Below are 72,089 nucleotides of genomic sequence, written 5' to 3' on the forward strand. Positions count from 1 at the left end.
AACTCTAATGATGATTATGTACACTGACTAAGGAAGAATTTATAAATATGTTGGTATAAGTAAAGAACTTCATTTGCAAAGTTAAAAGAGAGGAAGAACATGATAATGATGTGTGATCAGTGATTGCGAAGTTGATATGATCTTGTGAAATGTGAGTAACAAGTGAATGCGACATTGTGATATATGATGCAAAGAATTTTTATGCTAGATATGATGTAGATTAAGTTGTGAATAGTCACTCTTGTATGAAGAATTATCAAAAGATTTGCAAAGTACAACAAGTATCTTAGAATTGTATTTCTAGCTATTTCCTAAAGATCTCATTGTATAGTTGCATGTTAGGGTAGTCAGCTCTTCTTGCACACATTTTTATATGATCCAAAAACTCCTAATAGGGTTGAAGCAACTCCTAACAGGGTTGAGGCTTCTAACAAGGCCTAGTCTTCTAACAAGGACTTGAGACACTATAGATTCTTCATAGACTACTAACAAGGTCAGTATCCGTAACCAGATCCTTTATATAGTGAATGATCTAGTGAGTTTCATCCCCACTAGGGTTTTCCCTTGGCTAGGCTTTCCCTAGTTTAAAAATATGGTGTTATGATCTCTCTTTATGTATGATTGTTTATACTGTCAGGTCAACCTTTGTGTTATGATCTCTCTTTATGTTAGGTCAGACTTGATTAAATGATTTCAATAATAATACAATGGTTAGAAAGTAACGGTGTTTTGATCCGAATATGTACAACTCACTTTCCAAGTATAGATCACAATTCTATTCATAAGTTGATCCACTAATTAGCTTTCATGTCAATCTCTATCTTTGATTTTCTTGACAATAATTCAAGCAATCCCCCTTCACAATGTTGTTAAGCCTCTTGCATAGGTTCACTTGTTAATAACATCAACAATTGCTCCAACATTATTCATTCTTCACTAAAATTGTTAACCTCATTAGGTATAGCCCTTACACCTCCTTAAATAGGTAATTCTAATCTTTTTCCACTTAAACATCACTATAGATCTTAGGGTTTGGTCAGATTCATCAAATCCTTCCACCATTTCATCTCTCCCTTTTATTCTAGAAAGTACTCTAAAAATCTACTTGAATATTTACTTAGAAACACAAAAAATATAGTTTCCCTTAAATTAAATGTTTGAGGTCATCCACCCTTATCTTTAACATGCTTTACATATTCCAGGAAATCAACTCTGTCAGATGGAAATCACAATTCCCTCATAATTATCTTATCAAAGTATAACAAATAAAGTTCCATTGTAGTTTTTTCTAATAACTTAACCTTTCCTCTAGGTTCTATTGCTATGTCCAACTACTCAAATCCTCTTCATCAGTCATCTAGATATGAAACTCAAATTAGATAGAAAACTATCTTATCTTTAAGGTTTGACATTAATAACAATATAACAATTGTTCCAATTGTAGTATCCAACAATATCCCTCTTTGGCATTGATAGAAATGCCTCAAGTTTCTATGTAATTCAAAACATGTACTACATCAAGAAAAATCCCTTGTGTATAGTATCAGAAACTCCAATAATATCCATAGTTTCATTCTAATTCTCATTCATGTGTCCATCAATCTCTTTCTTTAGTTTTATTATGATTCTCATTCATGTAGCTCTGATATGTAACACATACTTGATCCCTCTATCATATCAAATCATGAAATCAATAAGACCAATACTTCTTATAATTTCTATGAAGTCCCTCTTGCTGATCACTCCCTCTTCTTAATTTCAGGTTATGGCTATTGAATTAAATTCTCTCCCTTAATGAGAACATTGCTAAAGAAACTTTATCTATTTCATGCATCTTGATCATGTAGATATATTCACAACAATACTAAAGTTCCCATATTCCATCTGTGTATGACTCATACAACATTCTATCCTTCTTCTTTCACTACTGCTTTAGGCAACTTCTAAAGTAGGACTGTCTACATCAATTTGTAAAATATTCTGATCAACACATTTGTTGCAGATCTCCATCTAGGCTTATGTAGCCTAATGTAGGGGAATCACCCTTAATTTACCCCTTAGATATTCATGATGATTCTTAGGTAAATCTTTAGTGTAAATATTAGCAATGTGCTCCTTAGTGTTTACATAATCTAATCTTACTTCTTTGTCTTGAACTAGCTCTATCAATTAATGATACTTGATAGCAATATGCTTAGTTTTTGTGTGCATTATAAGATTCTTTTATATGTTTATAGCACCACTATTATCACAATAGATACCAACTGGATTAGTGATCTCTTCCTTCATGCTTTTCAATAATTGCTTGATCCATATGATATTTGAACAATTCACTATTGTTTCCACAAACTCTATTTCTTGCTTTTACATGAAACTAACCTCTTTCCTAGAAAAAATTCTCCTCCACTTGTACATTTTATGTCATCAACATTTCTTACCTAATTAGAATTAGTAAACACCTTCAGATCAAACTTTTCATTCTTCTTGTAATACAACCTATAGTGTTTTGTTCCTTTAAGATATCTCAATATTGTTTTCACTACCATCATGTCATTTTCCTTAACACTTGTAGAAAATATTGCAACTATCCCAACTTCTAATGCAATATTAAGTCTATTTTGAACAACATATTGTAGCTTTCCAATCATCAATTTATACAGTATCTAGTTCACATCTATAGAATCATCATTCTTAGGTAACTTGTTTCCTATAGCTATAGGGCAAAAGCACAGATCTGTGTCACCGTTTGTGATACCAAAACCTGTTTTGGTCAAATCTCATTTCTCTATCAAAACTCAATTTTTTTCAAAAACTAAAACTACCCTTTTATAGATCTCAAATTCAATATTATCATTATATAAATTTTTGAGTGTGTTGATTAGTTATAATATGTTATAATATCAAAGTATTATAAGTTGATATTTCAACACTTCAAAAGTTTCTCCCTCAAAAAAGGAAAAAAAAAATGGTAAATCATATCAAAAAAATTTAAAAATTATATTTATCTCTAGAGGAGAGAATCCTCTTCAGGAATATGTAATTTTTTTTCAAGAAGGTATAGATTTGATAGGAAAGTTTTGATGGGAGGAAAAAACTAAACTATTGGAATCTAATAAGGTCAAACTTGAGTACTTATAACAAAGAAAATGTACATAAAAAAAAATTATTTCTTTTTTTTTGCATTAGCTATACATGTCATCTATAAGATATTTTCAAATCTGAACAAAAAAAGATGATTTGCATATACTTGTTTGACGGGAACTACACCCTATATTTTTTATAGTTAAAAGAGGGACTTCAAAATAAAATAAAATGAATAAATTTTTGCTTTAAAAAATTATAAAAATTATAGGCATAAAATTCATCCAATTCTAGACATTTCATCAGTTTACATCATCTTCATATTTTAAACACAAATACCATTTTTTTTGTCACTAATGTTGAACTGTCACATTCTAATATCACATTTCTTTATAAAAGGTGACACAGGTTCATGCTTTTACCCCATAGGTGTACTAACTAGTCTTGAATCTTCCATTCCAAAATATTTCACTATCTCCTTGATGTATATTGATTGAGTAATAAAAATATTTTACTTCATTTGATAAACTTGTAAACCAATAAAGAATTTGATCTCACCAAACATAGACACTTCAAATTCCTTCATCTCATTTACAAATGATTTACATAATGCTTTCTTTCCTCCAAATATGATATCATTAACAAATATTTTAGATAATAATACCTCATTGTTAATACCAATCTTCAAATATAGATTACTATTTCCATTAGTTCTTGAAAATCCAATCTTCACCAAAAAAAGTTGTAGTCTTTCATACCTAGTCTAGGGCTTGTTTGAAACCATATAGAGCCTTCTGTGACTTATATACCATGTTCTTTCTGATAGGGTCAAAAATTCCTTTTGGATGATCTATGCAGACTTCTTCTTCACATATTCCATGAAAAAATGCAAGTTTGACATCCATTTGGTATACCTTAAATTATTTATAAGAAGAATATGTGAGTAATGTTCTAACTCCTAATCTTGCAATAGGGGAAAATGTTTTCCCATAGTAAATTACTTCTTTTTGTGTATATCCTTTGCATACTAATATTTTCTTGTTCCTTGTGACTTCACCTTTTTCATTTAGCTTATTCGTAAATACCCACTTTGTTTGAATAACATTTTTGTCCTTAGGTTTAGGTACCAATGTCCATGTTTTGTTCTTTACTATCACCTCAATTTCTTCATTCATTTCTTGAATCCAATCCTCATTCTCTAAAGCATCTTTTACTAATTGGGGCCCAAAATCAAAAAGTAAACATGTCTCATTTCCAAGTTTTTTCCTTTTCATAAAAATAGAATCTTTATCTCCAATGATTTTCTTAGGTGTATGATGTCTTCTCACATATGTTCCTAGTACAAGTTGATTTCTTCTTTCTTCTTTGTTCTTCTATAAGTTCATCTGACAAAATGATTTCAAGTTTGTTTTATATTTCTAGTTCAGGGTCTTCTTGCTCAATAGTGTCTTCCTAATGTTTGACTCCTTCTGTATGCATCTCAACATCACTTTGTTGTTGCTCAACACCCACAGTCTACTACTCGGCAAATGGCTATTGTAACTTGATATTCCTATTTTGTTTATGATTTGTACCTTTGGTCTCTTGGTCAAGTAGGGTGCATGGAGCATCTTCATTTACATATATGAATGTACTACAGTCTTCAAGTTTTTTTTTGCATTCAAATTCATTCTTTTCTACATATTCATCAACTTTAACATTTGCACTTTCCACAACTTTGTTAGTGTTAGAATTCAAACAATTATAAGCTTTTCTTTTAGTGAAATAACCTAGGAATACACCTTCATCATTTTTAGCATCAAGTTTTCCATTTCTATTGTCCTTTAGTAAATAACATTTTCTTTCAAAAACTTTAAAATTCTTTACATTTGGTGCATACTCATACCATAATTCAAAGGGTGTAATGTTTGTACCTTTCTTGACTTTCACGAGCTATTCAAAGTATAAACTATTGTACTTACAACCTCTCTCCAATACTTCTATGATACATTATTTTCCATCATTAATGTTCTAGCATGGTCTATGATTGATCTATTTCTCCTTTCAACTATTTTATTTTGGGGAGGGGTCCTATGTGCTAGCATCTGCCTCTTGATTTGTCTATCATTTTAGAATATGTTGAATTCATTATAGATGAATTATCCACCTCTATTAGATCCCAAGCACTTCAAACTCTTTCCTATTTCCTTTTCAACTCTAGCATAAAAGCATTAGATTTTTCTTTAAGAAACATCCCAGAGTAGTCATCAACATTTAGAATGAAATATTTGTCTCCACAATAGCTTTGAACACCAATAGGACCATAAAGGTCAATATGAATAAATTCCAAAATATCAGTAGATGAATATGACTTGCTCTTGAAACTAGATTTGTCATTTATCCCAATTGACATTGTTTATAAATAGCATTATTAGGTTTTTTGAGTTTTGTCAAACCTCTTCCTCTCCTCATCTTACTCATGCTCATGAAATGGTCAAAGTTTAGATGACATAACCTCATGTGCCATAATCATATATCTTCATACTATCCAAACAAACATTTCTCATCAAATAAATCTAGATAGAACAAGTTACTAAGCTTGTTTGATCACCACTTTTAATCAATTCACCATCAACATCACATATCTTGGCCTTCCAATGATGGAATTCAACTCTGCATCCTAATTTTTTCAGGTGCAAAACACTCAATAAGTTATGGTCAAGTCCTTCAACTAGATATAAATTGTCACATTTGATCTTATCAGTCAATTGTATTGATTCTTTACCGTTCACAAGACATGGTACATCATTACCAAACTTAACATAGCTACCCTTGTATGGTCCAATAGTTTGAAATTTACTTGTATCACTAGTCATGCAGTTTGAACAACCACTACCAATTATCCATCTATCACTTGTATTCATATAAGAGATTAATGCAATTTTCTCATCTTCATCAAAATCTTCTTTCATAGAAACATAGACAACTTCTTCATCGTTACTTTCAGATTTATTATTAGTCTCTTCTTCAACAATGTAACAAGATTTATTATCTTTGTCTTTATAGTATTTGTTTCTCCTGTTATCTCGGTTATCCCTTCTCCCTTTGTACCTTTTTTTTTTCTTTCACCCTTGTCTTCTCTATCAGGTTATCTTACAACAATATGACAAACTTTGTTACATGAAAAGGAAATTACAGGAAGTTTACCTTTGTATTTTCCTCTATGTCTTAGAAGTCATCTAGCCATCAATGCTTCAAGCTCATCAAGTTCATCATTAGAAATATCACTATCACTTTTTATACATTTTCCTTTTCCTTTCTTACTAAGAACTAATTGTGATTTAAAATTAGATTCAACAATGGTAGGAGTGAAATTATCAAAATTTGACATCTCAAAAGCAATAAACATACCAAGCATAGCTTCTATAGTTAGGTTGTTACCAAGAGTACATCTCAATTCTTGTATTACATAAACCCTATTTTCATAAATAGGAAGTAGAGTACTCAATACCTTGCTGATCATAGTTTCATCATCAATATTTTCATTGGCTCCTCTTATAGCATTTACAACTTCTTTGTTTCTCCCACAATACTAAACAATATTATCACCTTCCATCATTCTCATTTCATCAAACTTACCTCTCAAGCTCCTTGATTTTTCCCTTAGGCCTTTTATGTTTCCTTCATAGATGGCTTGTAATGTGTCCCACATTTCCTTAGTAGTCTTTCAATCTTTTATGTCATCAAACTCGACATATCTTAGGGCTCATACAATTTCCAACATAGCTTGGTTGCATTCTTGCTTCTCTTTTAGTTGTTGAGCTATCAAAGGAAGAACTATTATCTTCACATATGGGTTGTCCACAAAATGTATTGCACCATCTCTAATTCATGCTAGATGTAACCTCATCAAATGTTTCCATGTAGGGAAGTTCTCTTTGTTCAACCTTGGTACCTCCTTTTTCTATGTCTTAGTCTTTAGCTTTGAGTACCTTTAGACTTTTATCTATAAGAACCAATGATTTGATAACAATTATTAGAATGTTTAGAATAACTAAACAAGGGGGAGGGGGTAACTTATCCAAGGTCTAGATGTACCAATTCAACAAATAAACATTAAACTTCTCCAGATCTAAACATCCATTAGCTCAGTCTCTATAGTAAACTTTAAATAAATAATGTAAACTAACAACCCACTATAAACATAAATAGTAAATCAGCACAAATAACATCTACACAAGTTTGAAACTAGGATTTACTGTGAAAACACAATTTGGGAAAACCCACCACTAACATGTCACCAATATTTTTAGTCTTAAGAAGTAAGCTTTGTTAAGAGTCAACCCTATTAAAGGTTACAAAACACACTCTTAAATGTGACATTGTTAAAGGATTTAATCACCCTTATAAGAGTGGCCTTGTTAGGAGAATTTAAAACATTCCATTAGAATGCCACATTGACTAAAGGATTTATATATGACTCTTAGGTCAACCTTGATTAGAGGATTTCAACACTAATAGAATTATTAGAAAGTAACAACAAGTTTTGATTTGATTAAGTACAAATCATTTTGTAAATACAGATCATAATTCTATTTATAATATGATCCACAAACTAGCCTTCATGTTGATTTTTGTCTCTCATTTTCTTAGAAACCCTTCAAGAAATCCCCCTTCACAACTCTATTCAACTTCCTACTTAGGTTAATTACTCAATAGCATCAACAATTTCTCCAACCTTATTAGGTCTTCACCAACAATACCAACCTCATTAGGTCTAGCCCTTACACCTCCTTAAATAGGTAATTCTTATCTTTTTCCACTTAAACATCACTGTAGATCTTAGGGTTTGGTTAGATTCATCAAACCCTTCCATCATTTCATCTCTCCCTTCTATTGTAGAAACTACTCCAAACTTGTACGTGAATCTTTACATAGAAACACATAAACATGGTTTCCCTTTAATGAAATGTTCTAGGTCATCCATTCTTATCTTCAACACACTTTACATATTCCAAGAAATCAACTCAAAATCACAATTTCCTCATAATTAATCAAATGTTGTCCATCGGCCAACACTATGTTCTGGCACTTGGTCATCACTATGTTACTCAATCAATACTAACATTCTTGCTCAACACATATACTAACACTTAGTCAATACTAATACTCAGTCAACATAATTTCTTCTCGACACATACTGGCACTCAATCGACACTAGCATCACTCGACATATATATTGCAAGTTCCTTAAGATGTGTTGAACATTATCAGCTATCAAATTTCTACTAGTCTCATGAGAAAACTCACTTCGAAAATACTCACTCTAGCTAAACATTTTTCGGTTGAACATTTTAGTAGGGATTTTTGAACATAAAACTGAAAGCATGAATGCTTAATCTGATCACTACATCCACTAATTGTGATTTGTCAAGTAACTAGACTTTTGTATTGTTATTGAGCAATTGTAGAAAAATGTTGGGTAGTTAGAAGTTTAACAATAAAGTTTTTTTTGAGATTTTATGAAGCCAACTATTGAGAATGGGGAATTGAAGAAAGTACCATTTCCAAAATATATTTTGAATCTACAAGAAGAAGAAAAAAATCCTGGTTAATTTTTTTTTTAATGCTCACAATGATCATAATTTCACATTTCAAATTCTTAAAAAAATGTCTCTAATGTTTAACTAGCACATGAATCTATGTACCAAACTCTCTAGATAACTTACACCTCATTGCATGCAAACAAGGCTTACTCAACAAGTTATATTTCTCTTCTTCCATTACATGTCCCGAGATATACAACAAGGGACACATAGCTTTATGGAAAATGATAGTTGTCATGCCTCAAACACATTTAAGGTAATATTTCTCTAGGACTAATAAAAAACTCTAATTTACATAAATGACAGAAAAAGAAAAAATCATCATATATTAGAAACTATAGTGCAAGATGATAATATTTCAAAGACATGATTTTCAACTAACAAAAAAATTCTCTTATATGCATTGAAAACTTTAATTTCTTGCCTTTTACCCAATAAATTTGAAATTATAAAAACCTCCACTCAGTAGTAATAAGATTAAATTATTGAAATTATAAATATTTAATAATTAAAGAACCATTTTAAATGGCAATTTTCTTTTTAGAATATTATTCTTAAGAGAAGGAAGCTGAAAGATTGTCCAAAAGCAGGAAGTAATTGCACGGTACAGTGTAATTTACAATAACAATCAGAAAATAATGATGATTGCGGTTTACTTGTATGATGGTAATGAAGAAGAATAATTCCACGTTAATTGACTGTTTTGGATATCGTGCAGGGAAAAGACGAAACCATGCAGCCCAAGTTGAAGTTCAAGACAATATGGTGGGCTGATGCAATGCCAAATGGTTACCGTCTCGCAACGGTTGAAGAAGTTGGGAATAATTTGGACACCGTTAATGAAAGGCCATGGAAATGAAGCAGCACGTCTTTTGGATAGATTTTATTGGTGTGTGATCGTGAAGGAAAAAGAGAGGGATGAGGATGCAGGCGTTTGGAAGGAAAAATGTTCAGGTATAACCACAGCTTGGTTCAACCTGTTATTACTAATATTATAATAATATAGGTGTTATTCAGAATTTGAGTTAATATGGTATATTTTTATTTTATATTCATAATGCTTTATAATAATTATCGTCTTTATTGGGATATTACAGCTTGTTATCCATCAAATGGTAATCTGTTGAAAAAGCAAGTCTATGATGGAATTACTCTCTGACAACAAGGGAGAGATACTGCAATGGCTCTAGCTTCCATCCATGGAGATACTGGCTGCTCAAAACTACAAATCAAATAGATGCCCAAGGTTTTACAAATTTGCTCTAGTCTTCGAAGAACAGGTGGAAGTCAACAGTTACGTTCTCTGCACACGTGTTTGACACTTTGTCGGCTGAGTGCAAGATAAATGTGATTTTGGAATAGATAAAAAAATGATACGAAGAGCAGTAGAGAAACATTTTAAAGACAATAATGATAATGATCTAGCAGACAAGTTTATTTGTAAAATTATTCAGATTCCTCTGAGTTTGCCTGATCCGACAAATAAAGAATCAGATAAATTTCTACGGTACTGTTTCGAACACCAACCACCTATAGAAACCACACTTGGACTGGAAGACAACGAAGACATGGATTATGCTGATTTAGATACAGATAATGGTAAAATATAAGAAAGTGTTCTTTCTACATAACATAATCATTAAGTTCAAAAAAGATTACATCATAAATTTTTATATAACTGTATGGATTGAAGATATATGACTGCATCAATTAGTTTGTATGATAATTGTATTTTATTTGGTTTACATATTTACAGATGATGATGTAGTCCTTGATCCAAGCACAAGAGAAGATAGTGCAATGGTAGATATTGATTGCCCTACTAGATTACGCATAGGTTGTGAAGGTAACTATTTGACTTCTTCAAGTGCTACATTGAAATCATTTCAATTCTCAATAGAGATAAATTTTTAAAAATTCATTTTTTTAATTATTTAACAGGAATTATGAAAAAGTTGGGCAATTGTCTTGCTTTCCTCTTTCAAATTTTGTGTTTGCTAGCTTGTAACCTTTCAAGCGAACTTAAACAAATTGATGAGGAGTTAAACACAAATAAATTCAAGTCTTTAATGTTCTCAAAAGGTGCAAGGTTAATAAGGGAAATGTTACTATCAAATTATAGCCTAGAAGAAGCTACAACCTTGTATAAGCTCAAAAGATTTGCTATTGGTACCCAAAAACTTCCTGGTGAATGGAAACGCTTTTTGGACTACGGCAAATTTGTGTGGAATGTTCTTTCCATGAGAGGCAAAGTATACAAGCTACTAAATTGGAAGCTAGAATTGGTGGCTTGGGTGTTCATTTGTTGGAATTGGAAGCATGAGATTAACACTCTCATCAAGGTTAGCTTAACAACTTTTTATTCATTTATTTTTTGTTTGATAATATAATTTAATATATTTCTAAATGTTTATTTTGTTGTTAAAATATAGGTTTGGCACAAATATGCAAGAATGGAAGTGAAACAAAAGGAAAATCCCATAAAAGATCAAGATGAAGGAAAGGAACATCAGTATGGACCTTCACTCAAACAAATAGTTATTAATTATTTTGTTGAAATGCAGAAATTTCAAAGAAATTCAAATGTTGATGTTGAAGAAAATGAAATCCAACATATCAGTTGGTTGGACTTATTAGAGGCAATGGATATACAAGATGTTTCAATGAGAGGCATTCAATTGTCTCAGAAATTCCGCCTTCATTGTGAAACTGACATCCTTCCATGGCCTTTACCAGAATCAAATGCAAATAAATACAGAAGATTAAAATCATCAATTCTAAATCAAAATTGATGAACTCAATTGTTTTACATAAATTATATGCAGACATTATTTGTAATGTTCAAGAATGTATATTTGTTGAAGTAGGGAAATTCATTTATAATCTATTTTGAAACTGTAAAAATAATGTCAGTATACCTACTTTTTATTGTTGTATTATTCAATCATGTCTCTATCTTTTATCCCTAACATTTGAAAATGGAAAAAAAAAAATTATATGTAAAGAAATACGAATGCTTTTTAAAAGTTCCTTGTAAGACTAATTTATTTTTGATACGTCAATGTTGATTTCAAACTTTAAAGAAATAAAGAAGGTTGATTAATTGAAATTTAAAAATGCATGGAGTAATATAACGCACAAGCTCTTTTTTCCCAAATGTATAATATCCCAGCTACAAGGAACAGTTAGAATGACGATAATTTATAGTATTATAGTTTAGAAGTTTCAATGAGCCAAATGGATGCTCACTATAATCTTTAGCTGCTATGCCTATACTCATAAAAGTTTCAGATATATAATCAAATGGAAATATTTTTAATTAAGACATCATTATAGAAGAACTGGTGCTTAAGAGTCAATTAGATTGCACATACGAGAACACAAATGCCTCTATTATGCATAAGTTTAGTTTGATCAGCAAATATATTTATTATTCCTAATAAAGCATGAAGACCGTGCATTGCATATGTGCAGTTTAGTATTTGGAGAGTGCATATTAAATATATTGATCATGCATGCTACTATAATTTTAAGGAGTTTATTAGTAGTTAATCAATAATTAATAAATAAATCTATTAGTATGGAGGAGTCTACGAAGGGTGTAGACAATATGAGAGATGTAATTTATATTGTTTAATCAAGCTGCAAAATAGAAAGAGTCTAGTCAGCCTGCAAGAATGTAATTAGATTTGGAGATCAATAAAAGATAGTGTATGTACATGTCAAATTTATTTGTGTGTGTTTTTCTTCTATTTATTTATTCTTTTCCTTGTTTTAGATTCTACAATCATGCTATAGCAGATATCTCCCTTTAGGAAATAGAGTGATAAGGTCTACAATGATACTATAGTAGATATCTCCCTTTAGAGAACAAAGCGATAAGGTCTTTAACTTTCCCTTCAACTAGACATTACCTATTTGCTACATACTTTGGAACAATCATTTATCAAATCTACAACTCTTAAGATCTTGGAGATTGTGTAGCTCAAATCAAGTTGATTATAATAGGATTAGGATTACTGGCTTTCAATTTTCTTTAAAATGAGGAGAGATTTTTAGAATTGCATGGTAGCATACTTCCTACTAAGTGTTGGCAAGGTGGTTTTAGAAAATAGGAGATGGAGGAGAAGCAACTAGAAAAACATTATGAAGATAAGTGCCAACATTGAAGATATTATGTGAACACTGTATTGTAAGGAATTTCTCTTTTGATTTTTGTTGAATATATGTTTGAAACAAATGACCAAGCTTTGCCAATTTGATAGTGCAGATGATGAAAGTAAAGTGCAAACCATCAGAATGAAAATGTGCCAAAATTTCAAAGGGGCATGATTTCAACAAAGGAATTGGCCTTAGAAATTACTTGTAACAAAATGTCTCAAATTTTAATGCTATTATCATTTTGCAAAAAATATCATTATACTTTACCAAGGTCTCATCAAATAAGTGGTTCATAGCTATTGCTATGGAGATGCCAGTGTTGGGCAATGCAATGACTAATTTTTGGTCACTATTATACAATGGAACTAGAACGTGAATTCTCTTTCAAGGGGCATGTAATAATAATTAGGGTCAAAACTAATGGTTTACTATTAAAAGTGATATGTAATGAGAAGACAATGACTAGGTCAAGGAATGAAGAAGTATCATTACATAGATAAATTCATTGATGATTAGAATCATGATCAATGGGGTATTAAAAACAATGATATAATAATGTAAACAATAGAATAGGATACAGTGATATGAGGCTATGAGACAAAGTGCATGATTATTATGGGAGAAAGAGAAAATGGTATGTTATTTTCAAGTAGTATAGTATAGTATGGAGAGAAACACATTGAGACATGGAAAACATACAAAAAATCAAGACTAAATATCATGATGTAGATAGTAGGAGAACAATGATTCAATGTTGTGGATTAGAAAATGCATAGTGTAGAAACCTATAAAGCCAATAGTACAAAATAGAAATATCAAACAAAGATATAAGAAACATTGAACTATGTAGCAAAGAGTAATTCAATGTCATGAAAATAATGAGAAAATATACTATTATTAAAGATCATGATGTAAGACATGGTATTAAAGCAAAGAATACTATGGTGGCCATAAGATTGCAAAACATGATGGCATGATGAAAGGAGCAACTACTCTCATGAAGAAAATAGTCATTTGCTATGAAGAATAATGATACCTGATACAAGAAATGAGACAATGAAATTTGCTAAGGAATGTGTTACATGTTTAGAAAAGGATCAAAGGTGACATAGGAACAAAATTAGAAGACAATGATCACTAAGAAGATCAAAATACTAGTGCCAAAAAATATGAAAATTAATGATATTCATAAAAAATGATGAAAATGGTGATTAATAAAGAGGAAATACAGTCTATTAGATATAAATAGAAAAAAATATTGATACAATCATTTAGCTCAATGTACATAATGAAGAGAGATACAAAGTTACAAAAATTAGACATGAAGATAGTGAGGAACAATGTAGGATATTGTGATTGAAGAGCATAAAAAGGTAGGCACACGGCTTTGAACAAATTAAAAACTAATGACCAACGTGATTAAAAAATAGATACATGATCAAACCATGCAAAAAGATAATTGAGGGTCATTCATAGAGTAAAGAAGATCAATTCACTACTGATGATGTCAATTAGGAGAAAACATCATGGATATCACAGAGATAGCAGTGACATTTATATGTGTAAAAATTACCACTATTGTAGTCACTAATTATTAATCTCCTATCTCAAATGATTATTAAACTACTGAGAATAAATTCATAGCTAATATCAAATAATAACACAACTGCAATTTCACCAATAAAATATGGAAAAAAATTCACAACACAAAGAACAAAATATTTTTGGACGAATTGTCCCTAGAAAAACCCCTAAGGAAAAATTAGTTCTACAGATGAAAAATATATTAACTTTAGCAAATCAAGAGATACAGAATTCCTTGCCTCTCATTGGTAGAATTCAAACAACCTCCTAATTTCTCTTGCTAATATTCCCCACTGTTATCCCCAATGCTATCATTGCGCTCTTGCTAACACTGCATGACTATTTGTTGTCACTACAAACTCATTTTCTAACATTACAAATACTTCTACATCTCCTTGTGTTCCTCTATTCTATTTTTTTCTCTAAATGCCTCCCTTGACCCCCTTTTATACTATCTAACCAAGAGGTTTCTAGTTGCTTCTTGATCTAGACAACTTAACCAAAAAGTTTCTAGTTGCTTCCTAACCAAGAAGTTTCTAGTTGCTTCTCGATTAAAAAAAGCTAACCAATTGGTTACTAGTTGCTTCTAAAAGGAATCAATTAATTAAAAAATATTTTCTAATTAATCACATAAGGATGAACAACTATCTAAGCTATCTAAAACTAACACTCCCTCTTAGTGAGGAAGCTATTCTGCATGCTACCCATCTTATGTCTAAAGAAGGTGAATTTCACCTTCCCCAATGCCTTAGTTAGAATGTTTGTTACCTACTCTCTATAGGTATGTAGTGTAGTTGAACAACTCCCAAATCCTTCATCTCGAACTCTTCTGCAAGGTCCCTCTTGTAGTCTCTTATGAGCCCTTGTGAACTTGTAAGAAACAAGTCATCCACATAAAGAACAAGAATAAAAATCTCACCTACAACCACCAAGTAGTAGAGGTTAGCATCCACTTCACTCTTCACAAAGCCCATTTCTTGCAGGTAGGTATCAATGCACTCATAGCATGCTCTACAAGACTACTTGAGTCTATACAATACTCCCTTTAATCTACACACATGGTCTCTTTGTTGTGTGCTACAAAGCATATACCTCCTCCTTTGACTCACCATTAAGTAATGTTGTCTTGACATCCATTTGATGGATCTACCATCCCATCTTTGCTACAAACGAGATCATAGCTCATATAGAAGTATACCTAGCCACTGGAGAAAATGTCTCCTCATAGTTTATTCCCTCTTTCTAAAAGAACCCCTTGGCCAAGAACCTTGCCTTGCATTTCTCAATGCTACCATCTACATTGTACTTTATCTTATAGACCCAAGATGATCCAACTATTGCTCTATCTATTGGTCTAGAAACTACCTCCTGCATATCATTCTACATTATTGAGGAATACTCCTCAACCATAGCATCTTGCCATACTTGATGTTCTATAGCCTCCTGATAGTTGGAAGGCTCACTATCTACCTACTAACTAACTAATTCCACATCGTCATTGAACTTGGTTGGTTGTCTCCGTTGTATAGTACTCTTCCTAGGAGCTCCCACAAACTCCTGAGTATCCCTTTGTGTCTATTGAACCTCACAGTTCCTGCTGCCAATAGTAGAGGATGAAACATCAACCTCTAAGTCTTCTAGATGCACTTCATGTTGCACCTATTGCTCCATGCTCTATGAAACTTCACCACCTAAGCCTACACTTGTACTAGTAACTATACTTGTGCTTTTATGTCCTTGACTAGGCCTTGTAGCTTCTGTTGGCTGCTCACTCTGATCATATGCTGCAAAATCTCTAGATCCTCCAAATGTCTTGTCCTCCATGAACTTTACATCATGCTTAACAAAAATTCTTTTGGTCCCCAAGATCAGAATCCTCTATTCCTTTGAGGATTCACTATACCCAACAAAGTACCCCATCTCTCTAGTCTAATCTAACTTGGTATGTGTATCACCTAGAATATGACAATATGCCAAACTCCAAAATATTCTAAAATGGCTAACATCAAGCTTGTTTCCTATGAAAGCTTCCTCTAGTGTCATCCCCCCTAGTACCTTATGTGGAACCCTATTCTGAATTTAGACTATTGTACTACATGCTTCTACCCATAAGTAGTGAGGCATATCCTGGTCATGTAGCATAGCTCTTGCCACCTCTAATACAGAATTGTTCTTCCTCTTAGCAACTCAATTTTTCTATTGATTGTAAGGAACAATTCACTCTCTCTTGATTCCTTCCTTGGTATAGAACTCATGGAAGTTATTTCCTTTGTACTTGCCTCCATTGTTCGACCGAAGAACCTTTATCTTCTTTCCTATCAAGTTCTCCACCAAAGCCTTGAACTCTAGGAACGGATTAAAAACCTCATCCTTGGTTGTCAAGAAGTATATCTAGGTCTTCCTAGAGGAATCATCAATAAAAGTAACATAGTACTCATATCGTCTAATGGACTTTGTCGACATTGGTCCAAAAACATCTAAATGTACTAGATCAAAAACACCTTTAGATTTGGTGTCACTCCTTGGAAAAGATGCTTTCGTAAACTTCCCCAAAATGCATCCCTTGCATCATCATGCTCTGTGCCCACCTCTAGAACACCTGTCACTATCTCATGAAGCAATTTGAGTGCTCCATGATGAATATGGCCCATCCTCCTATGCAATAGCTCTCCAAGATCTCTAGGATTATAGATGCTCATGAGTGCCTTAGGAGTGTCAAACTGTAATCTGTAAAGGTAACCACTCCTAACTCCAATAGTTATGAGTGATTTCCAATCCTTGTGCTTAATCAATACATGTGTCCCTCTAAAGAGTACATTATACCCACTATCCTAAAGAATAGATATAGAAATCAAATTCAGACCTAATCCTAGCACATGCAATACATCATGAACTGGAATTATCTTTCCATTCTCTCTCTAAATCTAAACAATCTCTTTCCCAACTTAGTTGAGTTTGGACAAGTTTCCCATAGAAATTTGGATATTGGTGTTCTCCTCCTTATAATTGTAGAAGTAATCTCTAACTCTTTTCATATGAAATGACACTTGACTATCTATACACTGGATAGTCTATGAGGTTGAGCTCATCATACAAGCTATAACTACAAACTCATCTTCCATTCTACTAGAGAGTTCTTCTACACTTGCTGAAGTTGCTACCTACCTCTTTGCCTTCTTCCTTTTTAGGCAATCACTAACATAGTGACCATACTCATGACATCCAAAGCACTTGACCTTAGAAAGTTCCTTCTTCTTCTTCTCACTTTGTGAATTCAATCCTTTGCTAGACCCCCTCTTTACTTTCCCTTTCCCACTAGGGCAATGTTTTCCTTTTCCACATCACTTTTTTTACTCTTGTTGGCCCCATTAACAAGACTTAGTCTAAACTCCTCCTAAGTGAAATCACTCCATAGTCGATCACAACTCAATAAGGTATCTCATCCACTAACAACTTGAACAAAGACACTCCATTGTTTAGAAAACCCATTTAGGGCTATTCTCACTAGCTCATCATCACTGGGACTATCTCTAATAGTTGCTAACTCATCCTTGACAAGTCTAAGCCTAGTGAGGTAACTTGTAATGTCTTCTCCCTAGTTCATCTAAGTATTCTTCAGCTTCTCTTTGAGAATCATCTTCCTATTAGTGGTAGCATTCCGGTATAGATTCAAAATGGCATCCCACATCTTCTTTGTTGTATCTAGGTCTGAGATATGTCAAACAATATGATCCTCAATGACATCATCATGGATAATCTTCCTTGCCTTGGCGTCATCCTTCTTATATGTTGCAAGTTGTGTTGCATCTGTTGGTACAACTACAACACTGGTAACATAATCCTTGATATTATTCTCTTCCAACAATAAAGAAATTTTGGAATTCCAGACACCGAAATTCAAGGCACCATCCAGTATGTCCTAATCTCTCAAACTAGTTGAAGCCATCTCAAGGGATTAAACCAATAATAATTTTGAAGAGATCAATCTAGGTTTTAATAAATCCTTAATTTCTTTTCTAGGGAAAAACTCTTCTACCCTCAAAACTACTCTAATACCATGTGAAAATTACCACTATTGCAGCCACAGATTATTAATCTCCTATTGTAAATGATTATTAAACTATCGAGAATAAATTCACAGCTAATATCAAAAAAAGCACAACTGCAACTTCACCAATAAAATATGGAAAGAAATTCACAACACAAAGAACACAATATTTTTGGACAAATTGTTCCTGGAAAAATCGCTAAGGGAAAACTAGTTTTGCAGATGGAAAATATATTAAATTTAGAAAATCAAGAGATACAAAATTCCTTGACAACCTCCTAATTTCTCCTGCTAATATTCCCCACTATTGTCCCCAACACTATCACTATGCTCTTGCTAACACTACAAGACTGTTTGCTATCATTGCAAGCTCATTTGCTAACATTGCAAATACTTCTACATCTCATTGTGTTCCTCTATTATGTTATGTTCTCCAAATGCCTCCCTTGACCCGCTTGTATACTATCTAACCAAGAGGTTTCTAGTTGTTTCATGATCAAGACAACTTAACCAAGAAGTTTCTAGTTGCTTCTCAATTAAAAATACATAACGAATAGGTTACTAGTTGCTTCTAGATGGAATCAATTAATTAACAAATATTTACTAATTAATCACATAAGGATGAACAATTATCCAAGCTACCTAAAACTAACAATATGTACATGAAATAAATTATCAAAATAGTGATACATGATGATTTATAGTGTTCATGCAACATTCAATGGAATGAGATTTGTTATATAAATAGGGAGAAATAATTCTAAGTATCTCATAGTAATCAAATAAAAAAGATATAGGGTATAAAAGAATGATAGTGATTTGCAAGTCACAAATGGAAAAATAGATGTTAGATTTGTTCTTGACACAAAGAAACTATGACCAATTAAAGAATAGACCATCAAAGTTGTTAGTGAGATAGAAAACTAGAAAATGAAAATATAAAAGCTAATGCTTAAAATAAACTAATACATTATCTTATTGTTTCAAAAGAAAGAGAGTTCTAAGCCAAGACACTAACACAAGTAGAAGATTGCTATTCCATGTAACAAGAGGTTTACTTGGTGATCCTAAGATATTTCATATGAATTCCTATTCCCACCCAAGTGAAAAGAGGAAATGTATATGATTGTGTCCCACAATATATTTTTTACATGGTAAAGGCTCTCCACAAACTAGGATGCCTAGGTCAATCAAAAGTATATGAAAAGTATTTTATACAAAAATTAATGATAGAGCATTATATTTCCCCTTGCAGTTTATATTCTATGGAATAGATGACTAGATAACTAGGTTAGATAGAAGAGTGTTAGAAAAATAATGGTGCCAAAGAAATAAAGCACAAGAGAAAATAGAGCATACCAATCACATAAAAAAATAAGGAATACAAATGACAACAACAATCAAAACAACCCCACTTGAAGATCGATTAACATTTATTATTTAATCACAACAACACTCTACAACTTCATCACATTAGATTACATTCATATATTTAGAAATGAAACATAAAATGTATAAAGCACAAGGATACATGAAATAGGGTGCCAAAAACCAATTTGAAATATAAAATTGGGCGCCAAGATCTAGAATCTTCAATATGTAAAACACTACATTAAATATTTAAACTACCCATGGGAAACTCTTACACATGTGAATAAAATGAGGTGTTACTATTTTTCAAGGGTATTAACATGTAGCTTTTGAAATAGTGAAAGACATAACATGCAGGTTAGTTAGCTTCATTTGCTTTACATATATAACTTTCTCCCACTTGAAGCAAATGGAGTATAATTAAACAAATTAGTGAAAAGAAACAAATCACCCTAGGCCTACTAAATCTTTGCACAACTCACACTTTTCTCTTGGTAAGATTTTTGTGAACATATTAGTAGGTCATCCATATTGATCTTTTGAAAATACAATTATCCTTCTTCTAGAGCCTCCCTAATGCAGTGGTACCTAAAATCAATGTGCTTGGTTCATGAATGAAATCCTAGAATTTTTACCAAATGATTGGCACTTTGGATGTCAAAATACAACACATATTTATCTTTTTTTACTTCTAACTCTTCAAAGAACCATTGTATCCACAAAATCTCTTTGCAAGATTTTTTTGCAACTACATATTCAACTTTTTTTGTTGAGAGAGTTATAATTTCCAGTACTCTAGACAACCAAGATATTAAAGCACCTAGAAAAGTGTATAGATAATACAATGTGGTGGAGTTTTAAATGTCCTTATCTCCATCTATATTTGATTATGTGTAACATTTAAGAATAACATCATTATTAACAAAACATAAACATTAATGAGTGGTATCCTTAAGATGCCTCAATATCCACTTTATTCCTTCCCAAAGTTGTTTGCCTGGGTTTGCAAGAAATCAGCTCACAACTCCCACAAAATGTGCAATATCTAGTCGAGTAATTACTATAGCACACACCAAGCTATGAACAACTAAAACATGAGGAATTTCACTTGTATCAATATTTTCCTTGTCATCCTTGGGACATGTGTCTTTAGTCAATTTGAAGCATGATTCAAGAGATGTACTACCCGACTCAACATCCTTCATATTAAAACTATCAAGAACCTTATCAATGTATTTTTCTTGTGACAACATAATCTCTTCTTTCCTCTATAGTAGAAAGTTATATAAGAAAATATTATAAAATTTAGAAAATAGTATAACAGTTAGAAACTTTAGAAAATAATAGAATTTTTTGTATTAAATATAGAAAATTAGTTAGCTGTAATATTAGAGAATTTAAATATATTTATTTTGTTTTTATAAGAAATCATTAGAAATCATTCTAAAGGTAAAAGTTTAGAAACTACTATAAACTAGTAATGAAAACTATTAGATTGAACTAAATCAGACTCTACCTCTTACCATGTACACAATTAAATTATAATTGAAACCTTAACATTGAACCTTATAAATTATAGGCAAGAGTGAAATTATAGGGAGATCAAAGGGTGCAATAGCTGGAAGTGGAGGAGAATCAGCTAGCCTTTGAGGCTACTTAGGTTATGCAGGAGTTGGACCAAAAGAACGAGGAATAACTCTCGCCTGTTCTTTTGGTTTTCCTTGTGTTTTGGCTTTTTGTTCTAGCTTTGGGCCGTGGTTGTTCCTATCTTTTTTCCTGGTCTTTTCTCAGAACTTTTCTTTTTGGCTGGGCTTTATGCTTATTATCAGCCTTTGAACTCTTACTTTATTAGCTGGGCTTTCACGCTTATTATCAACCTTTTATGTTTTAACTACTGAGTTTTAGGATCCCTGTAAAACCTATTTATCTAATCAAAAACATTGAATGTAATTAAGCCATAACATTAAACCTAATCAAACTAAAACTAAAACTCTCACATTCAACCAAATTAGACTCTGACTCCTATATTGAACCTTAAATCCAAATATGTTGACCTAAACCCTAAATGTTTAACCCTCTCTCTCTAGATCTAAAGTTTTAACTCTCTATCTCTCTCTAACTCCTAAACCCCATCTCTCTAAACCCTAAACCGCTCTCTAACCCCATAATCTCTAAACTTCTCTCTCTCTAACTTACATAACTTCATCTGTCCCAACCCTAACCTTATCTATCTCTTTCTAGATCTCAAACTTTTGACCCTCTATCTATCTCTAACTCATAAACCCAACCTCTTTGAACACTAAACCCCATCTCTCTAAACCCAAAATCGCTCTCTAACCCCATAATCCCTAACATTACTTCATCTCTCCCATCTCATCTTGCTCTCTCTTACATAAATTCATATCTCTCTCTCTCTCTCTCTCTCTCTCTCTCTCTCTCACACACACACACACACACACACACACACAACCTCATCTATCCCAACCCTAACCTCCTCTCTCTCTAGATCTCAAACTTTAACACTCCATCTCTCTCTAACTCCTATACCCCATCTCTCTAAACCCTAATTTTCTCTCTAACCCCATAATCCCTCACATAACTTCATCTCTCCCATCTCATCTCTCTTTGTCTCTCTCTCTTGCTTACGTAACTTCATCTCTCTCTTACATAACCTCATCTCTCCTGACCCTAACCTCCTCTCTCTCTAAGTCTCAAACTTTTCACACTCTATCTCTCTCTACTCCTAAACCCCATATCTCTTAACCCTAAACACTCTCTAACCCTATAATCCCTAACATAACTTCATCTCCCATTTCATCTCTCTCTCGCATAACCCTAAACCACTCTCTAACCCTGTAATCCCTAAATGTTAGAATATATATCCCACTAATATTTAATTGAGAGGGGAGAGGAGGAGGAGGGTGGTGAATCAGTTATCCAACTATTATTAGAATCATCAAACTTAAAGAAACTTAACCATGTGAGTAATATAAATTGAAACCACAATAAGATACTCATACACAATTAACACCAGATATGTTAACTAGGGAAACCATTGATCAAAAGGAAAACCCTGATTGGGGTGGCACCCAGAAGATGATGTACTAATATAAATATTCCTTATTATAGGATACCCTGTTAGGAGTCTATTACAACATTCAACAGATATGAGTCCCTGTTAGGAGATTTTGAATCCCTATTAGGAGATTCCAACCCTACTAGGAGATTTTGTATTATTCCTTATAGAATAATATAAATGAAATGTACTTCCTTCCTCTATCTCTATCCTATCAACCAGACTTCTACTCCTTTAGATCTTGTAACTATATCTCATGTTGTGCATCCAATAATCCCTTGGATTGGTTACTTGAATTCAATAAGCATTTTGCTTCTTTTCACACTTCACAACTTATTTTAGATCCCACTTGATACAAGTACACTCGCACACTTTATAAATAAGGAAAACATCTTTCCTTTATACCATATCTTCATAATAATTCTTTGAGTCGACCTTGAGGCTTTCCCAATTAATTAAAATAAGATAATTAATTAATTCAAAATTACAATAGCATTGTTGGCTCACAATCTATACAAAAATTCACATGTGTGATACTAGAGCTTGCACACTCGCTAACATCACCACAAGATTGTCTTTTATCACAATGTGACTATGCACTTCTTTATTACATCTTAGATGGAAGATATCAATCAATGATTAGAACATTGTCCTTCAATACTTTGTTTCTGCACTGCTCTTAGTAAATTAGGTGTAACTTCCATATGCTATTGACTTAGACTCTGCACTTGTAGTGCCTACACCTAGTTTACATTTTTGTTATTATTGCCAAACTCTTTTAGGCTAGTTTTATGCTTGACAATTAGCAACAATATTTTTGAGATTATCAGATATTGTTTCTTATTCAGTTGATTTTATGATGAGACTACTTGGTACTCTACACTTTATGTATGCATGATGATTATTACAATGATTTTAGTTATTGATGATGATTAGTTAGATGGATTATTATATGTGTTTTCTTATGGATACTTACCCCATACTACATGTGTATGGTGTGCGTGTATATTTTCTTTATGTATGATGTTTTTGATGTGGTTAAGGAAAGGAGTCATAGTTACCTACTAGTCAAGATCTACACAATGCACCACTTCTTGCCATTGTCTATTTAGCTTAGTATATATGTGTTTGTACATGCATGCATTTTATGTAGATTGTAGGTACTAGGTATCGATTTTTGTAAATTGCCAAGATGAGTGCACCCTATCACATTATCTCAATGGTAAGAGAGGGGAGATAAATTCTTAAGTCCAAATCCTAACCTTTGAAACCATTTGTCCTAGAAAAATAGGACAAGTATCTGAGTTGATTACCTTCTAAATGTGTCATATGACATTAATTTGTGTTTATAACCCTTTAGTTTGATCTTGTAATGTTTTTCTATGTTGAGTTTTCATATTTTGTCCTAGAAGTCTTTGGTAATTTTTCTATTAATTAAGACAAATTAAATGATTAAATTAATGATTTAATTTAATGAAAAATTGTTATGATCCTTTTAATATTTAAATATATTTAATTAATTAAATAAAAAAATTAAATTTAAAGATAAAATTATAAGTTTAATTTTAAAACATGGTTATATTTATTTAATTTAATAATAATATATTTAGGAGTCCATTTTTAAATAAATGCTAAATATTATTATTACTTAAGTTAACAAATATTTTATTAATTAACATTTCAAAAATAGATTAAAGCATGGAAAAGATATTAATTTATTAAAGAATATTAAGATGCATAAAGAATGCATGAGAATAAAATTTAATAAATTAATTAAAAAGAGAAGTCAAGTGAATTTAATTAATATATTTTATATTGCAATCTAAAGGTGCATGAAAGCATCAAAAGAAAGATAATAAAGAGTTAAAGACTAGTAAGCAAGGAGTCCTCTCAAGTGATCACACAATTAGTGCCCCGAATTTAGGAGAGAACTTCTTATCAACGGGGTTCATTTTCGAGGGATCGTGAATTTTAGGAGAAAGAATTTTTGGAAGAGAAGGTTTTGAGAGGAGAAATTTCTCTCACAAATCTTTTTAGGCATTGCAAATTTTTGCATCAAAATCTAGGTAGATTCTTTTGATTGATTGGCATAATTAATTATGCTATTTCTTTTCCTATCTTCTTTGTGACTGTGAAATGGTTATCTAAATATTTCCTTGACAAATATTTTAATTTGGAAATTAGTGGCATGCATTTTGATTTCTTCTACATATGTAAAGATTAAAATAGAACATAATTCCTTATTCAATAATTTTGCAAATTAGATTTAAACCAAGAAGGGTTTGGGTATTAAAAAGGAAAATTTTAAAATTTTTTTTGACTAATTGGTCAAATTTCCCCTATCAGATTAATGCTGGAACTTCTTATATATATATATATATATATATATATATATATATATATATATATATATGTATGTATGTATATATGTATGTATGTATATATGTATATATGTATATATGTATATATGTATATATGTGTATATATATGTATATATATATATATGTATATATGTGTATATATATGTATATATGTATATATATATGTACACATACATACATATATATACATACATACATATATATATATATATATATATATAAATTATTGTTGGGAGGGTTTTTTTTAAAAAAAATTATATGGAATTCTTTATAAAAAAAATTAATTAAAAAACAATATATATATATATATTACTGTGGGAAGGGGTGGAAAATCCCCACACTCCCCCTTCATACTGTCGACGGCTGTATGGTTGCTGTCACAAGTACTGCGACAACAATGGTATAGCATACGACTGTAGTGACAGGCCCTGTGGCAACAGGTACGCTGCATGGTAGCCTCTTTTATGGATGACCAATGATGTTTCAAATTTATGTTTTATAAATTTTTTATTATTAATATTAATTATTAATTTTATTTAAAAAATTATTAATTATTAAAACATTTTTATTAGTTGTTAATTGTACTATTAATAAAATTTTAATATATTTAAATATAGTATATTGTTAATAATTTTGTTAGTTATTATTAATTAATAAAAATAATAATATAGTTATTATTTTCTATTATTATTAATTAATTTAATTAAATGTAATTTAATTAAGTTTAATTAATAGGTGGAAGAATTTAATGGTTTTAGATTTATTTTAATAATAATGATATTGACTTTAATAAAACTAAATTTATTTTATTGGAAGATCAATAGTTATTATTTTAATAATTTAAATAAATAATTACCTTAGAGTATTTTAGAAAATTGACTTAAAGGGTATGTGCAGGATCATGGTGTGCCAAAAAGTGGCGATCTGAAAAATATGTAGTTCTGAAATGCCTCAAAGAATTTCAAAATCTATTCTAACTTGTTTCCCACCCATCCTGATACTAAATGAAAACAATTAATACCTTTATAGTTCCTACTATATCTTTCAATACCAACCTTATATGGTCATCTTTAAAACATCTCGAAAATGTTTTTTTGGCATGGTTTTATCTGTTTTTTACTTCAAGCATGTAGCTGATGACTTTTTTTTAACCAAAATTTGATGTAATGAAAAGGGTTTCTTAAGAATGTTCTTAGCCTTTCATAAATGTAAGGTTTGTCAAATTACGAGTTGAGTAAGTAATTATTACTTATTTTCTAATGGAGTTAGCTACGAAGTGTTGATTGACATACTGGTTGAAAAATAGCTATAACTTTCAAACCATATAAGATTTGTGAAATCCAAAAGATGTGTCACATTCTATGCTTTGACTAGTATAAGAAAAAGAAAAAAAAAACTTAATTTTGATTTTTTTTGAGCTAGTTAAGGTGGTCAGACATGGGAGTTTTTTAATTCTAAAAATAGTATAGTAGAAAATTCATAATTAATTTTTTATTTGGAATAAAAAATTCCAAAAATATGTGTCACATCCAGGCATGAGTCTACTTTTAATATCTAAAATTATATTTAAAAATATTATCATTTGATTATGATTAAGGTGTTCAGACATACACCTACTTTTTATTTTTGGTCTAAAAAGTTTGTAGTATCGCATTAAAATCCAAAATTTTGACCAATCAAATAATTTTTTTCTCTAGATAAGGCCTTGTAGTTTAGAAACTAGATTCAATTTCCTATAGATTATTTTCTTACAACTTTTTGATATAAAGTCCAGAACCACTTTAAAATTATGTGTCAAGTTGACATAACCCTGATTTGTTGGTTTTTCATTGCCACTTAAGGCCATTGTTTGGTACACCATGATCCTGCACATACCCTAAAATCAAATAGGGGTAATTCTATATTTTATTTGAATATCAAAATGGGTTAATTTTTAAGGGTAAATTATGAATCTCATCTACTTGAAACATGCCTTGAAATGAAAACTAAAACCTTACATTTAAACTCAACAATATGTTTTCAAAATCAAACCAAACTATGAAACATACACTATGTTATTTGTATGTTGTCTATGTTTTGGGTTTGGGTGGACTAGAGTGTTGATCAATTTTAGGACATCTACCAGAGGCTTGAGAGTTTTGTGAATATGGTATTATGTTGAATTGATCTTGATCTTTTAAACTCAACCATGGTAATGTGTTGGTATGCTCTTTGATGAGTTTTTTTATATTGTTGGTTATTATTTTCATTTTTATTATGGGATAATGGGATGAAAGTTATGACCTACTTGACTTAACCATTTTGACTCTTCGATCAGTACTTTTGAGATACTTTCTAGTTGCTTGTAGAGAACTGATGGGTTATTGTGATTTATCTTTTGATACTTTCTAGTCACTTGTATAGGACTGAGATGATATTATATGATTCTTTGATTTATGATTTCATGAGCTTAGGGTAGGTTATCTATATGTAATGTCAAGAAGTGTCTTGCAATGGAGGTCGGGGCCCTAAGTGGCTACCAGGGTAACTCATTGTAAGTTGTTTAATAAGTGAAAACACTAGACTAAATGAGAGTATAATGAACCTAATAAGAGTCTTTGTATATTCTCACCCATTCCTTGACTGCTAGTATAGGCTAAGATAGGAGTAGAGAGTATGCTTGGTTGCGACCATGCATCGTTAGTATGCCTTGTTAGTATGAGAGGATACAAGTGCCGCATAGGGTCACTAGGGGGCTGGGGTCTAGAGAGATTGTCAAGGTAACTCAGCATTGATTTATGTAATGATACTTGCCCGCTTACATAATAGGCTTCCTACATGTCTTTGTGTGCCTCTGGGTCTAGATGTCAATTTATCTTGGAACTTTTGAGTTAGATTACTTTTGATATTTGGGTTGATATCCTATTTGGGACTTGAGACTATCTCCTTAGTGAGGTGGGAATATGCCTTTTTGGGTTACCTTGTAGTAGGGTGGTAGTACTTTTTACTTTTACCATTGAGATCTGTCCGTTGATACTATGGTTGGAGTTTCCTTCTCTGCATTTCCTTTCATTCTATTCTTGCGTATTATGATGGATGGTTATATCTTTATGATGGATAGTTATATCTTTATGATAGATGGTTTCATTTATTGTAGTGTACTTTATTTCATGGATCCAAAAAGGATGATGTAATCTATTTTTATAAATGTATATTCTTTTAGGTTTCCATACCTTATGACATGTACAGTGGATGATTGAGCATTCCAAATTTTATTGCCAAGTGGCATTCGAAACAAATGTATATTATTTAAATAGACTTTGGACTTTTTAATTATTCTTTCATGCAGATGTGGTAGTTGTTAGATTTAGTATTAATTAAATTTAAATGTGATTCAACATCTTGGGATCCTTAAGAAATGTAATTTGTTATGTTTTCTTCCATATGAATGTATGTTATGGCTTGTACTACTTTATGTTTGATGTGTATGTTATTCTTTCTTTAAAAAAAAAAGTATTACAAACTTAGTTAAAACTTTAGGCTAACTCTTTTGGATCCCATGGTAGGGCATTACAAAACTCTTAACCATGTCATTAAGAAATAGTCTAGAACATATCCTTAACTACGCATCACTTGTCAATCAAACCATTGTCCATACTAGTAAGATCTTGGACTACTATTCTCCTAGTCTTCATAGAAACACTGCTATGTTGACATCAATCAAAAACATAGTCATGAATGCAACATATCAATACTCTCTAATTCTTAGGATACTACCCCAATATAGTATCATCAACATTTATTCTAACAATCTCCCCCTTTGGCATTGATGGCAACATAGATGAAAATCATCTAAGTTCCAAGAATACCAAATTATACTCTATTGTTGCTATTGTTGTCATCTCAAATCCTCATCATCAATATGAAATCCTTTGGTAGCTAGAACTAAAATTAGTTGTTCACACACTAAAAGATCTCAATACATCAGATGTAAATCCTCTCTCTTGATAGACATCAATTGATTACTTCATACTAAAAATTTCACAATACATCAGATGCACATTAGGTTAATACTTGTGTCTTTTACATGAATCTTTCTAAATCTCCCTAAAGAGATATTAATTCTCCCCCATAACCTAGGATATGTTTTTCATGTACATTCTCTCCAATTGTTACAACTACTTCTTCAACTCTTCAATAAGCTCAAGTGTCCAAAGACACTATTCAAAACTAAAACCAAATACCAAGAGTTATCAATGAATCGGTACATACTAGATACTCCTCCATATAGGAAGCATTATAATTCAATCCAGTCTAATCATAGTGCTTTGTACCACTAGACTGATGCACTCTATGCATCATCTACTCAAAAGTAGGCAGGGGCATAACCACAAGTATACCTCTTAGGTACTCAAAAGTATCTTTAGGCAAAGGATTTGTAAAGATATCATCAATCTAATCACATGATACTTAATAGATATGTTCTTTTTATTAGAATGTAATACATGATTCTTAGACATACTCACTATAATTGTGTTATCATAGTAAATGATAACAAGTTTTGTAAACTCAATTATAATATCCTTCAATATTTTCTTCATCCACATAAGTTGATTATAGTTATTTGTTGTTGCAACATACTCTACCTCAGTTGTACTCTATGAAATATAGTCATGTTTCTTGCTCAGCCAAGAAATCAATCTTCCTCTAAGAAAGAATGCTCTACCACTAGTGCTCTTCTTGTCATGCATACTACCTACCCAATTTGCATCAATATATGCACACAAAGTGAAATCACTTGATTTGTCATACCAAATCTCATAATCAGATGTTCCTTTCAAATATCTAAATTTCCTTTTCAATGCTGCATAATGATACTCTTTTAGATCAGCTTGGAATCTAGCTACAATTCTAACTACATTTGCTATATCTAGTCTGGTGTGAGTCAGATATTGCAGTCCTCTAATCATATATCTATACTTCTTCTGCTCAATTGTAGGTGTCTCATCTTTGCTAGATAACTTATGATCACTTATCATGGTTGTACCAATAGGTTTGCAACTTTCTAAACCAAATATTTTCAACAAGTCTTTCAGATACTTGGCTTGTGAAATGAATATTTCTCAATTGTAGGTGTCTCATCTTTGCTAGATAACTTATGACCACTTATCATGGGTATACCAATAAGTTCGCAACTTTCTAAACCAAATATCTTCAAAAAGTCTTTTAGATACTTGTCTTGTGAAATGAATATTCCATCTTTTCTCTACACATTCTACAATCCTAAGAAAAACTCCATCTCTCCTATCATGCTCATTTCAAACTCATTTTTCATCTCTTCAAAAAACTTATCACTTTCTTTATCATTTCCTCCAAATATTATATCATCCATAAATATTACAATGACAATAGACCATCATCAACTTTTCTCAAATACAAGTTACCATTTTTTGTACCTTTAATAAATCCAAGTTTAGTCAAACACATGTCCAATCTTGCATACAAGGTTCTAGGTGCTTGCTTCAAACCATACAATTATTTCTTCAATCTGCATACCATATCTTTTGTTTTTGTTAGATGTAATCCATCAAGCTTCTCAATGTAGACTTCTTCTTCAAGTTCTCCATTTGGAAAATATAATTTGACATCCATCTAATAAACCTTGAAGTTCTTACTTGTTGCATAAGCCAAGAACATCCTTATTGCTTCTATTCTAGCTATAGGTGCTTATGTTTCCTCATAATCTATGCATTCTTGTTGTGAGTAACCTTTGCAAATAGGTTTGGCCTTGTTTCTCACAACTTCTCCTTGCTCATTCATTTTATTCCTAAATACCCACTTCGTTCCTATGACATTCTTATTTTTAGGTCTAGGAACTAACTCCCAAGTCTCATTCTTCTCAATCTGATCCAATTCTTCTTTCATTACTTGAATCCAATGATCATCCTTACAAGCATCATCTATGCTTTTAAGTTCCACTTGAGAAATCAAACACAATTCCTCATTCACTTTGTTCCTTGTCATCACACCTTTATCCTTTCTTCCAATTATCTACTTTGTAAGGTGATTATGTGTCATGTTTCTACTAGAGCTAGGAGTTGATATCTCAACTCTTCTCTCATCTCTAGATTCGAATTTCTATTCTTCTCTATGCTCAACACATAGCACATCATTTTGTAAATCATTGTTAGTCTCAAAGAGAACTTCAACATTCTATCTAACAATTCTATAATTATTCTCTTCTTCATCAGAATTATAATCTATCATCTTTTCTTTATTACCAAACTTTTCATCAATTCTTACATTTTCACACTCAACTATTGTCTTACTTCTATAGTTGAAACATTTGTATTCCTTGCTCTTGAATGAGTAGCCAAGAAACTAACCTTCATCACTTCAAGGATCAAACTTACCATTGTCATCATCTCTCTTAATGTAACATTTTCTCCCAAATATTCTAAAATATTTGACTGATGTGAATGACCAAACCATAACTCATAAGGTGTCTTGCTCACTCCTTGTTTGGTCTACACTTTGTTTAGAGTGTACATTGCTATGTCAACTACTTCTCTCCAAAATGTCTTTGAGACATTAATTCTCAAATAACATCACTCTATTTGCTTCTGCTATGGATTTATTTCTCCTCTCAACAATCCCATTTTGCTCAGGTGTTCTAGGTGCAAACAACTATCTTTTGATTCCATTCTCTTCACAAAAGATGTTAAACTCTCTAGAGGTAAATTCTCATCCTCTATATGATCTTAAACACTTTATCTTAACACTAGATTCATTTTCAAATCTACTTTTAAATATCTTAAACTTCTCAAAAGCTTTTGATTTCTCTTTAAGAAATGCTACCCACATCATTCTAGTGAAATCATCAATAAAAATCATAAATTACCTTTCACCATAGAATCCTCTTGTTGTTAAAGGAACGCTCAGATCAGTATGAGTGATCTCCAACTTCTTTGTGGTAGCAAACTTCTTGCTAGGAAAAGACACTTTCTTCTACTTAGCCAATATACATTCTTTGTACACAACATTAGTAGGCTTTGTTATATTAGGAAAATCTCTAACTACAAAAGTGCTATTAACCTTCAAAATATTGTCAAAGTTTATATAACAATATCACCTATGCCATAACCAACTGTTATCAACTTTTGCAACCAAACATGTCATTTCAGTAGGATTTACTAAAATACATTACCTCTGGATCTAGTTCTAGTTCTAATCATCTTTCCATCCTCATCCTTGATAATGCAGGTTTTCTCTATGAATTGCAATAAATATCCCTTGTCCACCAAATGTCCAACACTCAATAGATTATGTTTCAAACCATCAACAAAATAAACATTGTCAGTGTTAGTCCTTCCATCTAAAGTGATGGATCTGATCCCTATAATGTGATAGGTTGCATTGTTACCAACCCTAACAATACCTCCATCATAATTTCTAAATTTAATGAATTTATTCATATCACCAGTCATGTGATTTGAACAACCATTGTCAATTATCCAATCTGACTTCTTTTCAACCTAGGAAACTAAAGCTCTTTCTTCTCTAATTTCTCTATTCATTGATATCCACAAATCCTAATTCATCATAACTTTCACTCTGACCTCTTTCATCAGATTCTTCTTCCTCATTAGCATACAAACAATTTCTATCCTTATCTCTTCTAGGTTTAAACTTTTTCTCTCTTTTAGGACATCTAGATGCATAATGACCATATTCATCACAATTCCAACACTTAAAGATTTTCTTATCATCTTTCTCTCTTCTTACCATAAGGACTATTCCTTCTTCAATCTTCTTGTCTTCCTCAAATTTGTTGCTACTAGAAAAATCTCCTTTTGTGCTTGCACTTCTTGACAGATTAGGTTGAATGTTTAGAGCACTGAAGGCTATTTAAACTTTGGCTAGTTCTTGAGACTATCTCACTTCTACTTATGTAGACTCTAATCTTTCAAGTAGTGTTTCCTTTGTGAAATCTTTGATGAAGAGCATTACAAGCTGAATCATCTGAGTTATTTTCTTGAATGGTGGTGTTAAAATTTTCAATATCTTCCTTATAACCTCATCATCTTCTTTAGTTCCACCAAGAGACCAAACTCCTGCAAAAAATTATGATATTCTACCACCATAACTTTTTATAGATTCATCTTCCATCAGCTTAGCATCTTGAAATGTGCAAATGCAATTTTACAATCTATTTTTTTTTCCATGATCATTACCTTCAAAAATAACTTCTAAGGCTTTCCAAATTTCATAAGTTTCTTGAAATTTTTTTACTTGATTGCATTTATTCTCTGGAAGAGATGATAGTAGGGCATCTCTGGCTCTCGTGTTACACATGAACATATCTCTTTCTCCCTCACTACATTTCTCTAGCTTTCCTTCCTCAACAACTATCTTCTTAGCTTTGATCAAAAGCCAATATTCTAGACCCATGCACAACAAATGAGTCTTCATCTTTTCCTTCCAACTATCATCGTTGGCCCCATTAAATATTAGACTATCCTTCTTGAACATATTTTCCATTGATCTCCCAAAGCTGTCAAGCCTTATCTTCAAGGACTTAATGCTCTAATACCAATTTCAACCTTAAACAAACTTATCCATGTGTGTAATATAAGATGAAACCACAACAAGATACTCATACACAATTAACACCAGATATGTTAACTAGGGAAACACTTGATCAAAGGGAAAACCTTGGAGGGATGATACCCACAAGATGATTTGCTAATATAAATATTCCTTGTTAGATGATAGATTGTGTTAGGAGTTTGTTACAACATTCAGTACAGATGAGTCCCTACTAGGAGACTTTGAATCCATGTTAGGAGTTGTGGAAGACGACTAGACCCACTACCCAAACAACTTCAAGGTTAAGACCAATGAACCCATTGTCTAGATGATCTCTATATTATTCCTTATAGAATAATAGAACTAAACTATACTTCCTTCCTCTATCTCTATCCTATCAACTGGACTTCTACTCCTTTAGATCTTGTAACTAGACGTCATACTACACATCTATTAATCCCTTGGATCACTTACTCACATTCAGTAAGCATTCTGCTCCTTTTTGTACTTCACAAATTACTTCGCATCCCACTTGATACAAGTACACTCACACTTTACAAATAAGGGAAACATCTTTCCTTTATACCATAATTTCATAATAATTCCTTGAGTCAGCCTTGAGGCTTTCCTAATTAATTTAAATAAGATAATTAATTAATTCACAATTACAATAGCACCATCGGCTCATAATCTATACAAAACTTCACACATGTGATACCAGGGCTTGCACAATCACTGACATAACCACATGAATGTCTTCTATCACTATGTGACTACACACTTCTTCATTACATCTCAGATAAAAGATATCAATCAATCATCAGAACATTGTTCTTTAATACTCTATTTCTACACTTCTCTCAGTAAGTCAGGTGTAACTTTTGTACGCCATTGAATTAGACTCTATGCACTTAACCACATCATCAAGACATAGTCTAGAAAATTTCCTTAACTATGCATCACCTGACAATCAAACCATTGTCTGTAATAGTAAGATCTCTGATTGATGGTCTCCCAATCTTCATAGAAACATTGCTATGTTGACATCAATGACAAACATAGTCATGAATACAACATATCAATACTCTCCAATGCTTTGGATACTCCCTTTATATAGTATCATTATTGTTCATGCTAACACTAAGCCTCTCTCTCTCTGACTTACATAATTTTATCTTTCCTAACCCTAAACTCCTTTGTCTCTAGATCAAAATTTTAACACTCTATCTCTCTATAACTCCTAAACCCCATCTCTCTAAACCCTAAACTACTCTCTAACTCATAAACACCATCTCTCTAAACCCTAAACTACTCCCTAACCCCATAATCCCTAACATAACTTCACCTCCCCCATCTCATCTCTCTCTCTCTCTCTCTCTCTCTCTCTCTCTCTCTCTCTCTCTCTCTCTCTCTCTCACACACACACACACATAAATTCATCTGTCTCTCTCTTACATAACCCTAAACTACTCTTTAACCCCATAATCCCTAAACCATTCTCTAACTTACAAAGCTTGATCTCTCCCAACCTTGAAATCCTCTCTCTAGATCTCAAAATTATAATCCTCCATCTCTCTCTAACTCATAAACCCCATCTCTCTAAACCCTAATCTGCTCTCTAACTCATAAACCCCATCTCTCTAAATCCTAAACCACTCTCTAACCCTATAATTCCTAACATAAATTCATCTCTCCCATCTTCTCTCTCTCTCTCTCTCTCTCTCTCTCTCTCTCTCTCTCTCTCTCTCTCTCTCTCTCTCTCTCTCTCTCTCACACACACACACACACACACAACCCTAAACTTCTCTCTATCCCCATAATCCCTAAACCTCTCTCTCTCTCTCTCTCTAACTTACATAACTTCATCTCTCCCAACCCTAAACTCCTCTCTCTCTAGATCTCAAACTTTTAACCCTCTATCTCTCTAACTCCTAAACCCCATCTCTCAAAATCCTATAATATTATCTATAAACTCCTAAACCCCATCTCTCTAAACCCTAAACCGCTCTCTAATCCTATAATCCCTAAACTTATTATCTAAATTTGATTTGTACCTATTATTGAAATCAAAAAATAATGTAGTTAACATTTCTTTATATGTTGTATAGTAGATTTTTTTAGCAAGATTCATTTAGTGTGTTTTGATTTAATTAGTTGATATAATAACTTATGCATATATGTATATATGCATATATGTATATATATATACACATATATATACATACATATATTTGTATATGTGTGTGTGTGTACATCTCTATTATTAGCTATCTTATTTTGTTTCTTTATATATTTCATCATTATGGCATCTAGGGGTAGTGATTATGGAGAGGCCAATGTACATGGTCATCCCGTAGTGGTTCATCGTGTAGATTCACTACTAGTACCCAAGATAGACAAATATTGTTTATGGAGACTATTCAACACTTAGAGAGCACACTTGATGCTATTGATCAGAGCTTGTATGTTTCACCTACTCTACAACATCAGGACAAGGTGACTTCTCTTAGAGATGAGTTGAGTAGTATGATGCACACTACAGTAGTGGTTTGAGATGGAGGGAGATAGATGAGATGGTGTTAGTGGAGTGTGTGAAGAGAATATTTCCATATTATCATATTGGTGGCACCTTTCATATATCCACATTGGTTGGTTGCACATCACATGTGGCCCCAAAAGGATGAGTTCCCCTTATATTTCTACAAATAATTGTTTGCAAAATTTTATCTACATCAAGATGTTGATTACACTTATATCCATGGGCATGTTGGGCAAAGCTAGGATAGGTTCTCAGATAAATTCAAACACCCATATGCTCCTGTGCCTATTAATAAAAGGGCATTGATTGGTTCAAACCTATTGGTGATGCCAAAATGTTTGGAGTTAGTTGTAGCTGGAGATAGAGTGATAGGTTATACATGTAGAGATTTGTATGAGAGGATGGCCACTATTTCTACCGAAGTGCATGAGATGTCTTCTGATTGAGTTCATAGATACATGATATGCTCATGATCTTCATCTATAGGTGGTGACACTAATTTATCATCTTCAAGTGATGATATGTATCATGTGGTTGGCATCCCATCTCTAGTAAATGTCTCTATGGAGTCTATAGTAGACCATCTGAGGGCTATTAGTGCATGATTGTCTACTGGTCTACTTTCATCCTATCAAACTATTTAGTTGTTGACAGAATAACCACTTACTGTGGTTTCATCATATGTGATTGGTATCATTAGAGGTACATCAAAGGCATAATGTGGTTAGGGTCAGGAGGATATACATGTTGCAGTTAAAGCTCCACTATAGACTATTGTTGAGGAGGATGCAACCCCACTACCAAGGTAGGTTCTTACCCACCACAATGTTCATTATTCATAGATATGCTCACAAATATTATACTTAACATCAAAGATATGGCCTTTAGTGATACAGACCTGAGCGAGATAGGTAGACATATATTTGCAATGACAATGTCATATGGGCACTTGCAGACACCTATGCATCCTATGCAGTAGGAGACATAGGTAAAAATTTACAAACATGTTTATTTAATTTTCTATAGATCTTCTATTTATTTCTAAATATAATATTAAATTCAATTTAGTAAAGTATAGCTTGTGACATATTTGTTTCTTCTATTGCATATAGACTGCATCTACAACTATTGAGTGTGGAGATGGAGAGATAGCTATCAACCCTAGTCATCCTTAGTTGTAGGTAAATTTAATTGTACGTATCTTATTATTTAGTGAATTTATACACATGGCCATGATACATTTGATGTTATATTGGACATAAGGTTCAAGATCTCGAGTCAGTCGCTCACATCGTGGAGTGAGACATGATCATGTTTGATATTCATATATGTCATATACATGAGTTTGGCTCATATATTTTAGATTTTTTATATTGATTTATGATTACATCATTTAGATTTATAGCTATGAGATATTTTATATTTACAACACGCACATATTTGCATGAGTTATCTAACCATTTGCATTTATAGTAGACATTGTTGGAAGCATGAATGTTGAACATATTCCTATGGGGGAGTATTGTAGAAATATGATTAGATAATTATCATGATGCTATGTTACATTCATGACTATGTTCGTCATTGATGTCAACATAGCAATTTTCTACGTCATCTAACAGAAGAACATTGATAAAGGTCAAGTTGGTACAGACATATTGTTGAGTATTTTCACTAGTGAGGTTAATGGGAGATACTACTAAATGTATAACCTTAGGAGCAAACAATATTATATCTAGAAGAAGTTATGCAAGTTTTGGTGAAGATTATTCTAAGATAGAGTTTACAGAAGCATGCTCTAGTAAACTTGTTATATCTCTTAGCAGAGTTGTTATTTTGAGAAGCAAGGTTAAATGCATGTAGAAGAAATGTTACAGCTAATGTGGCTTAGCTCACTCATCATAATATTACACATGAGGAAAGTTATTCAAGATGCAAGGTGACAAATTAATGTTATCGCTAAGTAAAACATTTTCTTAATGAGGTCCCATAATAATTATTTGAGGTGTGTTAACCAACTCAAGGGAATTATTTTATGGATTCAGTATAAAGGAAGGATACTTTCCTTTGATATTATGTGAAAAACAAGGATGCATGAAAAGAGGAAAAAAGAAGAAACAATTTGATAAGTGAAGATAAGTAGAGTAGAGCAAAGTTTGAGAAAACTTCATTACCAAGGTTTTATTTCAAGATTCGAGGGTTAGTATTTGGAATCTTATAATAGGGATTCAATACCTCCTAACAAGGGGTCATATGTACTCAATGTTGTAATAGACTCCTAATAGGGTCTATCCTCTAACAAGGAATATGTATATTAGTACATCATCTTATGGGTACCATCCCCATCGAGGTTTTCCCTCTGATCAAAGGTTTCCCTAGTTAATGAATTTGGTGGAATTGTGTTTATGCATCTTGTTATGGTTACTTTTTACTTTGATTGAATTCTTAAGATTAATTAAGGTTGATAAATGTTTTAATTGGATAACTTATTTAACCCCCCATCCCTCTCAGTTATCTTGGTGGACTGTTATTTCTATCAATTGGTATTAGAGCATCAAGTTCTTGAAGATAAAGTTTAACAACTTTGGGAGATCCATGACTAGCATATTCAGTAAGGATAGTCTAAAGTTTGATGGAACAAATTATGATAGCTAGAAGGAAAAGATGAAGACACATTTTATATGTATGGGTCTAGAATATTCAATTTTAATAAAATCAACAAATATAATTGTTGATGAAAAAGAGCTAGAAACTTGTACCAAGGATCAGAGAGAACTTTTCATGTGCAACATGGGAGATAGAGAATCACCATTATCTACACTTCCTAAAATAGAGTACAACCAAGTAAAAACACTTGATACTTCTCATAAAATTTGGATAGCTTCAGAAAATAGCTTTGAAGGTGATAAACATTCTAGGAAAATGAGGCTACAAAACTAGATTTTTGCATTTCAAGATGCTAAAATGATGGAAGGTGAATCTATAAGAACATATGTAGGCAAGATATTATTAATTTTTGTAGGTATCATATCTCAAGGAGGAACCAAGGAAGATGATGAACTAATCTGAAATATGTTGAAGAGTTTAACACCACCATCTAAGCAAGGACCTCAAATGATACAATTGATGATCTCTTATGCCCAAGATTTCACCAAGCAAGCATTACCTAGGAGACTTGAAGTAGTAGAGAATAAGCTTAGATAATCTAGAGAATTTTCTAGAATAGAGATAGATTTAAATGCCATAAACATTCAACCTAATTTGTCAAGGAGCACAAGTGCTAGAGGAGATTTCGCTAGCAATAGTAGATTTGATGATGATAGAAAGATAGAAGGAGTAGCCCTTCTTGTAAGAAGAGAAAAAAAATGTAAGAAAATCTTTAAATGTTGGCCTTGTAATGAGTTTGGTCATTATGCATCTAATTTTCCTAAAAGAGAGAAAAAATATAGAGAAAAGTTCAAACCTAGAAGAGGTAGAGATTGTTTGTATGTCAATGAAGAAGATGAATTTGATGAACAAGTAGTAAGTGCTAGTGTTGATGAAATAAGATTTGTGGCTATTCAAAAAGAAAGTCCAAAGAAAATGACTTTGATATCACAGGTTGAAAAGAAATCTAATTGGATAATTGATAGTGGTTGTTCACATCATATGACTAGTTATATGAACAAGTTTTTTTATTTCAAGAGTTATGATGGAGGCATTGTCAGAGTTTGAAATAATACAACTTTCCATGTTAAAGGTATTGGATCTATAATTCTTGATGGTAAGACTCAAACTTAGGATTTATATGTTGGAAATATAGATGGAGTAACTGAGGAGGGGGGGTGGGGTGTTGGGGTTTCTGAATCAGTTAAAGGTTACAAAACACACTGTTAGGTGTGACCTTGTTAGAGGATTTAATCACCCTGTTAGGAGTGGTCTTGCAAAAGGTCTTTAGAACAATTCAATAGAACTATCACCTTGTTAGAGGGTTTACAAATGGTTGTTAAACCAACTTTATTAAGAGATTTAGGAATCATTGCTACAATGATGAGAAAGTAATAATGAAGTGACCTGAATGAGATGCAACTAAATTGTTGATACATATCTTTTTTTTGCTTCACTAGATCCTCTTTGATCGAATACAACTTTTCTACTCCTCAAGGATATTTGATCCTCCTTCAAATTTTTCTCACACTTTCCTCTTCAAACAATCAACACTCTTGCATGCTCACTCATTACACTTTTGTATGCTCTACTTGACCTTTTATTTATACCTTACAAATTTTCAAGTTGACTCATTTAAAAGTTACAATTACCAACAATGATTACCTCAGCTGGCTACAATCATTACATGAAATAATTAAATTTTATTTCCCAAAACAACAAAATCCTTCATTGGTTGACTCTACTTGGTAAACACTACTCCAGAACTGATTTCCAGTGTTAACCAACTGAAGCTTAATTAACATTGTGAACCCTGAAAAATCCTTTGGAGACTGAGTGAACTTGGTAAACACTAACTTTCCTTTGTTAGCCTTGTGAGTTTAGTTAACACTAACTTCTGCCACAAAATCCTTCGACGCCTGAGTGAGCTTGATAGACACTATTTCCATAGAGTAATTTCCAAGAATGCTTGGTAGACTCTAAAATTTTCTTTGCTGACCAATTGAGCTTGGTATGCACTATCTGCCAACTGATATGACATTTGTATGACATCAAAGACAACACACAGTTAAACAATTGTATCCAAAAATCTCCCTCTTTGGCATTGATGGCAACACAACATGTCATAGCACAATGAAATTTGAAATCAAGTCTTTTCTAACAGAACTTTCTCCCTCTTAGATTTTATGCCACAAACTTCTCCAATGTGGTAATCTCCCTCTATGAAGGAGTTACATAGCTTCTTCTCAAACAAAAAACTTTCCCTCAAAGTTTAGAAACAAATTCAAATTTTAGAAAGATATGATAGTAAACTCCCCCTCTTTGACAACACATGCCAAAGACAACACAAACCAAATGAGTAACAATGTACCTTGAGTACTGATTCATATGCAATGTTTCCATGACTATGCTACATCAACTAATAGATGTTCAACTTGGTTCCTATTGATGCATCACTAAAACTTTATTTTAGTGAGCTTTAGATAGGGGAATGACCCCTAACTTACCTCTTCGATACAAGAATGCATCCTTAGGTAATGGCTTAGTGAATATGTTAGCAATATTTTCTTTTGTATGGACATCTTCCAATATAATCTCCTTATCCTGCACCAATTCTCTAACAAAGTGATATTTAATTGCAATGTGATTGGTTTTGGAGTGCATCATTAGATTCTTTGATATGTCGATTGCACTTGTATTATCATAAAACATAACAACTGGTTCTTTGATCTCAACTTGCATGCCTTCCAATAACTATTTAAAACAAACAATATTAGAATAGTTCACTGCTACTACAACATACTTTACTTTAGTTGTAGATTGGGATGTGCAATTTTGATTTTTACTTGTCCAAGATACCAACCTCTTTCCAAGAAAGAATGCTCCACCACTTGTACTCTTTCTATCATCAATGTTTCTTGCCCAATTAGCATCAATAAACACTTTCAAGTCTAGATTACCTCCAAATTTATACCACAATCCATAATCTTCAATGCCTTTCAAGTATCTCAAGATCCTCTTGATTGCCATCATGTGATTCTCTCTAGGTTTTGCTGAAAATCTTACCACTATACCAACTGCAAGAGTAAATTAGGCCTTGTATGAACCACATACTATAGTTTTCCAATCATTGATCTATATAAGGTCTAATCTACCTCTTTTGAATCATCATCTTTGGTAAGCTTTAGTCTAGTACACATGGGAGTTCCAACTAGTTTTGAATCTTCCATACCAAACATCTTGAGTATCTCCTTGATGTACTTAGATCGAGTGATATAGATACCATTCTTGGCCTACTGAATCTGAAGACCAAAAAAAAATTTAATCTCACCAAACATAGGCATTTCAAATTCCTTGTTCATTTGCTCTAAAAATTCTTTGCATAGATCATCATTCCTTGTAAACAAAGTATCATCCACAAATATTTTTGCCAAAACAATCTTGTTGTTTGGTCCTTCCTTGATGTACAAACTACTGTTATCATTAGTTCTTTGAAAACTAATCTAAATAAGATAGTTATGCAATCTTTCATACCATGCTCTAGGGGCTTGTTTTAGACCATATAATGCTTTGTGTAATTTGCAGAACATGTCCTTCTTGTCTAGATCAACAAAACCTTCAGGTTGCTCAATGTAAACTTCATCTAGAATACCATTGAAAAATGCATATTTGACATCCATCTGATATACCTTAAATCCTTTGTGTGTAGCATATGCTAGTACGGTCCTAACACCTTCCAATCTTGCAACAAGAGCAAAAATCTCTCCATAATCAATTCCTTCCTCTTGAGAGTAGCCTTTACACACCAGTCTAACTTTATTCCTTGATACCTTACCATCTTCATTCAACTTATTCTTGAATACCCACTTAGTTCCAATCACATTTTTTTCTTTAGGCCTGGGTACAAGAGTCCATGTTTTGTTCTTCTCTATTTTCTCTATCTCTTCATTCATAGCCTCAATCCGACTCTCATTTTCTAGTGCATCTTTGACATTTCTAGGTTCAAAATCAACAAGTAAACAAGTACCATTTAGCTTACTTCTTGTCATAGTACTTTCAACTTTGTCTCTAATAATCTATCTAGTGCATCATGTCTCCTAACATACTTTGCCAATATAGGTTCCTTGCCTTTTGAATGAATTGCATTCTCATCCTCTTGCACTTCACCTTCAGGTTTTGGCTGCTCAGACTCGGTAGGTATTAGCTTGGTAGCATTTGAATGTGACTTGGGTTTCTGCAACTTGGTTTGAACTTCTCGCAACTCGGTGACTGATGAAGACTCACAAGTAGAAGTCTCTTAATTGACAGATGTGTCTGGCACTATATCAGGTTCAATGAAAAAAAATCTCATGTAATCTTCTAGTTCCTTTTTGCTTTCTTCTTTAGTCCTTTCTACAAACTCATCAACTTATACATGTGCACTTTTTATGATTTTGTGAGTAGACAAGTTCAAACATATATATACCTTACTCTTGCAAGAATATTCCATAAATATACCTTCATCGCCCTTCACATCAACTTTGCCTTTCCTAGATTCTTTCAAGATATAAAATTTACTTCCAAATACTTTTAGGTAACTTACATTGGGTTTATAGCCATACCATAACTCATAAGGGGTTTTGAATGAGTCCTTCTTCAACTGTACACAGTTCGAGGTATCAATTGCAGTGATGATAGCATCCTTCCAGTATTTGATAGCAAAGTTCTTTTCAATCATTAGATTCCTTACACAATCTATGATAGATCTATTCCTCCTTTTAGTTATTCCATTTTGCTTGGGAGTTCCAAGACAAAATACCTATCTTTTGATTTCTCTTTCAATGCAAAAGTTATTGAATTCATGGGAGATGAATTCACCACCTCTGTCTAATCTTAAACATTCCAGTCTTTTCCCTATTTCCTTCTTCATCATCAAAATTAGGGTTTTAAAAAACATAAAAAATACCACTAGATACAACTTGTAGTCAAAATTATGCCAATATAATTTTTTATAGGTGACACAATATCAATTACAAGAAAATTGAAAAATAGTGCAAGTAGGTATTTCAACATTAAAGATGATGCACATTCGAAAAAATATAAAAATTAGTAGATGGTTTCAAAAAATTAAAAATGATTATTTTTTCTAGAGGAGAGAGTGCTCTTCCATAATATATAACATTTGTAATGGTTAACATGGATTTACTATGGAAAAGATGGTTGGAACAAAAAACTATTAAATTATGAAAAGTTCAACTTAAAATAGCTATAACAAACAAAATCTACAATATTTTTTAATATCTCTTTTTGATAGTTCTAGGTACATATGTCATTAACAACATACTTCAAATTTAGATGGAGAGATAGTTATTTGCAGTTATTTTTGTGGTGAGAACTATAACCCCTAATTTGGTGGATTTTTAACACTATCAAAACAGGCCATTGAAAATTATAAAAAAATACTTTTTTTTTTTTTTTTTGAAAAACATAACAGACATAAACTTCATCCTTTTATAAACATTTCATTAGTTTACACCAACTTAAAATTCAAAACAGAAATATGACTTTTACATTGTTGAAGTTTAACACTTTTTTTAATGTTAGCCTTTTCCATTGTAAAAGGGTGACACATGTTTGTAATTTTACCCCTATATCTTCCTTTTGAGAAAATCCTTTCACCACTAAGCTTGTTTTGTATCTTTTCTTTTTCCTATCATCCTCATGCTTGATCTTGTACACCAATTTGTTTTGTAGAGATCTTCTTCCTTTTGGAAGTTTAACCAACTCCTAAGTTCTCTTTTTCAAAAATGATTCCATTTCTTCCTCCATTTCTTTCTTCCATTCTTTACTATGCTCATCTCCACAAGCTTTCTAAAAATCAATAGGTTCACCTTCCTTAGTCACCAATATAGAATTTGAAGGCATATACTTTTATGAAGGCTTATGAAGTCTAGCTGATCTACGAACCAATTGTTGTTCCAGTTGATTTTCTTGTAAGGGATCTTGCAAGTCTTATTCTTTTTGTTCAACATTCTCTTCTTTTTTTTCATCATACTCATGATTTCATTGCTCAATTTCTTGCAATGGTGGGATATTTTCTTATTGTTCTTCAATCTTATCAACAACTTTCTTTATCCCCAAATTTCTTTTAGCCTTCTTTAACATCTTTGGCCCATTAAATATAACATCCCTGCTTCTAAAAATCTTTTTTTTATTGGATCCCATAAACAATAACCAAATTCTCCATCTGCATATCCCAAGAAAATATATTTCATAGATTTTTCATCTAACTTAATTCTACTCTCTTTGGGAATATGCACAAATGCCTAACATCCAAATATCTTCAAGTGAGAATAATTTAGCTTCTTATCAGCCCAACCTTCTCTAGGAATGCCACCATCCAAAGTTGTAGTAGGAGAAAAATTTATGAAGTAACAAGTTGTCCTCAATGCGTTTGCCCAAAAGTGTTTTTCCAATCCTAATTTTGACAACTTATTCCTTACCTTCTCCAAGATAGTATGGTTCATTTTTTCTGTAGCCCCATTTTTCTGACGAGTAAGAGGCACCATTTTATCATGCTTTATACCAAACCTATTGCAATACTCCTTGAATTAATTAGAACAATATTCTTCATCATTATCAATTCTTGAAAACTTCAACCATTTATTAGTCTCTCTTTCAACAACATGAAACTTTTGAAATATCTTGAATACTTCATCCTTGCTTTTCATAGAGTATGCCAAAACCTTCCTAGATGCATCAACTATGAATGTGACAAAATATGAGGCATCACATAGTTATTTAATGTTTAATGGACCAAATACATAAGAATATATCAATTCTAACAAATGTGTTTTCTTGTCATGACCACCTCTAAGAAATGGAACTCATCACTCCCTACCATAAATATAATGCTCACAAAAATCAAGGTTATAGGATTTAAAATATGGCATAAAATTCTTATCCATGAGGATTTTAAGGCCCTTCTCACTCTTATGACCCATGAACTTATGCCATAAATCCACTAAAATTTCTTCCTTTGTAATAGTAACAACACTAGATTTTTCTGCAAATGCACTTAATGTAAACAATATTCTTGTCTTGGATCCTCTAGCAATGAGCAATGCCCCTTTACTAATTTTCTAGCCATGTTTTATAAATCTTGTAGAATAGCCTTCATCATCTGTCCTAGAGAGATTAAGCTCATATGCATCTCTCGAATGTGCCTAACCTTGGAAATATATTGTCTATCCTTTGTCTTGCTTTAAATATCTCCCACTCTAGCAATATTATAAAGTTATTATCTCCCAAATGAAATCTACCTTAATTACTAGGATTATACATATTGAAAGAATCTTTATTTAAGGTTACATGATGAGATGCCGCAAAATCAAGAATCCAATCAATAGTACAACTAGAGGTATATAAACGTGCATCTTCCAGCCATTTAAACAATAAATAAAATATATCAGAAACCACAATGGTTGTCTCACCTTCATTTGTGTTGGCTAATTTCTTATTTGTATTTCCTTCTTTTTTCTCCTTTTTCCCTCTCTTTCAGATCATATATTCCCTTTTCAAGTGGCCTAAATTTCCACGATGAGAACAAATCATCTTGCCTCTGCTTGATTTTGATCCACCTCTTGACCTTGAACACCCTTGATGTCTTCTTTCCATTTTTCTACCATGGTCTATTGTAGTCAATGCTTCTCCTCAACTTTTTTTGTTAGATTTTCATCTTGTCTCCTAATTCATTAGGCTATTGAAAACATCATCAAACTTCAATATTCCTACTATTGGAGAAGTGTTGATGGCTATAATAAAATTCTCCAAAATATCTGGCATTGAGTACATTAGTAGGATATCTCTAACCTCATCATCCAAAAAGTTTTTAACAGAGGCAAGTCAATTGGTGATTATGATGAACACATTTCAATTCTCTACTACTAAAGAACCCTCCTTCATCTTGAGGTTGCATAATTTCTTCATCAAGGAAAATGTATTTGAAGTTGTAGTCTTTTTATACAAAACATGTAAAATTTTCCACAACTCTATTACATCCTCTCTCCAGTAACATCAAAATACACATTTTTTGCCAACTATTGATGGATGGTTTCTATATCCTTTTTATCCATCTTCTTCCAATCTTCATCTATCATTGTTGTGGGTTTCTATAACACTCCTTTAGTTAAAAAATACTAATCCTTCAAAATCAAAATGTCTTCCATTCTAGATTTCCATAGAGAAAATTTAGCCCCATTTAATTTCTCCATATTACTTATTGTTTCTAACTCTATTGCACTCAAGAAAAACTCTTTTGTAATGCCTACCCCAAGTTGACATTTCTGATTTTATTGCTAGATTCTTTTAGGCTTGTTTGATGATTATATTTTATGTTTATAGTGGTACTTGGTTACCAAGTTTGATTAGATATATTTCATATTTAGTTTATTTATGTGATGAGCTACTTGTGTTTCTTAGTTATTTCATGTGTTCATGATTATTTCAATGATGATATATGTATGTTCATTTAGTGAATTTTAGTTATCTCATGATGATTAGTAGATGGATTATTTATATGTAGTTCTATGGTTACTTACCCCATACTTGCATGTGTATGGTGTTGTGTACGTTTTATTTTATGATTGATGTTCCTGGTATGGTTGAGAAAGGGAGTCGTAGTCACCTACTAGTTAGGATCTACATGATGTAGTACTTCCTAACATTGGTAGTTTAGCTTAGAATATATATGTATGTACATGGATGGATTTTATGCAGATTGCAGGTATTAGGTATCAGCTTCCCTAAATTGCCAGGATGAGTGTACCCTATCGCAGTATCTCAATGGTAAATGAGGGAAGATAATTCTTGAGTTGAAATCCTAACCTTAAGCCAATTGTCCTAGAAAGTAGGACAAGTATCTAAGTTGTCTACCCTTCTAAATTTGTCAAGTGACATAAATTCGTGACTGTGACCCTTGAGTTTGATCTAGTATTTTGTACTTTATAATGCGTTTTCATATTTAGTCTTGTGGTCTGTTGTGATTTTCAGTTATAATTAAATCAAATTAAAAGGTGATTTAATGATTTAATTTAATGGAAATTTTATAAAGAAAATTGAATAATTAATTATATTTAATTAATTGAGAAATTAATTAAATAAAAGAATTAAAGATAAAGATATATTTAAAGTTATTATTTTGGCATAATCATATTTATTTAATTTAATAATATATATTTAGGAGTTTAATTTTTATAATAAACTCTAAATATTAATATTAATTAAATTAATTAATATTTTATCAAAAACTTCTTGAAAATTAATTAAAAAAAGAAAAAAATTGATTAATAAAGATTATTTTAATAAATTTGTCGAAGTTGGTGCATGAAAGTTAAAATATAATAATGTGATAAAAGAAAAAGGATTTTTGCATGGTTGTAAAATTGAAGCCCTAAATTGGGGGAAAACTCTGTATTAGGAAATTAGAGTTCATTTCTCCACACACAGGTTTGGAGGAGTCAATTTCTAAGAAAGTTTCCAAAAGAAAAAAGATTTGCTTGCGAGCACCATGAATTCATTGTTTTGGCATCAGATCAGAGTAGGATCTCATTAGTTTTATGCAGTAGTTTCCTTTATGAAATCATTATATCTTCTTCATGATTGATGAATTTGTTTTAGAAATTCATTCGGGTTGAAACCCTTATTTAAGAAAATTTGATTTCTGTTATTAAATTTTTTGTGATTTAATTTGGAACGCTCATTATGAATTTATTGTCCTTTGCTTCAAAAACATATGTGAATGATTATACTTTTGAAACCTTTGTTTTAGTTGGTTGAATTTGGGCTAGGGTTTGAATAAAAAGAATACTAGAGATTTAAATTCTACAAATTTGACAGTTCCTATTTATTTTTCTATCACATCTATGTTGGTATATATATATATATATATATATATATATATATATAACTTTGAAATTGCAAAGTATTGAGAGGGCATTGTATTTGGTTGTTTTAATATAAAACAAAATTTATAAATATTAATAATTGAATATGGAGGTCAACAATTTCACTTAACTCAAGAGGCATAGTTTTTTTTTTTTTCTTAATAAATTTTTTTTTTTGAAAAATAGTTTTGGGTGTGTGGGGGCCACCACCTCCCCAACCCCCTTTCCTCGTGCTCCTTTCCATTCAATGTTAGTTTCTTTGGTAAGCACGTGGTTGTTGTTGCAGCTCACAACTGTCAAAGGTAGAATGCAGTTGCTTAAGTAGTCTCGGGCTACCAATGGTAGCTGACAGCTGCATGTAGTAGCCCAGGTGAGGAGTTAAGGTATGTTTTTTTTATTTTTTTAATGTTTTAAATTTTTATTAAATATTTCATTGTATGGTTTTTAAAAATATGTTAAATATTATTAATTATTAAATATTAAATATTATTATTGATGATTATTTTATTATTAGATTAATAATTATTTTATTAATAATTTAATATAATTTATATTATTAAAAAATAAATAAATATTATATTTAATAATGTAAGGATTACTAATTTAATTTTAGTAATATTTAATTAAAGTTTTTAATTAATGCATTATTAAAATGTACTTATATTGTAGAGTGACAATTGTAAATTGGGGTAAATTGACTTCTTTAGTAAAGATCAAATTTTTATTAATTAGTTTAATTGTATATAAATGATTTTATACTATGGAAACTCTATTTCTTCTATAATTGAAAACTTAGTATTTATGACACTTAGATACAAAAATGAAAACCTAAAAATCTTTAGTGAGCATTAAACTTTTTTGTTTTCCAAAATCTAATAAATTATTGAAGTAACATTGTTAGGTACATTATGTGATGTGCGGTTTACTAATGTTGGGTTTGGGTTGAATTAGTACTTTGATCAAATTAGGATATTACCAAAGGTTAGGAGTTACTATTTTGGTGATGTCATGTGATGTCATGATGATGTTTACGTATACAATCTTTTATAGCCAACCATAGGGATGTGTCATGTATTTTCTATGATGAGTTTGTTTGGATGTTTGTGGTGCTTTCTAGTTTTTCTTGTATAGAACTAAGGTGAATGGTGTGACTTTTCTAGTGTAACCTTTGAGTCTTCGACCAATTACCTTTTGAGGTTTTCTAGTTTCTTGTGTAGAACTAAGGAGAATGGTGTGACTTTTCTAGTGTAACCTTTGAGTCTTTGATCAATTCTTTTTCAATGATTATATTAGTGAACTCTATGAATTTTTATTAGTGATATTTTAGTGCTTTCTAGTTGCTTGTTTAAGAACTGATGTGTATTTTATGGTCTTATAAAACCTTCTGCTTTTACTAGGCTTATGATAGGTTATCTTTATGTCATATTGGGAAGTGGCTTACAATGGAGTGCCTGCCTAAGTAACCCATTATAGGTTATTTTAATAAGTGATAACATTTCATTAAATGAGAGTAAAATGAGTTAATAAGAGTCATTATTTTTCCTCACCCATGCCTCAAGTGCTAGTACAAAATAGGATGGGAGTAGAGTGGATGCTTGTTTGTGACCTTGTTGACCTTGTTTTGTTAGTATGCTTTGTCTGTACAAAAGGATACTGGTGCCACATAAAGTCACTAGGGAGCCAGAGTCTAGTGAGGCTATAGGGTAACCTTAGAGTTGATTCATGTGCTTGCTTACATAGTAAATGTCCTACATGTCTTTATTGCCTCTGGGATTAGATGATACTTGTGTCTTGGTACCCTTTGAGATAGTTTTCTTTTAGGTGTTTCCTTGAGCTATACATTGGTTTTGACTTATGTTTTGATATCCATATGGGACTTGAGTTTATCTCCTTAGCATGGTGGGAGTGGGCCATTTAGCCTCCATGAGGTTGGGTGGTAGTGCAATTTTCTTATACCATTGAAATATGATCATTGAACATCATTTCTAGATGTACCTATATAGTTGTACCTTTCTTTCTGATCTTATATTTGTGTTGGATGGTTATATTCTATTCTAGTGCGTTTGATTATCAAAGATCTTATGAGATGTCACATATTATCCATGATGTATATTCTTTGACCTTTCCATACCCTGTGACTTGTACAGTAGATGATTATGCATTCTGTTTATGCCAAGTGGCATCCTATAATTGTATATTATTTAAATGGATTTGTACTTGAAGTTATTTTTTGATGGTGGATTTGTTATGTATCAGATTAAGTATTTATTAAACTTAAATGTGATTCAACATCATAGAACCGTTAAGAGATATAATTTGTTTATGTGTTACTTATGTATATGTGTATGTTATTCTTTCTACTATATTATATATGTTGTTGTTTACTATCTTTATTAAAAAAAATGTCTAACAAACTTAGTGAAACTTTAGGTTAATTTCTTTTCGGCTCCCTAGTGGGGCGTTACATCTTCAACAAACCCTTGAAAATTTTATGGGTATTTATACTTGAACTTCTTTATAGAAACACTTTACTCTTTCTGTCTTTGCCTCTACAAGTTAGACATGATAGGTTATCCCCCTACCTTTGCAAGACATAAACACACAAAAATTATCCTTTAGTATTTGTAGCATATGAACACAACTTGTTTACCTATGACTTTTAATCTCCTTAAATTAGACCCTTCCTTATGCTCTCCTCACTTTTCCTGTAATAAATTTCTTCCATCTACAAACCCCCTACTTTCCTAGATCTTTAAACCTTTACCTTGAATACCAATTGTTAAAAAAATAATCGAAAAACAGTAAATCAAGAGTGAAAATAGAGCATACCAATCACATACAAACATAAAGAATACAAAAAGAAACATCAATCGTATAAAACCCACTTGAAGACTGGTTAACATTTATTATTTAATCATTGGAAAAACTCTATAGCTTGAACACATTAGATTACATTCATATTTACAAATGAAGCATTGAATGCACAAAATAAAAGACTAAGTGAAATAGGTGTTAAAAAAAATATTGTTTGTCTAGAATCTAGAATAATTATTATATTTTCAATGATGTCAAACCTGCTACTGGTTGGTGAGATAATTTCTTGTTTAGTTTAAATGTTATTATTTTTTTGATTGATGAAGAGGATTTGATCAAATGTGATATCAAGAGAACCTAGAGGAAAGGTTGTGTTATTTGGTATAGAAAATGAATACTAAGACCAAGTAAGACATGGATAATATTTTGTATTGTTTATCTACTTAAAGATGAAGTTGATGGATACACTAGCTAAAGCTTGAAGAACATGGAAAGAAAATTTTATCTGCTAAGCTTGACCGAGTGATGAGTTAGTGCCGAGAAAAGTTAGTACAAGCCAAGAAAAAATTCAGTTAGTGCCAAGCAAAGTGAAGATCTAGTGTATGCCAAGTTAACTTAGTGTGTGTTGAGTAAGATCTAGTTGGTACCAAGTGATAGTAAAAGACAATATGTGCTAAGTGAGCTATTAGTAGATATCGAGAAGCACAGTGTGTGCCAAGCATTAGAGGCTAGTTATTTCTAAGTGACAACATTATAAATTAGATCAAAGTTTCACTAAATTTGAGTCAACAAAGTTGATTTCTTGGATTGTGTGAACTGTGTGGAAGATAAGCTTGATGAGCTAGTGGCACAAAATTCAAGATAAACTATTTTGAGGTGAATTCAAAGAGGATTGTGAAGGAAGTTTCTAGAGGGAGAAAACTGGAAAAGATGGAAGATTAATTGAATCTGACATAACCCAAAAAATGGATTATTGTTATTGAGCGACAAAAGACTAAATTCTCTTTATAAGGGGACACAAGGCTTGAAGTAATAGTTGGCATGGGAAAAAACCAAAGGAAGACAAGGAGTCTAGGGTGTTTCTTCATATGGTGGCCAAATAAGAGAGTCTACAATTGGCATGCAAAGCAAGAAGGCTTAAGAGGATAAATTCTTGAAGGGTAAACAAGCTATCAGAGCTAAAGTGAATGGAGCCAAGTAGAATGGAGGACTAAATAGATATCTATAATCTAAGAGTGAGTTGTGGCTTATTATCAGATCAAAACCTTATTGTTACTTTCTAATCATTGTATTAGTCTAGGGTAAATTCTTTGGATTAAGATTGACCTAACAGTCATTTATAAATCCTTTAACCAAGTGGAATTCTAATGGAATGACCTAAAGTCATTTAACAAGGCTCACTCCTAATAGAGTGACTAAAATTCTTTAACAATGTGTATTGTAACCTTTAACAAGGTTATCCTTCCATAGGGCATCACTTCAGAAGAGTGAAAATTAGTAGAATGTTATTGGTGGTTTTTCCCAAATTAGGTTTCCAAAAAAATCCTTGTTTCATATGTGTGAATGATTATGTTGTGTTTCATGTTTACATTTTTGCAAAGTGATTTTGACCTAGGACAATAATCTATAAGTTTTAGTTTTGAATGATCTAGTAGATGTACGAAAGACACATGCCAAGGATATACATGTATGAGTTTTATTAAGCACTGAAAACTTTTATTGGGGCATTTGGACCTTGGATAACTAATTCACCCCCCCACCCCCCTCAGTTATTCTAAAGTATTCCAATACTAGAGTTCCAAAAACTAATTTGAAAGACCAAGTTGGGTACTAAGATATGGAAGCTTCACTAAGTCAAATGCTACATTTAATGGTTCAACTACCTATGAGTAACTCTTACAAATATGGATAACATGGTGTGTCATTTGCAAGGGTGTTAATATGTATCTTGTGTAATATAGAATGGCATAATATGTAGGTTAGCTGACTCCATTTGAACCAAACATATAACAAAGAGGATGCAAGAAAAATTATTGAAAAATAAGGGAATGTAATATTATATTTTTCTCCAACAGCCAAATGTATATAAGGTACTCATCTATAATACTAGACACAATCATCCTTGGAAAACCAGTCTAGGCAGTCAAGTGTTGATGGCTCGTTATGTCAATCAACTATGCTCATAATACCACAAAAATTGAATGTCTTAGGAAAATAGAATTATAATTTTCCAATATTCATAACTATGTAGACTATTAAATTGAAGACCTTAAGGGAAAAAGAAGCTAGGAAGGAAACTAGGGAATCAGTAATGACTAGGGGTACAATGAAGAGAAGAGAAGCCAAGATGGAAGCCAATGACATTGCAACATCTAGGGTCACAATGCTGACCAGGAGGACAGAATCACCATGGTTGAATAAAGAGTCCAAAGGATGGAGTTCTCCAATCAGAATCTCGCTAATCAAGTGATTGCTACATTGAACACCCTGAATGAGAATATTAATAGTTTAGGTGAATCACTGATGAGTGCTAGATTTGGCAGAGATAAGATGGAGAAGGCTAGCTTGGACATTAGGTAGGCTAAGGATGATTTGAAAGAAACCAAGGATCTGACAGATGCTCAAAACTAGAACCAGGAGGACGTAGTCAACTAGAAGACCAATGAGGCTACAGAGACCTTGCAGGTTCTTGATAGGGAGAACTAATAGTTAGTGCTTTCTTTTTGTCTTGTCTATTTCTAGTGTAGATATTTTTTTGTATCTTGGTCGTGAGCCTATCGTTTGGGTTTGGGTTTTGATAAGCAGATGCATTGTAGCTGGACTTTATTTAATATTTCTATTTCAAATATGTTGTAAAAAAAATTTGGTTTTAGGATCCCTATAAAACCTATCTTACTTAATCAAAAACTATGTAGACTATTAACTATAGAATCATAAAAATGGAATAAAAATAGTTCATTTAGCTTGAATGGTGCATGCAAATTCCTTGACAAAGTTGTCTATAAAGTTTAAACCCAATGATGGCTGTAGTCCTTTCCTAGCTAGTGGGTGCTTAGATTAGTCTACATCAAACTTCTTCAAATTTTCATTCTTATGAAGCTTCTAAAGACAATTTTAAATTAAAAGAGGTTAAATAAAAAAAAGTTTTTTTTTCAATTTTACTCTTCTTGTCTAATGTTTCCTTATCTGGGGTTTTTGTAGTGTGTCACAATCAAGCTTGCATATATTATTAATATAAAAAACTAAATTTTTAGAGCATTTAATTACGACCAAAATTTAAAATTAGTAGTGCAGCAAGTAAAAAAAATGATCCAATTTCCTAGAGTTTCCAGCACTAGACTATTGAATTTGGTCTATAAAAATCCTTCATATTAACCAATAATTAAATTATGGACTTGAGCATAGTTTTCTTTACCAAGTAATTGAAGTTTTCTCTATAATTTAGTTTTATAATAACCAATCATTAGATTATAAATTTGAGAATAGTTTCCATCACCAACATTGAAATTTCTCTATTAAAGTCATTCATTTTCACCAATCATTAGATTATAGGCTTAAGTAGTGATGAAATGGTCTTGTTCCAAATCTCTAAATAAAACAAGGTATTGAGAACTTTGTAGATTTATGCAAATGAACAATATGTAGGCCTGAATAGCTAGGTTCTTTATATGAAAATTGAAGAGGTGGAAGTAGAAATTTCAAATTTTGTTACTGGAACCTAAACCAACATTTGTGAAGTTGAATTTTGATGGGGCTTCATGTGGCAACCCTAGGGTCTCTGGTGCTTGTTTTGTATTACAAGATGGGAAAGTGCACCAAGTTCTTGTGCCAAAAGGGGTGTATAAGTGGCCACTTTAACAAGAATTTAAAGATAGTTACACTCAAAATTTTAAAATATGACCAAAAAAAAGTACTATTCCTTTGAATCTAGTTTCTAAACTACTATTTTTTTTTCAAAATGGTTTAGTTTTAGGTCCTCAAAAAGGGGGCCATAGAAAGTAGTATTTTTTATTCAAAAAAAAAAAAAATAACATAGTATAAAGTGTGGCACCCCTAAATTTTTTTTTTTTTTTCTAATTCTTTAATCACTCTAGTCAAAAGTTACCTAACATCGTGCAATTTATCCCAATTTTTTTGGATAATTTTATAATGTGTATATTTTTTTATGAATATTGTAATTAGACACATCCCAAAAATATGAAATATCTATGCCCCCACCCCCCCTATAAATGATTGAAAACTAATCTAAAATCAAAACTTCTTTTTTTCAAAGTGTGCAGAATGGAGTCTAGTTTCTAAAAAACTAAGTTGTTGCAAAATTTGATGAATGAGCTAAAATCTACACCCTAACTAGTACATGTTGGCTTTTAAGAGAAAATGGATGTACATTCAATAGAAATTATAGTTGAAAGGCTTAAAATAGTCTGAATTCAAAATAAATTATATGGTTCTATAACTAATATATAGATCTACAATATCATGTAATCTGATTTTATTGATGTGCATACATAAGGAAGCTTGGAGGAGAGAACACAACAAAAATCAATCATATTTTGTATGCTTGTTGAAAAACATGTCTCTGACCAGTTTAGAGACTCCAAACCTTTGGGTTGGATTCCCAAAGGTAAATCCAAGGCTTGGGCTTGATAGAATACAAAGCTTTAAATAGCGTGTGCACACCATAGCATGTGCACTCTATAGTGTGCACATGTTATTTAAAGCATTTTAAATTCAAGCTTGCATAGCATGCATGCACTATAGCATGTGCATGTTATAGTGTGAACACACTTTGTAAGCCTTGTATATTAATAGAGAGCGAAGGGGAGAGGGAGAGAGGGTAGAGTGTGAGAGAGAGTAGAGGATGGGGAGAGAGTAGGAGATGTGAGAGGATGAGAGAGAGAGTAGGGGATGGGAGAGGGTAGAATAGGGGAAGAGAGAGAGTTAGGGGTGAGAGAGTAGGGGGTGGGGGAGAGAGGGAGAGAGAGAGAAGGGTATGGGAGAGGGTGGGATAAGAGGAGGGAGAGAGAGAGAGAGAGAGAGAGAGAGAGAGAGAGAGAGAGAGAGAGAGAGAGAGTAGGCGATGGGAGAGGGTGGGATAGGGGGATAGAGAGAGAGTAAGGGATGTAAGAGTAGGGGGTGGGAGAGGGAGAGAGAGTAGGGGATGGGAGAGGGTGAGAGATAGAAAGACTAGGGGATAGGAGAGGGTGGGATAGGGTAAGAGAGAGAGAGAGTAGGGGATGGGAGAGGGTGAGATAGGGAGAGAGGGAGGGAGGGAGAGAGAGAGAGAGAGAGGGAGGGAGGGAGAGGGAGGAGGATATATATAGAGAGAGGGGGGGAAGATAGGGAGAGAGAGAGTGGGAGGGGGAGAGAGAGAGAGAGAGAGAGAGAGAGAGAGAGAGAGAGAGAGAGAGAGATGGGGGGGAGAGAGAGATTTTTCACATAGTGCATACACACCACAATGCGTGCACACTATAGTGCATGCACTATATGAAAACACAAAAAATGTTAACAAGGAAATTTTGGGTCCTTGCTAACCCGTATTCTCTTTTTGTTGTTGTCTATTTAGTTGTTTTGACAGAAAACATGGGTTTTATTCTATTGGAAGCTAGCAAACACCAAATTCAATCATTGAATACAGTATTTGAAGGGTTTTTTAACATTCTTTCTATAAAAAAGGTTAGTGTGGTCCTTTTTAAATATTTTTTGTTACTATAGAGACAAATTTCAGTATAATTTGACAAGTTGCTTAATATATAGTAAATTCATTGAAATTTGTATGTTTGAATAAATTGTTATTTGAAAATGGTTAGAAATTTTAATGTATGAATAATTCATTAAAATTTTACAAGTTGTTTAATATATATTGTGTATTCATTGAAATAATTTTAATGTTTATATGTATTTGAATGATTTATTATTTACAAACTGTAAGTAATTCAAATGTTTGAATAATTTGACATGTAGAAATCATCATCATGCCAAGGAAGAAACCAAAAACTCAAACAACGGAAGAGAGGGAGAAGGATTTGGAAATTAAAAGAGATAAAATGAAATGGGAGAGAGATTTGGAAATTAAAATATATAAAATGAAACTACTACGTGAACAAATAAAATTACAATGAAATAATGAAGAATTGTCTTTCAAAGAGGAACATGAACCACCAATACAAAGAAAGAAAGAGGAAGAATTGGAAAGAGAAAGAGAATGAATGAGACTCCTATGCTCAAGAAGACAATTGAATTGTGAAGCTACACCATCCTCCAATGTTAGAGTCTTATCATCATCTCATGTTGAAGAGACACTAATTTCTATATCTGACACTGTACACATTCCATCATTTAATGTTTAAGGCACAACTTTAAAATATCAATTAGGTGATAATTCATCTTTTGCATCTTATTTCCAAGGCACATCATCTTCAGTTCAAGGTATGAAAATAACTCAACCTTATGTTGATGTTCAAAATTTTTAGGGAATGGAAGAGATTATAACACCTTCTAGAATTCAGTTTAGAAGACAAAAATATTTGATTGTTATTGATACTAACATTTTAAAATCAATGCCCAACAAGATTAGCAAGTGTACTTGTCAAAGAAAATTTAATCATATGTGGAGATTAATTTTTGAAGAATTAAATATGATAGGTCAATGCCAATTATTTTTGAAAATGATGAGGAATTTGAAATTTAAGACCATCATGAAGATGTTTGGGCTAAGAACGATGGATGATTCAAATGAAAAAAGCTTTGTAAAGAATCTAATGAGTGCATATGACAAATTGGGTTCTAAATCACACACCCATGATAGTAATATCACAAGATGCGTACTTACATTGACAATAGTAATTACCTAAATGAAGAAAGCTCAACTCATGAGAAAGACAAGAAAAACATTGAAAATTGGTAGAGGTTCTCTAATTAGAGCCATGGTAAGGCGTGAGAGAGTGGAAGATCCAACAATATTTGATTGATATTGATACTAACATTTTAAAATCAATGCCCAACAAGATTAGCAAGCGTACTTGCCAAAGAAAAGTTAATCATATCGTAGGCAGTTAGGTGTTTTGTAAGCATAGGTATGATGTCATTCTTAACTCCATCCAAGATGATTTGAATGACTTTCCTTTTTCCACTGGACCATATGGATTTGTGAGGTTCAACAAGTGCCTGTTTGGATGCTCCATCAACAAATTGTCTAACATTATTTTCTTCAAGAATCATCAAGATTCTAAATATCCATGCTTTAAAATGTTCCTTTTCATCGAATCTATCCTCAAGCCTGATTGTATATGCCATTGAAAATGAAGAATCACTGTAGGATATAAACAAGTTTGATAATTAAAAAATCTGCAGAGCCCTAGATCCAATAACAAGGCTCTAATACCATGTAATGATCTATAGATTCTTATAACAAGATCTGAGAATAAGATCAAAGTTAGGTGAGAATCAAAGTTAACCTTGATTCAAAATTATATTTAGGTCTAGATATGCTGAATATTAATCTGATTGTAATTCTAAATTAATTGCAAACTGGAGTGTTGAAATTATTGTAAGGAGCTTGAGTGGTAATGTATGCTTGTAGACTAGATTGTAGATTGTTGTGTGTTCTACAAGCTGCATACAATAACCATCTTTATAGCCTCATTAGAGGGTATGTCCCTTAAGGGACATAACCCTTGACATACACCTATTAGTTTAATATCTCTAAGTCGAAAACTAGGAATTAGTAACAATTCTTAACTAAAGTTTTGTTAACTATCAAACAAACCAATCTCATCTTGATCGCCGATAGCTATAGAGAGATTATAAATAATACAAATGGCATTCGTTAGAGGATATAAGACAAGAAGAATAAGGCACAATCTGTACCTATCGACATGTAGGTTATTCAAGTTATTTTCTTAACAACGATCTATAGTGAGAAAGATGTTAAGTTTTCTCCAAAAATTTCCAAAGGACTTCTCAAATAAAATAGATTTTTAGATACCTATTTCAGCCTTCTTTAACATATCTCAACCTTAGTATAGCTTATTTTGGACCAACAAATAGATCCTCCAACTAGGCACCCTTTTAAGCATTAAATAGGGTGGTTTTCTAAAGCAACTACCTATTTCCCTTACTTCTAATGCTCCACACTATCAATAGTATCCTCAAATGAACCCAATCAAAGGAATATCAGGTCAATTTGATTCTCCAACCTTTGCAAGTAAGAAACCCACAAATTGGTCTCTTACAAACCCTCAAACCTAGGGCTTTTGCAATGTATGACTTCCCAAGTCAACTTCAATGAGCTGAAGGTTGATTTACCATCTCCAAGGCATATGTAGACACAATCTATGATAAAATACCCCTATCCAATGGATAGATCTCATGTTTTTGTTCCTTAGATGTGCATTTCATGCACCTATAGCCACCTAAATTCCATTAGAGGCCTCCAACCATGGAAACTCCTGTCCAAACAATGTTAGAAGGATTATTTACATAATAATATATATTTTGCATGGGAATCAGATTCCTACATCCATGGAATGACCAATTTCTCCCTAAGTGCCCAAAACTTTCAAAATTGATGGAAAGTTGCTTACAATTAGCACTTTTGGAAAAATAGATTCCTACTTGTCTTAATGCACCACAAATGGATTAGATATCATGCCAACATATTCAAAACATCATTAGAGCACTAAGAAACCAATGCAATCAAGAGAATACACAAAAAAATTGGTCAAAAATGTAGTTTTGTTGCATTCTTCACCATCAGGTCATACAATTGCTGATGGAATTTGTACAATGCTCTACTTGCTGATCTTATGCCTTTACTAGGCTATATAGGATGAGTCACAACTTCCTCAACAATATTACATTAGTTGGAATACATTAACAAGGTTAAAACAGTCAGTTGCCTTTAGAAAAACAACACTTAGAAGGATGAAACCAAAAGAAGAAGAAAGGTAAGTCAAATCTCCTTCTCAAAAAATCATTAGATTAGACATGCCAATCCATATAGTATGGACACTGTATAGAAAATAGTAAAAATGACTTCAAAACTCACAATCCTTTATTCCAATTTCTCCCAATCTATAATATATCCCTTCAGACCTCAAAAATGAGGTATTTATCCATCCTAGCCTATTCCAATGGTTACAACTATTATTTGAATAGTTATAACTCATTTCCAACCAAGTTGTATTTTTTAACAACTTTTCAATTTTGCACAAAAGGTGCTACTTTTGTAAATTTCACTAGATTTCACTTCTAGGACTTGGAAAAGGTTTCAAATTATTCAAAAACAAATAAAAAACCTAATCCTAGGGTATCTTGACCAAAAACTCAAAAAGACCCAATTTTTCCTAATAAAAAAGTTTTGCTCATATGTTGCACAACATGGCCTAGGCATACATATCTTGTGCATATCTCTCTCACCATTAATTTTAGGATTGAACTATCTACTCTCTTAGCTCAAAGTGGCTAGGTAAACCCTAATGCCATGCTCGTCCCATCCCGTTGACCAATTGAATATTATTGGGCATGTCAAATGGGATTGATCCTAAGAGTTACTAAATGCCATAGGGCAGTGATCTTTGATGGGGAATATCTTGGAGCTCATGTGAGGAATGAATGTAATTATGGGTGCTACAAGATTGCATTGTCAACACCTATAATAACCTCTCTCTATTTTTGGAGATTGGATTCTATTTTGATTTTGTGGCCCCATCTCAAGTGATGCTAAAAATTGTAGTGTTGGCCAATACAAAGTTTCCAACTGGTGAATCTCTCTCACCATTTTTTATTAGATCAAACTTTCTACTCGGTTAGCTTAGAGTGGCCAGTTAAACCCTAGTCCCAAGCTTGTCCCATCCCATTGATCATGCAAAAATTCTTGGGAATGCTAAAGAGAATTGAACCTAAGAGTCACTAAATTTCATATGGAAGGGATCTTTGACAAGGCATATCTTGGAGCACATGGGAGGTATGGATGTAATTTTGGGTTCTATAGGATCACTTTGTTAATACCTACAATAACATCTCTTTATTTTGGAGATTAAATTCTATTTTGATTTTGCAGCCCCATCTCAGGTGATGCTGAAACTTGTAGTGTTGGCCACTATAAAGTCACCAACTGGTGAATTGCTCTCACCACTCAGCATGGGATTGAACTATCTACTCCATTATCTTTGAGTGGTTAGGTAAACCCTATTCCCAAGCTCATCCTATCCCATTGACCAATTGAACATTCTCGGGCATATCCAATGGAATTGACCCTAAGATTCTCTAAATGCCATAGGGAAACAATCTTTAATGGGGCATATCTCGTAGCTTGTGCAAGGTATGGATGCAATTTTAGGTGCTACAGGATTGTGTTGTCAACATCTACTATAAATTATCTCTCTTTTTGGATAGTGGATTATATTTTGATTTTGTAGCCACATCATAGGTGATCTTGAAACTTGTAGCATTGGCCAATACAAAGTTACCAACTATGAATCTCTTTCGCCGTTCATCATGGGATCGAACTATCTACTCTGTTAGCTCCAAGTGGCTAGGTAAACCCTAGTCCCAAGATTTTTTTGTCTCATTGACCACTCAAATATTCTTAGGCACACTAAATGGAATTGACCCTAAGAGTCACTAAATGCCATAGGGAAATGATCTTTAACCTGGCCTATCTCAGAGCTTGTGCAAGGTATGGATGCAATTCTAGGTGCTACAAGATCATTTTTTGACACCTACAATAACCTCTCTCTTTTTGGAGATTGGATTCCATTTTTATTCTGCGGCCCCATCTTGGGTGATGGCCAGTACAAAGTCTCTAACTAGTGAATCTCTCTCACCATTCATCTTGGGATCAAATTGTCTACTTCATTAGCTCTAAGTGGTTGGGTAAACCCTAGTCTTAAGCTCATCCTATCCCATTTTCTGCTCGAATGTTCTTAGGTATGCCAAACATAATTGACCCTAAGGGTCACTAAATGTCATAGGGAAATGATATTTGACAGGGCATATCTCAGATCTCATGCAAGGTATGGATGCAATTTTGGGTGCTACAGGATTATGTTGTGAATACCTACAATAACTTCTCTCAATCTTTTGATATTAGATTCCATTTTAATTTTGTGGCCCCATCTTGGGTGATGTTGAAATTTGTAGTGTTCTCCAATATAAAGTCATCAACTAGTGAATCTCTCGCCCTCGTTCATTATGGGATTGAACTGTCTACTCTATTAGCTCCAAGTGGTTGTTTAAACTATAGTCCCAAGAACATCCCATCCTATTGACTGCATGAACATTCTTAGGCACTCCAAACAAAATTGACCCTAAGAGTCAGTAAATGCCATAGGGAAGCAATCTTTGATGGGGCATATCTTAGAGCTCGTATGAGGTATCGATGTAATTCTAGGTGCTATAAGATCAATACCTACAATAACCTCTCTCTCTTTTCAGAGATTAAATTTCATTTTGATTTTGTGGCCCCATCTCAGGTGATGCTAAAACTTTTATTGTTGGCCAGTACAAAGTTGTCAACTAGTTAATCTCTCATTATTTGTCATGGGATCGAACTGTCTACTCTATTATCTTTGAGGGGCTAGGTAAACCATAGTCTCAAGCTCATCCTATCCTATTGACCACTTGAATTTTCTTAGGAACATTGAAAAAAATTAACCCTAAGAGTCACTAAATGCCATAGGGCAGTGATCTTTGACAGGGCATATCTCAGAGCTCATTCAAGGTATGGATGCAATTATGTGTGCTACAGGATTGTGTTTTCAGCATCTACAATAACCTCTCTCACTTTTCAAATCTTGGATTCTATTTGTATTTTGCAGCCCCATCTTAGGTGATGTTGAAACCTATAGTGTTGGCTAGTACAATGTCGCTAATTAGTGAATCTCTCTCACCATTCATCATGAAATCAAGCTACTTGCTCCATTAGCTCTGAGTGGTTGGGTAAACCCTAGTCCCAAAATCATCTCATCCCCTTGACCACTCAAATGATCTCAGGCATATGAAACAAAATTGACCATAAGAGTCACTAAATAGTGTGTGTTGATACATGGAAGAATGATAAAGATACAAGAAGTTGAATATGACACCCGAGGGGTATAAAAATTATTCCTAGAGAGGTCTCCTTTGGCATAAATAATCATTTCTTATCCCTTTATCTTCTCCAAATTCAGTTTCACCTATCATCTACATTGAAACCCCAAACTCCTCAAATCAGCACTATAATTCAATAGCCAAGTATCCAAAACTTGCCTAGGACATCATTGGAAAGTTATCTAACTCCATTTGCAAGGCCTAAGATTTATGATAAATTGTGTACAATGTTTCCTCTCCCATTTCCTTTAGTTCCATGATTATTCCATGTTTGGAACTCATATGAGAGTTATTTTAGTGCAAGCTATCGGGACAGGACCAACACATAGGGTGTTTTCAAAATAATTTCTAAAACCTTAACTGATGAACACTAAAAGGAAATTTTAATGAAGTAAAAAGTATTGAACAAACATGAACTAACTTAATCCAAGGTAAAACTTCAATGTTCAATCTATTATCTCAAAATTTCTTTGCAAAATCCAAAACTATTAAAGGAAATATAACAAAACATTTGTATTCAAATTCAAGAATGAACTCTTCCAACATCCAACCAATAGATTTGTTGTGTTCTATGTCTTATAGGACCTCCCATGGCATGCATTCAATTAAAAAAATCATCTTTCTTTCCTTCCATGCCATAACTAAAAAGTTGCACAAAATTTTGTGGAACAACTTTCAAAAGTTGTCGACCACATTGCAATTTTTACATTTTTGACTTCTAGACTCCTGAAACTTTTTTGAATAGAACCAAACAGGTTCAATAAAGATTTTTAAACATAATTTGGTCCTCTAGTAACCAATATTTCTCTTTTTTTCTACTAGACCCATTTTAGCAACTTCTTGACAACATAGCAACTTTTGGCATTTTAGATCCTAATCAACCAACATTAAATTTTACGAGTTCCAAACACTTGAACAATATAAAAAATCACTATTTAGAACCTAGTTGGGTCATATCCCACTTACCAATGACTTATAAAATTCCATTAATGAATTAAAAACTTTATTTCAAGTTTTCTTGTATTCTGAAGATAAAGCATAAATAAACTCTTGACATGTTTATGATGACACTAAGATTCAAGCTTAGACATTTACGTAATGTAGCCAACTCAAGAGTCAAACTTCAAAGTTAATTGTATAATAGTAATAAGAATTCAAGTTTCACTATTCGCATCCCAACAAAAACTCCAAATAAGTTACTCATAATCAAAAGTGCTAATAACTTTAACAATCTAAATACAAATTAATATCATTGCCTTTTTCACATGTCAAAAGATACTATCAAAGGTTATTATAATGATTTTTACCCTTAGTTTGGATATAAATTACATTAAAATGAAATACACAAAACACTTAAAATATAAATAAGAAAAACAATATATATTATGATAACCAATAATGTCATAAATGAACAAACTAATGCATCAAATTTGTAATTCTGATAATGTCATGCATCAAATATATGTCATACATCAAATATAAAATGTCATATATACATCAAATATATGTCAAATATGTCCACTAACTTAAAATCTAAGATATATGTCCACTAAGTCCTATACATGTGTTCATCCCTATATCTTCTCCTTCCCACGAGGAGAAGGAAACAAATCCATACAAGTCTTTGGTCATTGCGTGGAGGGAGATGATGGGGATAATGGGGTCTTCCTCACATGCTCGCTCATCCTCTTGTTTAGGCTCCTCTCTAACTGGAGCTGATAAAAGAAAAGTATATATGCATCAATAATTATTATATATTGAAATCAAATATATGTAAACACAAAATTAATTAATTTCTTACTGAATTCAAATAGCCACTCTGTACATCCACCTTAAAGGATTGTAGACAATCGAGAGATACAAGGCCCTACAAAAATTCAATCAATATAATCACTCGATCATACTTATTAATACCATTTGAAATTTCAATACTAACTATTATGAATAATAGATAAAACTATGAAAAATCTTTCATACCTCGGTCAATGGCTCAGAACGAGCTATGGTGGTACCTACTCCATGATCAATGGACTAGCAAAGATGAGGAGGAGTCTCTAATGTCAACAACTGCAAATCATATAATATAATTTACAAATTTTTTATAGAATATAATATAATCAAATGACCTAAATTAACATGAACAAAGATACCTCTATGAATCTCATATAATGCCTACGCTTAGAGTCACTTGTCAATGTCGATGGTCTAGTAGAGAACTAATGCACATGGATAAAAAAAAATGTCAATCCTTCATATGATTAATTAATAAATATATGTATTAATTTAAATGATTAATTTGATACATACCACTTGACTCATTGACGAGACATAAAATGGTGTCATGTGAGGCCTCACCTCGACCCATCATAGCATAGTTGATAAATTGTTATATTGATACTGATGACTCAATATCTCAGGACACTATTTCATGCACTGAACATTATTATGCTATTTTATGATGTGTGATGCTTTACTTTCAGATATTTGTTTTTTTCATTTAATGATTTATGAACGTGTATAATGATGAAGTAAATGAATGCAGAACTAACACTTTGATTATGCAATTTTAATGATTAAGAATATGAGTAGAATGAGATAAACAACTAATTATTTGAAAGATGGATGTTTTAATTTATGAGATTTTCCTGATATGTATATACATATATGCATGTGATTTTCTAGAACTACTGATGTGTGCAATGAGTGTGCAGGATATTTTAGATGAAAAATATAATAGAAGACAAAACTGAACCTTTGGCTGTTGGTGCTTAATTCCTTTTTTTTTTTTTTTCAAGGTTGTTATATGGTCTTAAAATTCTCCTACCTTTTGATAGGTCCCTATTAAGTCTTTAAGGCCTAAAAGAATTAAATTTAGGTACCCAAGTGGTAAGGGTATGGTTTGGGAGCATTTTCCACACCCCTACCCCTTTTTCTTGACTTTTATGGTCACTTAAAAACCCCATTTTTGGTTGATTGCGAAAATTGATTGTCTCTTTTATGATTTGGCGACTTTTTGAGAAGTTTTGGTTGTTACCCAATCTCTATTTTTAGAGAGAAAAATTGGTAGGATTGAAGAGAGGAAGGAAAAGCTCATCTCAAATTGTTCATGTTGCCATAACCCTATTGCGAAGGTAGGGATTCTTCATCTCATGTTGCTCATGTTGTTCACATTTATTCATGCATAAGCTATTGTGTTTTCATTTGTATGTTCTATGTGTGTTGAGTATGCTTGGGAGGGATTGAATCATGTTCCTTGAATGTCTTCTTTTGTGTTTTGCTTTGTATCTTGAAGGGATTTTTGTGAGCTGTTTTGGCATTACTCACCCTTGGTTAGGGAAGAAGTGGACATGTATGAGAGAAGGGCTTTAGTTGGACTCCAATAGTGTAGAGTCTCTTCTCATGATGAGAAGAGTGAAAGAGGGTAGGGTGTTATGGGCCCCTACTTATCATCACATACCATGTTTGAAATTTTGAAAATTGAAGAAATGAAAGAATTAATATCCTTGTAATATTGGCCTCGAAAGGGCATTTGTGGAAGAAAAGAAGTTCTCAAGTTTTTAGCCTAGAAAGGGTTATGTTGTGGTATAGTGATTGATGTCTCCTATTGGAAAAATCCAACTTCTCCCTAGTTTGGTTCAATGTTGAACCTATTGTGCAAACCGGGAAGGGAATGCATGCTTCATTGTTGCTCATGATATGTTTGATTTGTCTCCAGCTTAGATCTTGTCTTCTCCATGAGCACGATGATGTATTGAAGCTATTAAAAAGATCCTTTGTTAAGGACCTAGAAGAGAATTCAAATTGTATTGTAACATTATGTGAAAAAAAAATGTATTTAAATTTTGATGTAGTGGCAAGGATGTTGGATTTTCTTAATGGTCCTTTCCCAATGGAGCCATTAACTAGGTTGATTAATAGAAGAGAAAATATTTATTCACATTCTTGCATTGTATCTTATGTTATTTTAGTTTATGGATATGTGTAATGTGGAATGGATATCGTGGTGATGTTTAAATTTTACAATTTTCAAGTTTAATTATGTTAAGGAAAAAAAAAATTATGTTGAATTTTTTGTCCAATTTCGTACGTATTAGGAGACATAATGAATCTTTCAAAAAAATACACTTGTATTAAAATGTATCACACACACACACACACACAAACACACACACACACACACACACACACACACACACACACACACACACACACACATATATATATTCCTCTTGGGAGATTATTCTAGTTGGAAAATTATCGCACTAAAAAAAAAAGGATGTCCCAGGAGCAAAATAAGCCCTCTGGATTTTGTATGGGCAAGTGAATTATGCTTCAATTGGTAGCAGAGAATATTCTCTATAAAATGCTTATTTTAAAATATTTGTAACAAAATAATAATAATAATAATAATAATAATAAATATAAATCTATATGCAAATATCTAATTTTTCAAATATCCTAAGCCAAAGTTCTTACCAAATAAGCTTTATGAAATAACTTCACCCCCTTTCCTAGGTGTTAGATTTTGCAGAGGGACAAAGTGGAGTTTAAAGCAAGTCAAAAACCATTAATGGTGCCTTAACCCATGTACATCCTCCATAGAATTCGCAGCCATCAAGTAACCTCATGACTTAGCAAGGTAAGTGTAAGTTGTTTTAAAAAAATTTAAAATTAAAACTTCTACTTACCCTTTTTACCTTTTTGCCCCCTCCAACTGGCATACTTCCTTATATCCCATCGGGCTACATTTGCTTCAACTATGGACTACATGGGGAAGTCGAAAAACCTACCATGTCATTCTGACTTGACATTGGCAAAGGCATAAGTTGGGCAGGTGAGGAGGTGATGTGTATTAAACAACCAAATTGTTTCCCCTTATTTCTCCTCCTCAAGCCTACGAGTTTTGTCCTTGCGACAGCATGTGTTAAGGGGAGGGGGGGTTTGTTGGGCCTTGTGCCTACATGTGGGAGAAGCCTTTTGGGCGGCTAGGATAGAGGAGTAAATGGGGAGTCGATTTAGATTAAGATATTAGTGGGTGGGTTAGATTAGTTTAGATTAGTCTTTGTATTATATTAAGTTTAAAATTATAGGTTTTTTGTAATTTAGTTTGAGTTAAGTAATATATTGGTTAGTTTTAGTTATGGTAGTTTAGGATTGTTTTAATTTTATATATATATATATATATATATATATATATATATATATATATATAGGTGTTTTAACATTAGTTAATTTAAGTATTATTAATGTTAATTTGTTAATTTATTTACCTTGTTATTAAAATTTTGAGATAGATAGTTTTGTAGTTATGGTGTTAAGTAATTAAGTTATACATTTTAAATTTTAGAAATGTATATATAATTGTTTTCTTTATATAGTATTTATAAATTAGTTAGTAAAGTATTAATGGTGTTAATATTGATTTAAGTATGTGGTTATGTAAGTAATTATAGTAATGTTAATATCTATATTCTTTTCAGTTAGAGCATATTTAAATTAATTAAAATGTTAATTAAAGTTATTTGCTCGTATTTACTTTTAGAATACTAAATAGTTTCAACTTAAAAGTCTAAAATTTGAATTTAGTATTTTTTTTTTGATGGTGTTAAAATAGTAGTAGTTGAAATTTTATGTTTTATATTATTATATTCTTTCATTATTATTTATTTGACTAATATAAAGAAAATGGAATCAATTTAAATAAATGGAGAAATTGTTGTTTATATTTTAAATTAACTATATCGATTTTTTTTCATATATTAGCCTTGATTTAAGGAATGTTGTTAGACTAGATTTGTATTAATTAAATGGACATTTAGATTAATTAATCATATAGGTTAAATGATTGTTGCTTAATCAAAGTTTTAATGAGTAATGTTGATAGAATTTAATTAATGGTAAATAATGTTTTTACTACTGTTCTAAGGAAGTAAGATTTTAAGGGTAATCAAAAGTAATTTTGAGTTAGACCCCTCATTTAACTTAATCCGAATTGTTAAATCAAGTAATTGATTAAACAATAAAAGATTAAATTATCATTTTAAGAGTAATTAAAGATAGTCCTATGATAGGTCTTAAATTAATGAAATTTAGTTATTTAATTTAATTAATTGATCTATCAATGAATGTTTACATTATAAACTTAACCCTTTCAACATAGTGAATTTAAGTTTAATTATTAACTCAAAAAAAAAAAAAAAATTACATGTGTTTTTGCCCTCGTATTTCAGGCATGACATTTTGGTATCAAAGCCTAGTTTCCACACTAGAAACCTAAAAACCATTATGCTTATGAAACTTAATCTAAAATTTTAACTTGTGTAGGATGCCTCCTGTTACATGACACAACCAATGAGGTAGGGGTCGCAGGGCGAGAGGTGGTAGAGTAGGATAGGAGGATGGACCACCACCACCACCTCCACAATTGAACCTAAATCAGGATATTTTGGATTCCCTCCAGACATTGATTGGCATAGTCTAGTAGAGGATAGCACCTATAGTATAGCTAAGGTAGTAGATTCCCGAAGGGGAAGCACAAGATCTCAAAGGAGGTGGGGCCAAAGGAAGAGAGAGGAGTAGAAGTACCCCATTGAGGCAAGAAGAGGGACAGGGTGAGAATGAGGGTAAGTTGATACATCAGAGAGGACCACTACTCAGTAGACCTCCTAGACATATAGGAGATGATATCAAAGAGTTGATATGACTCGAACCACCACTCTTTACCAATTTTGCAGAGGGAACAATAGTAGAGGTCTGGTTACAGAGTCTTCAACAGTGCTTTGGGTTACATCCTTATGGGAGTAATATGAAGGCACATCTAGTAGTTCATCAGCTAAGCGTAGATGCCTCCAATTGGTGGCATCAGCAAGAGGCTATAGGAGGAGTGAGGATAGATACCCTCACATGGGAGTCATTCTTGGAGAGATTCAGAGAGAGGTACTTATCTAAGCACTTTAGATAGAAGCAAATTGAGAAGTTTCATTCTCTATATTAGAGGGGTCTCACAGTAGCTCAGTATGAGAGTAGGTTTCTCAAGCTCCTTCCTTATGTTGAATACATGAAGGATGAGAAACTGCAAGTTCATCACTTCATCATGGGCCTGAATTTCTCACTCCAGGGTCTAGTTTGTTTGGCCTTCCCTACAACTTTTAGATAGGTAGTTGAGGTAGCACTAGTTGCAGAGGATACTTAGGATAGAAAAGAGTCATGGGATTGGTATTAGAATCAAAACTCTACCTAGCAGAAACCCCCTTGGAAAGGGAATCAAAACTACACAGTAGGGTACTCCAAGGGCCAATAGTTTCAGTAGCAGAAACCCTCATAGGGTTATCAAGGCTCCAAGCCCAAGCATTTGTAGACACAGGGTCTCAAGTAGGATCAGAAGGTATAGGCCCCATAGTCATAGTTAGTGAAGACTCAACAATTTTCTAGGGGTGGTTTTAGTTGATCTAGTAGGTTAGGAGGCCCACAATAGTCTGGATCACAGGATGCATGATCTTATACCCGAGGACCATGCTACACTTGTGGTGGCATGAGTCATATAGCTAGAGAGTGTCCACAAGGACAGTCATCCGGTGGTTAGAGAGGGGCATTGTCAAAGCTGACAGTTGGCAACATAGGTAGATCCCACAGAGTTTTTGTAGCTATTGACAACTGCCAAGCTAAGCATCAAGCTATAGTTATTCAGGCTGCAGGTATTATTCAGGGTAGTATGGTTACTATTTTATTTGATTTCAGAGCTATTGACTCATTTATATCTCCATATGTTGTGGAGTGTTGCAGGCTAGTGGTAGTTAGATAGGATGTCAGTTGGGAGGTAGAGTTAGCCTCAGGAGCCAGAGTGTCAGTTAGTTCTCTGGTGCATAATTTCACAATTCATATTGGAGACATGTCCACAATGTCTAATCTATGCATTACCCCTCTAGGTTTTTACAATGTTGTTTATGGCATGGATTGGCTTTATGCACACAGTGCCAAGATGGATTGCCGATAGAAGAGGGTGGAATGTGTGGATGTAGATGGTATCTCTAGAGTGATCCTTGGGGTAAAGAGACCCATATCTCTTTGTATGATTTTCGCTATGCATCTTAGATGGTGCATGTGAAAGGGATGCTAGTTGTTTCGTATCAAAATTAGTGACAGAGAGGAAGATTCTAAGGGGGAGTCATCCCTCGATAATTTTTTGATCCTGCAGGAGTTTGTAGATGTATTTCCTTCAG

The sequence above is a fragment of the Cupressus sempervirens genome, chromosome 1 (assembly GCF_028749045.1).
Source record: "Cupressus sempervirens isolate cs-2001-9-10 chromosome 1, ASM2874904v1, whole genome shotgun sequence".
Lineage (NCBI taxonomy): Eukaryota > Viridiplantae > Streptophyta > Pinopsida > Cupressales > Cupressaceae > Cupressus > Cupressus sempervirens.